The sequence below is a fragment of the Mytilus trossulus genome, chromosome 8, assembly GCF_036588685.1.
Source record: "Mytilus trossulus isolate FHL-02 chromosome 8, PNRI_Mtr1.1.1.hap1, whole genome shotgun sequence".
NCBI lineage: Eukaryota > Metazoa > Mollusca > Bivalvia > Mytilida > Mytilidae > Mytilus > Mytilus trossulus.
The window spans coordinates 4,211,714-4,283,802 of record NC_086380.1 but is presented as its reverse complement, the minus strand read 5'-3'; the positions used below and the strand labels follow the sequence as shown (position 1 = coordinate 4,283,802).

The 72,089-nt window shown below is 32.6% G+C and overlaps 1 protein-coding gene across 2 annotated transcripts; it reads right to left on the bottom strand.

The window, feature by feature from the left end:
• Window positions 1-15,561: 15,561 nt before the first annotated feature.
• Window positions 15,562-39,467, bottom strand: LOC134728149 (G-protein coupled receptor 161-like). 2 transcript variants are annotated; one of them, XM_063592618.1, is made up of 3 exons: window positions 39,269-39,467; window positions 30,133-30,209; window positions 15,562-20,168 (listed from the first exon to the last, which is right to left on the bottom strand). In XM_063592618.1, exon 3 carries the CDS (start codon window positions 19,830-19,832, stop codon window positions 18,543-18,545), a length of 1,290 nt encoding a protein of 429 aa, XP_063448688.1. In that variant the 5' UTR covers window positions 19,833-20,168; window positions 30,133-30,209; window positions 39,269-39,467; the 3' UTR covers window positions 15,562-18,542. The 2 variants fall into 2 exon arrangements, with proteins under 2 accessions (XP_063448688.1, XP_063448689.1); XM_063592619.1 differs by lacking the exon at window positions 30,133-30,209.
• Between the last annotated feature and the right edge of the window lie 32,622 nt (window positions 39,468-72,089).

The window sequence follows — 72,089 nt, the reverse complement described above, 5'->3', positions numbered from 1 at the left end:
TCAGTCTGCATAAAAACAATTGGCGTCTTTATTGTTTGTTGAGTCAATTCAGTCGTTAATGTTTTCTTAATATTGTATGATATAATACCATCATTAAAACTGAAGAACTCATCTGGGGAAAATTTGCATAATACTAAGACGCGGATTTTTCAAAGGGAAATTCAAAGGTCAAAAGTCGAATAGAAACTGACAAGGTATGGACAAGCAATGAAAGGTGATTAAGAGACCAACAATCACTTCGTAACCTTACAAACAATGACCGGTCGAAAACAAAACCCACTGAAACTGGGTTATCACAGGTCTTACGGAAGGGTTAGTAGATTATGCTACTCTATAGTGGCACCCGTCATTACGCTAAGTTCTGACAATTAAATTGAGAATGGAAATGGGAAACTTGTCAACGAAACATTGTAAATGCGTGTATTCTATATTTTTATTTCAGGATATCATCTTTGATACTTATCAGCGCATATCAACTTATTACATCCATACTTGCACAATCGACCCAAAATCATGTCCTATAATAAGAAAAACCTGTGATGTTCTGAAATATAAATTATTTATAATTGTTTCGTTGTATTTTCCAGAACAGATATTTATCATATCATGATAGATAATTACATTTTAGAAATTGAAACCGAACACAATAACAAACAATCAATCATATTATGATTGCTGTGATAAATATTTGCAAACAATAATTAAAATATTGTTAATATTAACTTCACTGCATCATCTAAAGGTCAATTTATCTTTTCAAAAAGGTGACGTTCTGACATACATGCACCTTACAAAAAACAGCTGTAAACAGGAAGGAACATTATTCTGTTCCTTAAGTTCTGTTAGTATATATTATCTATTTACATCAAATTTATCATTGTTTGTATGATTACATATTATCTTTTAAACTGGAGTGATTTTCTGGACAATTTATGTTAAGAAAACAAGATGCGAACATTTATACAAGGTTCCTCATTCAAAACTCCTAAATCGAAAAGAAACTGAAAACGCATGGTCAAAAATTGAAGAAAAACGACAAAAGACAACAACATCAACTCAACCAACACTGGTTCCAGATCTCGTGTGAAGGGTACATGATGTTTTTACTGTATACATTTGATTATATTGGTTATAGGGAAATATTACATGCCTCTAATAACATTAATAGTAATTAAACATCTGCATGATAAATCCGAGATGTTATCAAAAATAGGTACATGTAAAAGGTACCATCTCGACAGTCATGTTTAATCGTAGGTTGAAGAGAAACAAAAAACGCATGGTACAAAAGGAGAGCCGACAAAAGACAAACAAGTCCACAAAAATAACCCACCAAAACTGGGATCAATTTTATTTGATATGGCAGAGTAAAAAGTTGCTGATTCATTTCATTGCGTCAAATAACAAACAAGCCATAAAAATAAATTATTTGTTTAAAATTGACAGTTGTGTAAGATATGCCCTTTGAAGTACGTTCATCATCATTTAAATACTTATTTGGCATATGGTTTAACATTTATACAAATACACAAATTGCATGTACTGGTAAAACTTGTAAAAAATCATGATTGTTTTAATTCTTTTGAAATACTGAAACGTTTCATTTTTTTTTTATAGTAATCAGCGTATAACAACTTAATACATGCATACATGCACAATCGAACCAAAATCATATCCTGTAATAAGAAGTTTTAAACTTTTTCAATTTCTGAAATAAAAATTAAAGATAATTATTTAACTTTATTTTCAAGAATAGATATTAATCGTAGATCGATAGATTATCATATTTTAGATTTGATACCAAACACAATAACAAACTATCAATCATTTATGATTGCTGTGCTAGATATTTGCGAATAATGATTGAAATATTGTTAATATTTACCTCTCTGTATCATTTCAAGGTCAATATATCTTTTTACAGAAGAAAATTTCTGACATACAAGCAATGAACAGAAAACAGCTGTTAGCAGAGAAGAAAAATTATATTTTAGACCAAAGTCGGAATATGTTTTCCTTTACACCTGATAAGCATGTACAAATTGCTTTCTAATATTTAGGCTTTTCGAGTTTTCAAATTCCTTTCATTGTATTTTTATTGTATTGTAATTTTTTTAATGTTTTTTAAAATTGCCGATCGATTTGATTAATTGCAAATATATTCGACAAATATTATTTGAATATCATATAAGAAGATATTATTGAGTTGATAAACAATTGTGCACGAACAATTATTCTTGGAAATCATAATGTCAGTCTGCATAAAAACAATTGGCGTCTTTATTGTTTGTTGAGTCAATTCAGTCGTTAATGTTTTCTTAATATTGTATGATATAATACCATCATTAAAACTGAAGAACTCATCTGGGGAAAATTTGCATAATACTAAGACGCGGATTTTTCAAAGGGAAATTCAAAGGTCAAAAGTCGAATAGAAACTGACAAGGTATGGACAAGCAATGAAAGGTGATTAAGAGACCAACAATCACTTCGTAACCTTACAAACAATGACCGGTCGAAAACAAAACCCACTGAAACTGGGTTATCACAGGTCTTACGGAAGGGTTAGTAGATTATGCTACTCTATAGTGGCACCCGTCATTACGCTAAGTTCTGACAATTAAATTGAGAATGGAAATGGGAAACTTGTCAACGAAACATTGTAAATGCGTGTATTCTATATTTTTATTTCAGGATATCATCTTTGATACTTATCAGCGCATATCAACTTATTACATCCATACTTGCACAATCGACCCAAAATCATGTCCTATAATAAGAAAAACCTGTGATGTTCTGAAATATAAATTATTTATAATTGTTTCGTTGTATTTTCCAGAACAGATATTTATCATATCATGATAGATAATTACATTTTAGAAATTGAAACCGAACACAATAACAAACAATCAATCATATTATGATTGCTGTGATAAATATTTGCAAACAATAATTAAAATATTGTTAATATTAACTTCACTGCATCATCTAAAGGTCAATTTATCTTTTCAAAAAGGTGACGTTCTGACATACATGCACCTTACAAAAAACAGCTGTAAACAGGAAGGAACATTATTCTGTTCCTTAAGTTCTGTTAGTATATATTATCTATTTACATCAAATTTATCATTGTTTGTATGATTACATATTATCTTTTAAACTGGAGTGATTTTCTGGACAATTTATGTTAAGAAAACAAGATGCGAACATTTATACAAGGTTCCTCATTCAAAACTCCTAAATCGAAAAGAAACTGAAAACGCATGGTCAAAAATTGAAGAAAAACGACAAAAGACAACAACATCAACTCAACCAACACTGGTTCCAGATCTCGTGTGAAGGGTACATGATGTTTTTACTGTATACATTTGATTATATTGGTTATAGGGAAATATTACATGCCTCTAATAACATTAATAGTAATTAAACATCTGCATGATAAATCCGAGATGTTATCAAAAATAGGTACATGTAAAAGGTACCATCTCGACAGTCATGTTTAATCGTAGGTTGAAGAGAAACAAAAAACGCATGGTACAAAAGGAGAGCCGACAAAAGACAAACAAGTCCACAAAAATAACCCACCAAAACTGGGATCAATTTTATTTGATATGGCAGAGTAAAAAGTTGCTGATTCACCATAATGTCACCCGTCAAGTTCAGTACACATATAACTGACAATTAGTTTTATATGATTAAACATCTTCATATATTTTTGACATAGTTGGTAAATGGTCGAAAAAGACACATAGACAAAATTTACACAGAGATGAAAAGTTAATCTATTACTAAAATACTCCTATGAAACAGGTGAGCAAAAAAGGCAATATAAGCCCTCGATATGACAGTTTTAAACCATTGATAGGAAAGCTGCGTTTTGACTTTCATCTAATATACATGTATATAAAGGTTGCGAAAATCTGTAAAATAAAATTGAGAATTGAAATAGGGAATATGCCAAAGAGCCAACAAACGAACCAAATAGCAGAAATTAGACGAAGGCAACCGATGGGTCTCTAATACAGCGGGTAAATTCCGCATCCGGAGTCGGGCTAAAGCTGGTCCCTAAATATCACACTTAGTATAGAAACATGTTTATAAAATATCATATTCCACTACTTTTTCTATTTCACTATCATACTGTTTCACTACGAGAAAAAGCATGCAAATTGGTGTCAGCCTATTTGAAAAATATCATTTAATATTTATCTAATTTTATTGTTGAAGTCATTTCATCTTGTTCTAAATGATAAATTGTTCCACGTGCATTAAAATTGTATGTTATGATGTCTGCATGGATGTATTGAAAATTGTTACAAATTAGAAAATAAAAAAAATAAAAATTAATTTTCCTTAAAAAGTAAAATCCATTGTGTTGCAAAAGAGGGACGAAAGACACCAAAGGGACAGTCAAACTCGTAAGTCTAAAACAAACTGACAACGCCATGGCTAAAAATGAAAAAGACAAACAGAAAAACAATAGTACACATGACACAACATAGAAAACTAAAGAATAAACAACACGAACCCCACCAAAAACCAGGGGTGATCTCAGGTGCTCCGGAAGGGTAAGCAGATCCTGCTCCACATGCGGCACCCGTCGTGTTGCTTATGTGATTACAAATCCGGTAAATAGTCTAATTCGGTAGGTCAAATTCATGAAAGGGAAGGGGATTGTAGTTACGACGTAAGGAACATATCCGATATCATTTGTGAAACGGTTATTCCATAACGGTCAACCAACTCGTGATGGCGTCCGTAAAATTTACGAAGGGATGATTTCAACTTCACCATTTGGAACTCTTGGTTTAATAGCTTCCTTGTGAGCAGTAACCCTCTATCAAGAATATCATGATAGGAAATGCAAGCACGGGAATATCGTATCAATTGGGAGATATATACCCCGTATGCAGGTGCTGCTGGAATGTTGCTACTTAGAAATGGAAAGTTCACAATTGGAAAGCTGAAATCATCTCTTTTGTCGTAAAGTTTTGTCTTCAACCGACCCTCATTGTCAATTTCTAGATGTAAGTCAAGATATGAAGCCGACTTAACTGTATCTGTAGTATCCTTTATCTCCAATTCGATGGGATAGATGCGATCCACATAGTCACCAAATTTTGAATTGTTTAGTGAAAGAACGTCATCTATATAGCGGAAAGTAGAGTTAAAGGATATTGCTAACTTCTTATCTTTCTTCCTAAGAAGTTCCTGCATGAAGTCAGCCTCATAATAATAAAGAAACAAGTCAGCAAATAGAGGGGCACAGTTTGTTCCCATTGGGATGCCGACAGTCTGTTGAAAAACACGTCCTCCGAACGTACCAAATATGTTGTCAATCAAGAAATCAAGCATCTTGATAATATCGGTTTCAGAGAATTTTTTGTTTGAATCAGAATGGTTCTTTACAAAGTATGATTTATCCCTCCCTAAGACAAGATACTTGTATCTACGTTGGCCATTCTTTTTTATGAAGCAAAGTAATACCAACTCTTTTAATTTGTCTTTTAGTTTGGAATGTGGAATACTTGTGTAAAGAGTAGAAAAGTCAAATGTTTTAATACTGTTACAAGATGAAAGAGAGTTAGATTGTATGTACTCTAAAAGATCTTTGGAATTTTTAAGTATCCACATCTGATTCACGCCACCTCTAGAATAGGCAGTTTCACAATAACTTTGAAGCCCGTCTTTGATTGCTGATAAAATGGATGTTAATAATTTAGAAAGGGGTTTCGTGGAGCACTTGGAAGACCCAGCAATATACCGTTGTTTGTAAGGACACTTATGTAGTTTAGGTATCCAATACAGTGAAGGAAGATCCAGTTCTTCATCTTTGGTTGAAATACCAAAGGAACAAAGAACAGACCTATGATTATCCAGGATTTCCTCTTTGGTAAGTGTCGTGAGGGTATATGTTGGGTTTCCAAGTGAATTGTCTATACCTAATTCGTTTATCAAGCAATTAATGTAATGACTTTTACAGATAAAAACGATGTTATTTGGGGCTTTGTCTGCGGGGACAACAACATATTCATCATGGAGGTCAGATAGGTGTTTAGCAACATTTGGATCTTTGAAGATTGACGTAGCATGGGCATTGATGGACCCATTCAGTTTCTTAATTCTGATTTGTATTAACGACCTCACTGCCTTAATCCATTCGGATAGAGTGTCTACGTCTTCCTTCTCGCGCTTAGCCAATTGCCTGGCATAATCCTCGACTGAATCCATCAAAATTTTAAAGTTGTGTTTCCAATTGATGGATTTAGACTCACGATATTTCGGACCTTTCGATAACACGTTTCGTAGAGAAGTGTTATTAACAATGTTAAGGTCACCGGTAATAACGTGGCCAGCAGGATTATATGTGAATTGGGAACTAGCACAAGTGCAATCAGGAGGTTTAGACTTGAAGTCGTCAATATCGAGATCCTGCAAAACGCGTTTGTAATTGAAAATTTTAGTTGCAATAGGTTTGGTATAGGTATAAGAAATTATTGGTACAGACTGGTCTTTGAAATAAGGAGGTATTTTCGATTGAACTAATTTATGATGAAGGATATTGCCTAGGTTGACGCCATCGAGACCTTTGTTGGCAAAGGAAAGATTTAGAAAAGATCTTTTCTCTATTTCATCTTTTCCAATGCGAACTGGCTTGACAAGTCTGTGACTAGCAATATCCGAAATTATAGCTTGTAGTTTGTATTGGTTTGAATGAGGGTTTGTTACAGTGGATTCCAAACATAAATTGAACAGAGAATGAAGTTTTGAAAGGGGTAATGAATAAAGTTTCGTGCGAATGTGATGAATACCTAACGGTTTTTGTATGCATGGCAACAAGTCATTACTAGAGACATCATGCAGAGAGGGTGATGTATAATGACGATGGCCATGACTACGTCTACGTCGAGGAGTCGAGTTGAAAATATTCATCACATTCACCGAGTTACACGAAGGACTAGATAGAATACCTATACCATCAATTTTGTCATTGCAGCCATACGGTGTTGCAGTTCCCAATTGTCTAATCCAGTAGTCTTCTTTTTGTCTACGGAGAGTCGTTGAAAGATTAGGATTGTTCGAGCTATGGTATATTTTTTTCAATAATTCGAACTGTCATAGAAACGATGGAATGATCGGGCTGATTGAAATGCTGGTATAGAATGTCGTTAGCATTGAGGTTAATGTCTGATCTATGACCGCACATACGTATGTTTAGCCTTCCTTTCGTTTCACCGACGTATACCAAGCCGCAAAGGTTGCACTCTAATCCGTAGACGACATTTATCGATTTACAATTCAGATCATCGTAACTTCTGGTAAATCGAAAATATCCAAACCATTCAGCATTTCATATTCATAGTTTTAAAATATTAACATTGTTCATTAGTGCACCTGTTTATGTTCTTAGTTTTTTTTAAAATAAGCGCACACCACACGCAAGTCTTCATCACAGGAATTGTTTAGACCAAGTTTTAAAATCACAATATGTTAAACGTATGTGGGCATTGAAATCACAATTTCTAAAATCTCGATAAATGAAATAAAAGAACATTTAATGAAAACCAGCACAGGAAAAGCACAAAGCTCGACTATAACTTTATATATAATAAAACACAATAAACCAACAACAAATGCATATACAAGTTCAATGTCTGGTTAAAAGTTCAAACATTAAATAAATCCTTATCACTTTCATTGCGTAAAATTACAAACAAGTCATAAAAAATAAAATTATCTATTTAAAATTGACAGTTGTGTAAGACGTCGTTCGAAATACGTTCATCGTTGCTTTAATACTTATGTGGCATATGGTCTTACATCTATACAAAAATGAATACGCAAATTTACCATATTCTAAATTGACGTAGTGAAATAAAGTTTTGAACTTATGTTTTAATTCTCCTGAATTACTGAAATATTTTATTTTTATACGTAATAGCGTATAGCAATTTAGTATTCATTCAAACATGCACAATCGAAACTAAAATAATATCCTGTGATAACTCAATTCAAACTTTTGTCAGTTTATGAATTAAAAAATATTGATAATTATATAACTACATTTTTGTACATTTTCCGGAATAGATATTAACTATAGATTGATAGATTATTATATTTTAGAAATTTTAACCAAACACAACAGCAAACCATCAAACATATTTTGATTGCTGTGATAAATATTTGCGAATAATGATTGGCATATTGTTAATATGTGTACTTCTATGTATCAATTATAGGTCAATTCATCTTTTTACAGAGGTACCTTCTGACAAACGATCACCTAAGAAAACCAGCTGTAAACAGAGAAGAATGATTATAATGTGTTATCAAAATTATGGCAGTATATAAATTCAATAAACCAGATAGGCATGTACAATGGTCATCTTATATGTAAGTTTTTCAGGTTTTTCAAATTCCTTTCATTGTATGCAAGTTTTACCTACCGAATAAGACTATTTACCGGATTTTTTATCACATAAGCAACACGACATTAGCCACATGTTGTGCAGGATCTGCTTAACCCTTTCGGAGCACCTGCGATCACCCCTAGTTTTGGTAGGGTTTGTGTTGTTTATTCTTTAGTTTTCTATGTTGTGTCATGTGTACTATTGTTTGTCTGTTTGTCTTTTACATTTTTAGCCATTGTGTTGACAGTTTATGAGTATGACTGTCCCTCTAGTATCTTTCGTCCCTCTTTTAATTTTTTTTTTCAAATCGCTGACCGATGTGATTTATTGCAAGTATATTTAACAAATATTTTTTAAATATCATATCAGAAGATATTATTGAGTTGATAAAAAATTGTTCACGAATAATTATATTTGGAAATCATTATGTCATTCGGCATAAAAACAAATTGGCGTCTTTATTATATGTTGATCGAGTCAATTCATTTTGTACGAATCAGTAAGACTTCAGTCGTTACTGTTTTCTTGATCTTATATGATATAATACCATCTTTAAAACTGAAGAACTCATCTGGGAAAAATCGTCGTGATACTGTGGATTCATTTATTTTCGTGGGTACCAATTTTTGGGGTTTGAGAAAAATTTACATGTTCGTGAATATTTAATTTCGTGGTTTTGCCAAAATCTGCATACAAGCCTATATAAAATCCGGTGTTTGTTGAACATTGAATTTCGTGGTTCGCCTGTTGCCACGAAATCCACGAAAATTGGTATCAAAAATGAATTCATAGTACTTACACGCGGATTTTACAAAAGGAAATTAAAAATCGAAGAAAAACTGACAACGTATAGGCAAAACCTCAAATATGATTAAAAGACCACAATCACTTCGTAACCTTAGAAAATGACCTTACACGAACACCACCAAAACTGTGGATAATGTTAGGTACTACGGAAAGGTTGGTAGTTTCTACTACAGTATATTGCCCTGTCATAACGCAAAGTTGAGACAATGAAATTAAGAATGGAAATGGGGAATGTGTCAAAGAGACAACAGCCCGACCAAAAAGTAGAATACAGCCGAAATCAACAAACGGGTCATTAACATAGCGAGAAAATCAACTAGCCCTAAATAAATTGTGTACTTGTTGAGTGTTAAAAATTTCATTCTAAACTCCGAAATATATTGAACTAAAATTAAAAATCTCACAAGACTATAAGGCCAGAGGCTACTGACTTGGAATAGGCGCAAAACAAATGCTTAAAAGATCATGTAGACTAGGCGAGCAAAACATATAATTATTTCTTAATGGCAGTGTTAAATACTTGATAGGAAAGATGCGTTGTATCTTTCAACTAAGGCCACACCAATTTGATTCCTTGTTCGACGGACCCGCCTGCACCTATTTTTTTCAAAACAGATTTTTTTTATTTTTTTTTCATATTCCCGCTTCCCGCATCCGGATATGGAATCATGTTCATTTCCCACGCCGGTTTTTTTGTAAATATCATAAAAAGATATCAACATTTGTTTTTAAAAATCACATTCTACCTTGTATATAACGATTTTAAACATAAAAGCACCCCAACACACTGTAAATATCTGTGAGAAAATTTGTCTCAGCATGAAACTTATTTATCGAAAGTGGGACGGTACTCCTATATAAATTTTTAACAGCGAGATACCTGTAAAGAACAAAATAATGATTTCTTTCCCCCTTACTTATATTCCCTATAAAAAAATGTTCGTTGTTAGAATAAAGTACAAAGAACTTTTGAAGGATTTGCCTTCAACTGCAATTATATTGTATGCTGGCGAAACAAAATTATCCATAGCTGCTGCATGTTTATGCACCTGTCCTGATTGATTTAGGGGCCTGTCGTTCAGCAGTTATGATTATCGTTTGTTGATTGTGTTCATTGGTATTTTCCCGTTTGGATATATAAATTAGATCGTTGGTTTGCCTGTTCAAATTGTGTACGCTTATAATTTTGGGGTCCTTTATAGCTTGCTGTTCGGTCTGTATCAAAGCCCTGTGTAAAAGGCCGTACTTTGACCTGTGTTTTTTATTATCAGGTTGAGAACAACCCTCCCTCAGACAAGGGGTCATTTTACTGATGTACGAAAGAACATAGAAATACCAAGGATTTGAATAGTTCTTTTATACAAAACCTTTGACAACTTAGAATTTTGTACTAAAAAAGAGGAGAGTTACATCATAATTTAAACAACTTTTTCTAAAAGAGGGGTTCACATATTTTGAAGAATACTTTAAACTGTTAAAGTAAATTTGTTAATTGAACATGGTTAAAGTCCAAGAATATTACAAAATTCTTGGACACATTTTGACCGTTTAATACCAGATAGAGATATAGTTCTTTGAGAAAATATGAGCCTCTTTGTACAAACAAATAGGTTTTAACTTATATTGATCCCTCATAAAAACATGTAAAAGGGATATTTATAACATTAAGGGGTTGCCCCCAAACTTATTATGACTTGGTTGGAGAATTGTCTCATTGTCAGTCACACATGCATAGACCAGATTTAATTATTTCTTGGTGAGCAGGGAAAAAATACTTCAGAAATTGAAGAAATGTCAGAGTACAAGTGATAAATCAAGTTTTAATCAAGTCAAAACATACTATTTTATGTTTACAAAAAAAATTATAATCGCTCGCCTTTACTTTTCAAGCTTCGCCTCAAAAACTTCAAAGTTAAATATCTTTTTATTCAAATTTTCAAATCGCTCGCTCGCCCCAAATTTTGGAAATCCAAAAATCCGTAGAACAAGAAATTAAATTGGTGTGGCCTAATAAACATGTATGTTGGGAAAATCTGTAAAATGAAAATGAGAATGGATATTAGGAATTTGTCGAGGAGACAACAACCCCACCAAGTAGCAGAAAATAGCCGAAGGCAATCGATGGGGTCTCCATTATGCAGCGAGCAAAATCTGCAGCCGGAGTCGGACTGCAGCTGGCCCCTAAATTGTACACTATGTCTACTTAAAATGTTATTGGTGTCAGGATATATAGTTAACAATCATTTAATATTTATCCGATACGTTTTAGTGACTATTCAGTTTTTCCTAAAATTAAAAACATTACAATCGACAAGCTAAAATACAAAAACCTGCACTGAGACCAAACTGTTAAAAAAAATTATCAGTTCATGTCTGACAATTTGTACTGAGTGTTCGAATTCTAGTATTGACGTCATTCCGCTTTGTTCACAATGATAGGTTGTACATCGTGCATTAAAATTTTATGTTATGATGTCTGGATATATTGAAAATTGTTACAATAGGAAAATCAAAAAAACAAAAATCCTTTTTTTTAAGTCCATTGTATTGCAAATTTATCGAAGCAATTCAACATGTCATAATCATATTTGAAAACATTAACACTGTTAATGAGTACAGTTTTGTTCATGATTTATGAAATATTTAAGCGTATGATAAAATTAAGAATAGAAACAGAGACAACAACCGGACCAAAGAGCAAAAACCAGCTGACTATTACCAATGATTCTTCAAAACAGCGAGAAAAAAATCGGAAACCGGAGGCGTGTTTCAGCTGATCTCAAAAATGTGTAATAGTTCAGTCATAATAAAATCAACGGTACCAATTTTGTTGCACCAGATGCGCATTACGGCAAAACATGTCTCTTCAGTGATGCTCGTGGCCAAAATATTTGAAATCCAAAGCTTATATATATAAAGGATGAAGAGCTATAATCCAAAAGGTCCAAAAAGTATAGTCAAATTCTAGAAAGGAATCAGAGCTTTGTATGAGGGAGATACATTCCTTAATTTATAATAATTTCTAATATTTTGTAACAGCCAATTTAATAACACAAAAAATCCGTATTTTCCATGTCAGTACCGAAGTACTGGCTACTGGGCTGGTGATACCCTTGGGACTAATAGTCCACCAGCAGAGGCATCGACCCAGTGGTAGTAATAAAATCAACGGTACCAATTTTGTTGCACCAGATGCGCATTTCGACAAAACATGTCTCTTCAGTGATGCTCGTGGCCAAAATATTTGAAGTCCAAAGCTTATATAAAGGATGAAGAGCTATAATCCAAAAGGTCCAAAAAGCAATCTAATTGAAATGTTGATCTCTGATTACGTTATACTGCATGCAGTATAACGTAATCAGAGATCAACATTTCAATTAGATTGGTCCAAAAAGTATAGTCAAATTCTAGAAAGGAATAATAGTCGTCATTCTGAACTCCGAAATATATAAATTAAAAGTCTTTCAACTTGAAGGCTTACAATTGCCAGAATCTCCTGACTGCCAAAAAAATTTGCGGGGTAAAAAAAATGTTGTAAGACCTCAACCATCCCCCTTTACCTCTATCAAATGTAGAAAAAAACAAACATACAACAATACGCACAGTAAAACTCAGTTTAAGAGAAGTCCGAGTCCGATGTCAGAATAGGTAACAAAAAACTAAATAAAATGACAATGATACATAAATAAATTACGAATTACTAGCAGTTACTGACTTGCCAGCTCCATGTCTCAATTAAACAGATAAGCAGAGAGTTGATGAGCCAATGCTATTCAACGACTTGTTCTTTTGATAACTATAACTATTTTGATCTGAGCGTCACTGATGAGTCTAATATAGACGATACGCGCGTCTGGCGTAGTAAATTAAAGGCCTGGTAAATATCCCTTTGTTAGCTGTTAACATCACTGGGTCGATGCCACTGCTGGTGGAAGTTTCGTACCCATAAATATCAATTATATGGTCATTTTTATAAATTTCCTGTTGACAAAAGAATTCTTTTTTGAAAATACTAAGGATTTTCGTATTCCAGGTAAAGATAACCATAGCCGTATTTGACACAACTTGTTGGGCTCCTCACTTTGATCTTTGATAACTGGTTATATATGTAGAATTGTGTTACTGTGCTACCATGGTCAATTTTATACTTTTGTCTTTCATTTTTGCTCATGTACTTTGTCTTTATACATAGTGTATAATTGGCTTTAAGCCTTATGCTGGGTTTTTTGTTGGACTAATTATGTTTTAAATAGTGGTTAAGATTACATTACAATGTTGATTGCTGTACCCCAAGTTTTTATCCTATTACCTATGATATAGGTATATGAAGATGTGGTATAATGTCTATTTGTTTTGTTAACTGATTGTCGTCAGTATAATGACATTATGTGTGACTGTCATACATGTCCATGTAAGAGGTTTAGATAGCTTGAAACCCAGGTGTAATCCATCATTTTCTACATAAAGTTATGCTTACATTTGTATACCAAGCTTGGAATGCGACATTGTTTTCCATTCGTTCGATGTGTTTGAGATTTTGTATTTGCCTTTTTGTATAGGACTTTAAATATCCCTTACAGTTCGGTATTTTAGTTATTTTACATTTATATATATATGTGCGCCTTAAATCACTATCTTTCAGATTAAAAGCGTTTAACAAGTTCTAATAATTACCTTTTAGAGCTTATCGATATTCAAGAGTTCTATAGATTAATTTTGCCGTTCGGTTTCTGTTACATTAAAACAGATCATGTAGTGCCTTATCTCCATACTCACGCTTCACAAGGGGGACGAAAGATACCAAAGAGACAGTCAAACTCATAAATCTAAAACAAACTGACAACGCCATGGCTAAATGGTTGTTACTTTATTTGAGGTTCTTATCTTTACCAAGCAAAAGAGTTCATCTAAGATTTTGGTAAGTTGAGTGTTTTTCTATCGTTTGTACTGCGCAGTTCAAGTCAACATGTGTCTGTTTATTTTTCTTTTTTTCTTCCTTTTGTCCTTGTGTTACATGTATGATAGTTGTCTGCAATTTTTCTATTAATGTTTGAATTGTTAGCATATTATTTCTATTTTTTTATGACATTCATCGACAACCTAGATATACTGTTCCTAGCTCATAAGTCGGATTAATATTTTTTGAGTGAGCAAGTAACTGCTAACTCAATATGTGAACACCGCTCAAAAGTGCTTTACCTTGTTGCACAGTAAAGAACAAAGAAACAGTAAACAATCATAAGTCGAAAAGAAAACCAAAAAATAACTCGGCAAACAACTGTTTTTTACACAACAGAATCAAACTAAGGACTTATCAAAACTAATCCGATCAAAAACTGAGAGTGATCTCAGTTGCTCTAGAAAAGTTCGAATATCTAGCTTGAACTATATGGCGCCGTTGTAATGCTGATGGTAAATATTAACTTGAAGGTTTAATACGGTGACGTCACAACCGAGGATTGGGTTGTGGCTATACAGAACAATAATATAATAATAACTTTGATATAAAATCAGAAGTATAATTGCTTGCTTCGTATAAGGACAGATGGCAGCGAGGTTGGAGTTGGGTTTTTTTTGGTGTGTCTTTTTTTTTTTTTTTTTGCTTTTGCAGTTAAGTCGATATTTTATGTAAATATATCAATAGAAAAGTCAAGGTAAACATATAAATAATTTATTATTTGATAAAAAAGAAAAAACAATCATCAATTTCACCCGTTTTACAGTAATCACAAGCAACATAAATCAACGTATATAATATCATAAGCTAACAAATATCTTAATATAGTGTATCTGTTAAATGGAATACAACAACATATTATTTCTTCAGTAATTTTGATATATATCAGGTACAGTGAAACCTGACTTAACCGAATCCTGCAGAAACCGAAAACCTGTATAAACCGAACAATTTATTAATAAAGCACCGTAATATCAAATTGTATGCGTTGTGAACCTGATAAAACCGAATATCGGCCAAAACCGAACAAAACCTCAAGTCCCTTAATGGTTCGGTTTAAACAGGTTTCACTGTACATCCAGATGAGTATTACTGTCAGATAAATATGATAATGATCAATACTGTATATATTGTAAGAAACATGCTACCAGCTTTCTGGAACACATATGCAATAATGAACACTGGATTTTTAAAAAAATGCCCATTCATGCATACAAAAAAGCCTAATCAGTGGTTTCATACATGTACATGTACGCTCTTAATTCGATTCTTGTAAAATCATCAGTGTTCACTTTCACATATATGTTCTCGAAATCATGTTTTGGTTTTGAAATATTGTAGTACTATGTATTAAAAATGTATGTCTAGACATCATATAGTACTATCGACTTATTAAAATAGAAATGTGAAATTAACATCAAAATTCATTTAAATTGTGATCAATTCAGATTAAATCACATAAAAAAATGTTAAAGCTTTATCTCCGAAAAAATATTTCGGTGCGTATCCTGAATAACTAACAGCACTCTTTAAACATTTACCTTCTCCAGTTTCTATCAATCTCAATTAGCACATAAACGTAAGGTTACTTCATTTTTCTTTCAGACATGCCGTGTGTGTACAATATGGAAATGTCCGATGTGATCTGATAAAATTATTAATTGCGTGTAATTATTCTTATATCATCGTAACCTAATTAATACATATCAAATTATGATTACTGTCTTCCAAGAATACCGGAAACAGTCGTATATCAAGACTGTTTATTTAGCCTCTAACTGCGTATCAAGTGATAATATCAATACCACAGAGTCTGGTAGCAAAATAAATCCCGTTTGATAATTATAGTCTAGGAGTTTTAAATGTATATTTAACTAGGCTAAAGCCACACTCATAATATGTTTCATTCTAAAAGTACATTTTAAAAAATGCTGATAATGCTTTAAATCAGCCACTAAAAAAAATCAATTATTCTCAAATTCAAAGTTTTGAAGTCTTCGAACAGTTGTAAAAGCAAAAAAACGTATTGCGTTTCCAAATCGTTTACACTAAACGGATTCAATTTTACAAAATTCAATACAAATTACATTTACGATCAACCATTATATTTGATTATAAAACACTCTGAGATCCAACATGAGAATGAGTCAATGAATTCTTTCTTTTCAAAATACAGTAAAATTACTCTTTCTGTAATAATACCCTCTAAAACAATAATGAGTGATTCTATGATAATGAACAAACAAATCTTAAAAATGGCTTCTATTTACACTGAAAACTTGTTTATTAATTAATTTCTTATTGAACAGCAAGTGTCTATATCGTCCAGCTCCTTGAAATTGCCTGTTAAGAATGTGATGCATTCTGGGAAATATTTTTAAAAAGCATTACCAAACCGTTGTGATTGGTTAAAAACACCCGAAAGCAAAAGAAAAGTAATTCTTCCAATGGAAGAAACTCCTTTACATCTAAGGGTACTACAAAGTAATGAAATTATACCCATGAAAGGGTTTACTTTCTGAAACGGCGAATTATTTATAAAACAAGCTGATTTGAATTTTAAACAGATCGTTATAAAAATATTAAAGGATGACATTTAAATGATGAGCTTAATACAGTCTTTCCGAATTTAATGAATTATACTAAACTGTTAAATATTGTGGGTTGTTTGGTGTTGTTTTTTGGTGTTTTGTTTTACTTTAAAGCCATTTTTAAGACCTGCACGTTAAACTTTCTATAGCAATATTTTTTGTCGTTTCGTTCAATATTTCACAAAAAAAATCCTTTGGTATGATTAACAAACAGCATAACAAATAGTGTATGTCAAACGGTTTTTCAATATCTTAATGTGTTAAAAATAAAATAATTTCCAACTAATTAAGGGACAGTCAGTGATTGTCTTTGAAAATCTACAAATATATCTTAAACTAGTGCATGTTCTCACATTTTCTGTCTGCTTATCCTATAATTCAGTAACAATTTGTCGAGGATCGTGCTGTATCATGTGCAAAGTTAACTTTTTAGTCGTTCATCTTTTTGTGTCTAATTTTAAAACAGAATGTTGATGGACTGCTGTCTCTATAAAATGTTCAATGTCAAAATAAGATATTGGGCGTCACAGAGTTAAATTATTACAGTACCGTTTGAATAAATCGTGTTTACAAATTTATATGCTATAGAAAGTTAACAAAAATCAATGATTCAATGATGGACGAACAATCGCTTGTAAAATAGATGATGTAAAAAAGTATAAAAATAATAATTGAATATCAAATTAGATCATGTTAGATATGTAGATAATACATTGGTCAACAATTTGATTGTTTTACATAATTGATATTAAACAAATACACAAAAAACACCTTTGATATTAAAAATGGAATAATGTTGGCTTTTCTTCCTGGAATTACATCTTTGTACATGTTATATCAAAATTACTGTGAATCTTTTACTTGACAATTTTCGCATGAGCGGGCGTGGGTTTCGTATTTACGTATAAACTAGGTGATATAGTATTTTAGTTTTTTTAACGGATAAGCCAAACACTAATAAAAATTGCTCAGCATTCAATTTGTTTTTTTTATCAATACCGCAATATTTATAAGACGTCTTAAAAGATATCAATAAACATGATTTAAGAAATCGTCGAAGCCACACTTAAAAAATCATAAAAGCCATGCTTAAATGTGTAAATGCGTTGAAGCCACATAATCATTAAAAACAAACAGTGACAAATACTGGTTTAATACATTATCATGTGATTTTTTCAATGTGGCTTTGCAGATTCAAAGCGTTATTACGCTTATCAAATTATACAGCCCTAGACTGAAAATGTCCTTTCATTTTGCATTAGGATAATTTGTAATATTGTATTTCTACAACCATTAACTTTATAATAATTCAAACAACTGTGCCATTTCAAAATATGAAAAGTATGTTAACATGTACAACGTTGCTAAACAAATCCCTCGTAAAAGGAAACAAAATTATGTGGGCACATTTCTTCCTGTTCGAGAGGACTTTGTGACAAAAACAATATGCATTCGTGATGAAAATGATGAACAATCACAACACTGGGAAAGGCACACATAGGTTTGCATCAGGATTACTTATTTTGATTTATAATTGCGTTCTTAATACAGAATTTTCATTACAGTCTAGAGTATATACGGCAGAGAATTTGACTGTGAAACGGACTTTGACAAAATAATGCTAGTGGCCATTGAAATAATTAATAATAAAGGTTGATAAATTGATTTGCATGTGCTTGTTTAACGTCAAATGAAAAATAAAGTAAGGACAAGGGACTATTAGTAAAATAAATGCGATTGACTAGAATTTCATAAATAAATTAGTATCTTATACAATTACATGCGATTTTGCGTTTGCTCCTTCTCGCTTATAAGAGAAGTCAGAGTTGTGTTTGTAGCAGACAAATGTAATGGTTTCTCAAGAATTATATCCGATTCCGTACTGCCTTGTCTGATGATACCATCTCTTAACATGGTACACGTGCTCCCTCGCCTAGACTCGTTAAATTCTTGTCGGCGTTGTAGTTTTAAAGCAAACTTGAGTTCTTGTCTTGCTGATTTGTTCCTGAACACATACACAAGTGGATTTATTGCACAACTAGACATGGCTAGTAAAATAGACACAGTTTCGATTTCCGCTGGAATGTTTTTTGGATTATTTAGCACTGATTCAAGTATGATAATGATAAAATATGGCAACCAACATATAACAAAAGTAAAAACAACAAGAAAACTGGTCAATGCAGTTTTCCATTCGTCACGTTTCCATAACAACGGAAGTGTTCTGGAACTAGAACTACGACGTCGAAGCAAAATAGGCATATTACATGACCTTGACATGCCACAATAACGTCTGCGGTCGTCTTTCAAGGGCACCTGCGACAAATCTTCAATCAGATTGGATGGTATAACACTGTTGCGTCTTGTTCTTTCGCTATTGTTTCTTGCAGCTCTAAATATTATAATATAACCCCATAAGATAACTATTAATGGTAATGCAAACGACACAGAAACAAGAAACAAAGTGTAAAATTTGTCCCATTTCGAAGGCGTTGCCCATAGCACAGTGCACGATGCTTTGTCTGATTGAAAAACATATTCGTTCCATCCGAACAGTGGTGGAGATGACAAAACGACAGCAACTATCCAAACAGAAATCGTCATTAGCAAAGCTCGTTTTCTAGTTATTTTCATAGTATAATGTAAAGGCGTTGCTACAGCGCAATACCGATCGATTGAAATTGCCACTAATGTTAAAGTACTTGCTGCAAATATAGTGTTCATAATAAATCCTGTAGCTTTGCACCAAATATATCCAAACATCCAAACTTCTGCAATCATAGTCACAAACATGAAAGGCATGATTACAATGGTATTTAGTGAATTACAGATTGTTAAATTCAAAATAAATCGGTTTGAAATTGTCAACAATGCGGGTTTCTTACAAAACACCAAAAATACTAAAATGTTCCCGATAACACTTGCCAGGAATATGAAAATAAGAAATAATGCAACGATTGCTGTTTTTACCATGTTCAAAGTTTCAGTCTCACTCTCATAACAAATCGTTTCTCCATGTTCATTTATCGTTGTCAAAGTACAATTACTTATATTTTCCATCTTCATTTTATTTAATTCCACAATCTATTCCTTCTTGATACATACAATTTATATAATCAGCGTGTAAACTTCTCATGATCAGCATCAACTATGATTAAGCGCATGTATTTCTCCTCCACTGCGAAGCTTCTTAATAAATATTTCCTAATGATTTCCTGCAGTCTAGTTCAGACACTGATGAACAATGCAGCATAATTCAACTAATTTAATTCAATAATATATTATGCGTCCCATACAGAGTAATGTCCCCTACCGAGTATAAGTAATTATTAATACCCCGTCAGCTGGTTCCAGGAAGTAACGTTAGCCAATATTGACAATAATCCAAACATCTATGTCAACCTACAACAAATAAAGAATAATTAGTAAATTCATGCTAATAATTACTAATTAGGAGATGAAGTTACATAAAAGTGGACTCATAATTAATTTAGTTACGCATTGTGGGTTAAAAGGAAATTACTTGTAACTACTGAAGCTTCAATGCAATTTTGTAATATAATTATATCTACTAAGCATCTTTAATTAATGAAGCCCTAGATATAAAAACTGCGATGTCACACAGTACTGCTGAAACATATGTACTAAGTTGACCGTAACCTTATATCATCACATCAAGTTCTTGTATCAATTTTAGAATTGAATTTTTTTCTCTATCATTTAAGCGATATGCAAACAAGGACTATGACATTTATTTTAAATTTCAATTTACAATTTTAGGAAAAGTTTTGTCTGTATATGTAGTAAAATTTTACTTGCAGTTTCAAAATGTGAAATATAATAATCATATTCAAAATATTGCAATTAAAAGCTGCGTTTTTATGGATATTTTCACCCCAAGTCTCCTTTTTCAGAAGCATATTAACTCATTTTCACGTACAATGCATTGAATTGCGCTCGTGCATACAAAGTCCTCGTTATAAATATAATAATGTTTCGCGCAGGTATTTTTCATAAATCACATATATCTACAGGTTAAAATTTCTTTCTACCAGACGTATAGTCTTAGTTGAAGTTTAGAGTTTTGTTGCTGTTCATTCGAAACACAAATACGTTACGAACCTCATAAATTTCACCTTGCCGCTCCTTTATTTTCTAAGAGACATATGCCCACGTTAAAACAAATTATAGAAGTTTCTTTAGAATAAATCAATTATAAGTAATTATCACGATGATTGTCTTAAGTGAGATATACGTTCTGTACTGTAACCATTATTGGAAAAACTTATGATCTAGGACAAGTTGACATAATTTGATAAAACTAGAACGAATCTTTTAAGACTCTGGTTTTTTTTTTTACAAAACTACCTTCAGAACTAAAGCCACCAAAAATTATTTTATTCGGAGGGACAATGAGAAATAGCTTTCACAAATTTCGTCATCGTCGGCATCTTCAACATACGATTAAGCCTGTTAATTAGACATCTATATATTTGTCAAATGAACAATTGACAAAGATATAATTTATAAATTTATAAATATCTAAACAACTTTAATTATGTCTCAAATTCTCTTACAAAAAAAATCAAAAGAACCTATTCTTAAGGTGGTACCTAACACTACAGGGAAATAACTCTGTAAATTCAGTTAAACGTTTTAATTACGTTGTGTTGTATAAGAAATATTAAGCTTCTCAATGATCAAAACTGATGGTCGTCAAAGTGCTATATTACCAGTGAATTTTTTCTGACAAAACGGTTGGTTCAAAATTTTTGAAACTTTTAAATTTTTGTAAAAGGGTCAAAGTAAGTACTTTGGCAAAATTTTATAAAAATTAAACGAGCCAAATTATTTTAGTGAAAGTGTTGGGTACCACCTTAAGGGCTTTCACTTAATTATTTTGTTCATAACTAGGTACATGTTAACCAGACTACACACACGAAGAAAATTGCTTACATTTTTTGGTGAAGTTTCATCCTTAAAGTTTGTACATTATATGCTCATGCAGACAAATAGTGTATCCTTGTCTATGTAATACTTGTATATGTAATAAAGTCATTCGTTTTTGTAAGATACTATATATATGTATGCATCACCTTGTATTTCTCATATTGGCCAATATACTAACGAGATGATCCATGTATTTGCTGAACAATTATATTCTTTTATTACCAGTTAATCACATCCTATAAACCAATTAGCTTGATGAAGGTTAACAATAGAAACACTCATTGCTTTGATTCCGATGCCAAATATTTCTATTCGTCTACCTAGCAGCATGCTTTTGTCAGTACTTTATATTTGTCAGTACTTTATTTTTGTATATATGGATCATCTTTTCGTCTACCTAGCAGCATGCTTTTGTCAGTACTTTATATTTGTCAGTACTTTATTTTTGTATATATGGATCATCTTTTCGTCTACCTAGCAGCATGCTTTTGTCAGTACTTTATATTTGTCAGTACTTTATTTTTGTATATATGGATCATCTTTTCGTCTACCTAGCAGCATGCTTTTGTCAGTACTTTATATTTGTCAGTACTTTATTTTTGTATATAGAGATCATCTATTCGTCTACCTAGCAGCATGCTTTTGTCAGTACTTTATATTTGTCAGTACTTTATTTTTGTATATATGGATCATCTTTTCGTCTACCTAGCAGCATGCTTTTATTTCTTTGACGATTTGGCTGTACTTTATTTTTGTATATAGAGATCATCTTTTCGTCTACCTAGCAGCATGCTTTTATTTCTTTGACGATTTGGCTGTACTTTATTTTTGTATATAGAGATCATCTATTCGTCTACCTAGCAGCATGCTTTTATTTCCTTGACGATTTGGCTGTACTTTATTTTTGTATATAGAGATCATCTTTTCGTCTACCTAGCAGCATGCTTTTATTTCTTTGACGATTTGGCTGTACTTTATTTTTGTATATAGAGATCATCTATTCGTCTACCTAGCAGCATGCTTTTATTTCCTTGACGATTTGGCTGTACTTTATTTTTGTATATAGAGATCATCTTTTCGTCTACCTAGCAGCATGCTTTTATTTCTTTGACGATTTGGCTGTACTTTATTTTTGTATATAGAGATCATCTTTTCGTCTACCTAGCAGCATGCTTTTATTTCCTTGACGATTTGGCTGTACTTTATTTTTGTATATATGGATCATCTTTTCGTCTACCTAGCAGCATGCTTTTATTTCCTTGACGATTTGGCTGTACTTTATTTTTGTATATAGAGATCATCTATTCGTCTACCTAGCGGGATGTATATCTTTGTTTGACGATTTGTCAGTACTTTATTTTTGTATATAGAGATCATCTTTTCGTCTACCTAGCGGGATGTATATCTTTCTTTGACGATTTGGCTGTACTTTATTTTTGTATATATGGATCATCTTTTCGTCTACCTAGCGGGATGTATATCTTTGTTTGACGATTTGGCTGTACTTTATTTTGTATATATGGATCATCTTTTCGTCTACCTAGCGGGATGTATATCTTTGTTTGACGATTTGGCTGTACTTTATTTTGTATATATGGATCATGTTTTCGTCTACCTAGCGGGATGTATATCTTTACTTGACATTTAATTTAAGTTATTTGTATTGCTTTCTACCTATGTGCTAGACGAACTTTACATCTTAAAATACAAGTACATTTTCTAAACGTCAGATGATACCAATAGCGCTGGCGCAATCAAGCATCATAAGTCCACAGATATCAAGCTACGATATAAGAAATAGTTCCACCAACTGGTTTAGTGAAAAAATGCCAAATGTCATGATTATTCAGGACGAGACCAAGTTAAAGAAGAAATCATAAATCGTAGAAGTAGGTTCTTAAAACAGCATCGACCGTTTTTTCCAAGCCAAATGTCAACTGGTTTATTGTTCAATTTCCGGCTTATGATGATGTAAACATGCTATATCAATTATTTCTTTATCTTTCCTCTCTTACTTAATACAGTTGCTGCTAAACTATGGTCATCAGGGTTTATTATGTAATTCATCAATTTACATTGAATATTACTTGTATTTGAATAGTTATTTGAATAAGAGAATCATTGTTGACTTTGGACTAGACGTGCAAAACAATTTCATTTAACAGTTATAAATGTTAAAGGTTTGGCGCCAAAACAACTGGTTCAGCCCACCATTTTCTCGTCATAGGAGTCTCGACCAAGTCACGTTGCTGTCACTGACATTTATTTCATAAAATCGTGTTTAAGTAAAACACGAATTCGAAACCACTTCTTTAATATTTATTAGTCGATACATTTCAATGGACTTGAGTCGATTTTTTTCATCCATTTTTATATTATACCATAACCTTTTTTACAGCCTGAATTTTCCAGAATAACATGTTTATTGCTTTCGGAAAGATATATCGTGGGTAGATGCTTTTAAGTAAGGAAAACATTAAACATTAACGAAGTAAAGTCTGATGATATAGCACATTTCCAGAAATATTTCCAGACTGATTAATCTGAAGAATTTGGTGTCATTCATCTATTTACTTGAAAGAACAGAATATATATATAGCTAATATTCTTTTTTAAATAAATAATTCATCGAACGATTAAAAATAACATTTGTTTCATTTCTTCATACACTGGAACATTATTATATGACAATCTCAAACAGAATACAGAAGGGCTCTACAGATAAAGTAGTACGCATGGATGGGGTGTAGTCGTCACTGAAAACTGTTGAAACAAAACAATGCATGAAAATGTATATAAGGAATACAAGCAAGATTAGGAACGTAATCGATATCTAGCCTAAAAATTGGATAAACCACGTGCTAGGGGAAATTTTAGACTAATTCATCTACATTGAGGAGGAAGCTCTTCCCCTTTGTTGAAGTGTTGACTTTGAGACATGAATCAGCATTGCAGGCTTTTATAGCTGACTATGCGGTATGGACTTTTCTCATTGTTGAAGGCCGTACGGAGACCTATAGTTGTTTTAAATGTCTGTGTCATTTTGGTCTTTTGTGGATAGTTGTCTCATTGGCAATCATACCAAATCTTCTTTTTTATATTTGTTATATTGCTTATGATTTTACTGGGTTGCGAAATTTATACCCCATGTCCCTCCTTTTACAGAACAATCTGTCAATTCAATTTAACAATTATCAACATGCTAAAATTACCAGGTATCAGGTATCAGAATTAAACATTTCAATCTGAACTTTAGTGAACCTTATTTTAAGGCATAAGCAAATCGGATTTCAATATATAGTTTTTTGGACAGCTACATATTCCGAGTGATCTGACTGCACTTAGGCAGCAACCATTTGATTTTCGGGGGGGGGGGGGGGGGGGGAGTTTGTTTCCAGTTTGTGAAGGAAAAAAATGTTTTTGATCCTGAGAAAAAAAAATTGCTTGTTTCACCCTCAGCTGCCACTATACGTGATGCTAAACTGATTGAAAGAAAAAAATCCATAGCCCTCCCCCCCCCCCCCTCCCCCCGAAAATCAAATGGTTGCTGCCATAGTTGCAAGACAACTGGTTTACACAGTCGGTTTTTGAATAATATAACTTTACTCTAACCTAGTTTCACCAATCAATAGTGATCCCCGCATTCTAACACAATTAGTTTTTAATCCATTTGGCTTAGTCAAAATGGAAATGCCTTGAAGGAAAATATTATCGACCCAAACCGGTTAATGTACGTTGCTTGGTTTGGATTTGATTTTTTTTTGTATTTTTTTTTTTTTTTTTTAGTTGTTGGGGAAGAGATATTGTTTTGTTTTTCGTTTGAATAAAGAAAAATGGGCCTACCATGATTGTCCTTTAACATCCCTTTTTATGTTAATTGAAACATTTATTTCAAGTCTTTACAAAGGAACAGGGAGGCATACTTATCTTTTTTTTAGCAAACAACTTCACCGAACTCACTTTTTTTTTTAATTTAAAAGAGAACATTACATCTTCTAATTAGAACAGTATGATATTACTCCTATATTAATAATTCAATAAACAGCTGCTACACGATAAAGCGCTGTTTTATTCTTCTTTTTTTTTTAAAGTTAATTCGTCCGTTCATTTGACACAATTTAAGCAACATCAGCAAAATGCAAATAGTCACTATAATCAAGGGTGGGAGATTGAGGAATAAGATAGTATGTTATGTAGTAAAATACTAAATACCAGCAGTTTTATTGGCCTGATCATATGCATACATGTATAGAACAATCAATACTAATTCATGTTTTAAAGTTGTTAGGGAAATACATGGAAACTATAGCTAGCTTTAATCAATGATAACGTCGACTTAATGTAAACTATCAATATTTAATGAGATCGAATAAAATAGATATCAGACATAGGTTCCCATGACCGAGCCATTCATGTCAGGACGGAGTCACCTAAATGATGGCTTGATAATATCCTATTCATTGATAGATTGTCGGATAAACGTTCTGTGTCAACTATAACATTGCTTAACTGTACAAAGATCTTAAGTGTTTTCATTCAAATGGTGCATCAGTGCCTCGGTGCATTTTATTTTCTCTATGAATAAAATACCACGTGGAACTAAGAGTCAATGATACCAAATCCAACGCAAAACAAACAAGAGATCTCATCAGATTCAAAGAAATTAATACAATATATCAAGACATAAAGCGACTCTATTCTAAATAGGTTGTAAATAAATTATACAAAACTATTTCAGAGTTCTACCTTCAACACAAAAATCAAATCAACTGACAAAAGACAATCACCTACAAAAAAGAACTGTTCTCTTCATATAATAACTCTATTATAAACAGCATAACAGTAATACAACATAACGTTTCAAACGAATGCTCATACATACATGTACGGGAAGCAAACTCAATGTTATCTATACTAAAGCATGTCTTAATACACTCTGATATCGGTGGAGGCATTTCAGAATAAGTACATTAGTTTAATTTATAGCATGTATTTCATGATGAAATATTGGACCCTTTGCAATATTACTTAGCGTAAAAAAAACTTTTGACCTGTTTAGAACTTTTGTGATATATTGGCCAAGAAAATTTACATGTAACAACAGTGTGTTAGAATAGTTTATTCCAATTAACCAGGAGCTTGAAATTCATTGCTATTTGCTAATAGCCTATCTTTCACATTTTCAGTCCGTTTAAACAGGCCTTATATATCGAGAGATGATACCTTTATAAAGATATTAAACCAGAACAACTTATATTTTATATATATGAATCATGCAAAACTATATAAAGGTATAAAATCATGACAATTTATTAGTATAAATCATGCAAAAGTATTTAAATACTAATTTTAACGGCAGAAATACTGTGAAGTAACCACATGAAAGTTAATGGCTGTATCTCCTATTATATAACTTACATTATGCATTAACGGCGCTTATATACAGCTATAATGCTCGATCAATAGCGTTTTCTATTCAGAAATTCAGAGATATAAAAAAAATACACGGTTATTTTTCTGCGACCTATGAATAATTTAGTGCTATGTTGATATCGCTGTTACAGACAGCATACAAGCTCTAATAATAGTGACAATGATATATTATGTGTCAATTATATATATATAAAGCAGATATTACATTTCTGGGTGACTAAAGGATGATATATTATGCTGCTTTCGATAGCAAATTAAAAAAAAATGTATTACAAGATAAAATATAAATGAGATCATTACAGCAAGGGGAAACTTTCAAAACAGATTCCAAATTAAAAAAAAAACAACGAAAAGGAATTAGCAGTAAAATTGTTTATCTCATTGAACCAAAAAAATTGTTTATACCTTTGAATTTTTTTTATAACATTATATATAAAGTACTACATTGTATCATACTTTGAGTCTTAGTAGCTCGGATGAATAGCAACATTTATTTCAGTGCGTTCCGTTCTTTATACAATAATTGCATCATATTGGAGATTTCAGTCTGGTTGTTCTCAAATTAAATTACAGAGGTCAATATGTTCTGGAACCATAGAAGTTACTGAAAATCTAATAACAAATATCTCCTGGGGGGCACCTGTCATTTCTGGAACTCTTATGAATGTCAATAACCTCAAAAGACCTTAATCAAATTAGACGTTCGATTGACCTGCATCCGTTAACGATCTTAATTCTATTGTTCTACCTATAGGTTTGTGATGATGAAAGCATTTAAATGAAAAAGTTTAAATTCAATTCAATTTCGAGTTGAGTTCGTTCTTTAAAAAGTAAAACTGTGTTAAAACTCCATTTGTTTTGTAATTGCTTCCATGATTCCATGCAATAAAACATTTATTTTTAATTTGATTGGGGAAAAAAAATCTTCAATATTGGAAAACGTATTAAATAGGCCAAGCAATAAGTTGAAGAAGTGTGTTTCGTCTCGTTGATTTGTAAACATAAAATAGGTTTTTAATATTGTTGGATTAACGCGGAATACCATCAATCTTAAAATCATCTAGGAACTATTATGTATTGATTTTGTCACCTTCCTTTTACTTTATGAGAAAAAAAAGTCCATGTTAACATTGCATTATGTACGTGAGAGTGATTGTTTCTAAGCTAAATAAATGTTTTTCATATATATGAACTACAAATGACCCCAATTCGTCATGAGTTTTCAAACTATTGACGTCAGATTATTGTTCTCTTTTAATCTCGGAATGTGTTTTTTTATTATTTAGTAGATCTTAGTACTGTTTTGACAGATGACGAATACAAATTTATGCATCAAAGGAGTATGATGAAAGTAATGCATCATCTTTCTATATTCACACATAACTTTTACTTGTTACTCGTTTCAATGGCGTACCTCAAATCATTTGATTTTTTTGTAATCTTGTAGGAAGCTAGAGAATTCACATTCGGTTGCTTCGTGTTTACCTTGACTAATTGTTTATGTTTGATAACTGCCAAGTGACAAATACTTCATGCATATTAAGGGCAATAAAAGAGAGGAACGATACCAATCGGATATTTATGTCGAATACAACTGACAATTCAATGGTAAAATAAAACAAAAACCACCAAATAAAAGATGTACAGCTGAACATAAAACACAACATCGAAAATTAAAGTCTGAGCAGGAAAAAAACACTGCAAAAACAGTCAGGATTACTCTCATGGGCTCCGGAGGGGTGTACATATCCTGCACTACATGTGATGATATACACATGCTGTAATTCGATATGTCTTTATATTGGTTTGAATGTATCATGAATGTTTAACAAAATACAAATTCCAATCTTCAATCTGTTTTCTTATACACTCCAGCATATTCTAATCGAAATGACAATGTCAAAATCAAAACAAGATTGTGTTTACAGGTAAAATTGTTCTTAATCCCCACCTGCAGCTTTTCCTTTGTGGCAAACGAAGGAAGACTGTATGGTTTCAGGTATTTTTCGGAATATTATTTTTTTCAAATACCTTCTTTATCAATCGTTCTGAATATGCATGAAATATTCACCACTTGAGGTTAAGCAAAAACAATCAATACATGTCTTAATGCAATCATAAACAATGACCCATAATTCGATTTCAAATTTTAAATATTCCACCTTATTGCAATTCATAGTCCTATATATCTAAATTGTATTCTATCAAAGTTTTGTTCTACAAATGTTCGTCGAATAATGTGTCCTTTTTACAACTTCATCGCATATTATGGTCCCCCTTTGCCTTTATCATCCTCTGCAATATTTCACTCGATCGCTCACTCGTCTAAAAAGGTTAATTTTGCCCTTTGCGATATCAATGTGCAGCACACTCGATGATATATCAAATCAGCAGTAGTATTTCCGTAATGAAATATAAATGGATAGTCATAACTGGTCAAAAGTCTACACCGCCACTAAGAGTCAGATTTTAAATGATCATATAATCCAGGAGAAGCAAATGGAAATAATCAGACAGCACCATAATAAAAACTTCTATTTCTTGTGAGATTGTAAGGATTATGACAGTCTCGATCCGAAACGTTTCATTACATTACAAGCACGTTTATATGAATGTAATCATTTTTGGTTTGAAACAATTCATGAAAGCCAAGGCTCCGTGTTGAAGGCCGTACATTGACCTATAAAGGTTTTCTTTTTTTTAAATTGTTTTTTGGATGGAGAGTTGTCTCCATGGCACGCACCCCGCATCTTCCTATATCTACATGTATGAGAGTTTTAAATTAAATGCTACCTGCGTTGTATAATTGTAAATTGAATATAGTTCATTTGCATTTGGTACATAACAAATTTACAGTTAATTCATTTGCATAAATGTTATCATTTATAAAAATTAGGCTTATATTGTGCAATGGTTTAAATTGGTAAATATTACCACTTATAACAAAAATAATTCTATTGAAAACCCTAATTTAAATTCTTACCTTCCAATTCAATGAACTAGCATATCCCTGATATGTATAATTCTAAAATCCTTTCTCTAGTGAATCCAACATCTCCACTACAAATGAATTATAGTAAAACTGATTACAACTTTCAGTTATATTGACAAGGTCTAGATTATGCGGCAGTAGTTATAGATTTTCTTTACTTCATCAGCTGATAGGCTGTGATTCGACATTAACGAACGCATCAGTCGATTAGAAAACAACAAGGGTGCGTAGTAATTTCTTCTAAGAAAGTCAGTATCTTTAAGATGGTATTTATCACTATGCTGATGACAGTTATTATGTTTTTAACATTAATTCCAGTTACATGCTCTCATATTAATATCATATTATTAAAACAGCTTATACAATTCATGGAATTTTTTAAACATATTGAAATCAACATTTTGTTTTAAATAATTGTATACAAAATCTCGTTGGATGTTGTTAGCAAATAATAAGCTTTATATCAGTATCATTATTATAAAAGTCATACCCTCTTAAACAATTGATTGGACTTTGAAAGACGTTTTTCAGATCCATACTTTTATTTAGAAATACACACCAATACCCGGTTGGACGTTGACGGCAATACACATCTATGTATTCACATTTTTTTTATCTATACACTAAACGGTCCTCGAGCTTGATGTTTTTTAAGGACACTTGCTCATGTGGAAGAGAGCTCGAGGGTATTGACTTCTTTGTGTATTGTGAATACAAGAAATAGAGAACACAACAAACTAACGTGCATTTTATTCATATAGATTATGTGCTCGCAGCTGAAAAACAAGTGTTTAAATGGAATTCGGACAGAAGTATAGATCTGAAGAGATTGGCAGATGCGGATTTAGGTGGGAAAGAGGTGGGTAAGGGTAATAGTTGGATGCTTATATAGGGAATCACTAAAGCTTGACCGGAGCGGGACCCCTCTTCAACAGTCAGTAGGCCCCACTTATGAAAATGTCTGGATCCGCCACTGGTTGGTTTATTGATAACGACAAAAGAGAATGACACGATCCCCCTTCAACGTAAAAAAAGCCCGGGAAACAATTGAAATGTAGGTTACCCGGATGTTCAAAAGCGAGGAAGTCAGTCATACGGGTGAATTCAAGAAAATTAAAATACAAGTCATACTTACAAGTTTTCTATCCATGTATGCAAGTGTTAGCATGGTTAGACAAACCTCATATATGTTTATTGTAAAAGCATTGCAAAAACGAGTACTTTTATGAATACATCATATTAACTGCACGCGATTCCCCATTTAAAATTTAATTTTGCTCCATAAGAATTTTACTTAAAAAATAAATGTAACTATAAAGCTATATTTGAATCATTTAACGATAAAAGTCAAATAAGTTGTTTTGTCTTAAAATGACAATATTTTAAAATCCATATGCTATTTCATGTTGCGTAATCTGTTAATGGGATTAAATTAGATGACTCAGGTGATTTTAGTTTTAATTTGTCATATATACAGTACATATAGGCCTAGTTATAATTAGCAATTACGTCATCATAAGATATCACGAAAAAGCTCTCCATTTTCTTTTGTTGTTGTCAGGTGCAAGTTTTAGACAAATGTAATAGAACTATTACTACATTATGATATCCTAGAAAGAAACTAGCATTATTGTTTTAATGTCATTTGTCTAATATATACTGGTCTGTGTCTGAAACAATATGATGAACAAAAAATGAACACGTTCTCCAACAAAAGCTGGGGTGGTGTTCTCGAAGCTATCTTAGGATTAGGACGTGTCCTAAGTCTATCTAATGACAAGTCTTTGTCCTAAGTCGTGTTCTCGAAGCTCTCTTAACTTCTGATATATCTCATTTTTCGTCCTAACTTTAGGACACCCAACAAGGTGTCTTAAGAGCATCCTATCTTCATCCTAGTGTAATATAGTTTGGATTTCGCTTTTTGCTCATTATTTCACGTGAAAATGAACATGAAATGAAACGCACCATCGGTTATTAACTCGTATATAAAGAAAAGGTGCATGATTTTAAACTTTGAACTTCGTGTTTCACGATACGATTATACTAAAAATTTAATTCTCTTTTCAAAACAAATTGTTTTCCAGTTTAAATAACAATCTATTTTTTTATATAATTACATTGGTAATTATGCAATTTATTCTGTACATGTTATTATAAAATTCGTTAACGATTTTATTAAATATTTTCGTCATTAATTACATATTTTATCAACAAATATCTTTAACGATTTAGAATTTCGACTTAGGATATGTTTAGGACGTCCTAACATAAGATTCGTCTGAGATAGCTTCGAGACACAACTTAAGAGTGTCCTAAGTTGATCTTAAGTCCGTCCTAAAATTGGTCTTATCTATGACTTAGGACGAATCTTAGGATACTTTCGAGAACACCACCCCAGGTGTTTACACTAAACTTATATACCTTTGACATGTAGTCTTGATATACTTTTAATAAAGAGGCGAAAGATACCCGATATACATACATGACATTTAAATCAATAAACTCGACGATAAACTGACAAATCCAGGGCTAAACAAGAAAAAAAAACGTTTTATAAATAAAACACACTACAGAAAACCGAGGATTAAGCAACACTAACCGCACCAAACACTGGGGTTGATCTCAGGTTCTCTGGGTGGGTATGTAGATCCTGCTCTACATGTTGTACCTGACGTGTTGCTTATATGTTAGTACATGCTTTCAAGCTAGTTGCCTACTATATGTACACATTTATTTGATATGTTACTTGTTATTTAATCGAAGTTATCATTTTTTAATTGACAGTTTTCAATTTTAGATTTGATCAAAATTAATATGAATGTCCAAGGATGTTTTGTTTTACGAAACTTCATATCAAAAGTGGCAGGCGTAAAGGGAATATCTACGGAGAACTGCTATGTCTTTATCTATAGACATGCAATTTAGAAGCCCCCCGGAAAACAAAATTTGACACAGTTCATAACTGCAAATCTCCCTATTTGTTTTAACAAATAACAATAACATAAATATGATAAAGGTATAAAAAAAAATGTGGCAGATATGCACATGTAAAATTTTTTTGTTTATGAAGTTATACTTATGATATAAAATTGGTGGCTCGCTCACAGTGGGCTAACGGTATGTTAAAATAGTGCTAACAATCTCATGTTATAGCGTTAGCAAGACGTTAGATTATATATTAAAAAAAAATTATACCGGTTGCAAACATGCAATATTTTCTCCAGTTAATCTTGTATGCATGTTGTAAGTTGTGAGATTGAAAGAAAACATAGTACAACAATAGTTATATATATAGTATAGGGGGAGGGTTGAGATCTCACAAACATGTTTAACCCCGCCGCATTTTTGCGCCTGTCCCAAGTCAGGAGCCTCTGGCCTTTGTTAGTCTTGTATTATTTTTATATTAGTTTCTTGTGTACAATTTGGAAATTAGTATGGCGTTCATTATCACTGAACTAGTATATATTTGTTTAGGGGCCAGCTGAAGGACGCCTACGGGTGTGGGAATTTCTCGCTACATTGAAGACCTGTTGGTGACCTTCTGCTGTTGTTTTTTATTTGGTCGGGTTGTTGTCTCTTTGACCCATTCCCCATTTCCATTCTCAATAGTATTCTAAATTTAGATAGATTTCCAAATGCAAATACACTCACAATTCCGGAATGATAGAATACATGTAGTCTGGAGAGGATAGAATACATGTAGTCTGGAGAGGATAGAATACATGTAGTCTGGAGAGGATAGAATACATGTAGTCTGGAGAGGATAGAATACATGAAGTCTGGAGATGATAGAATACCTGTAGTCTGGAGAGGATAGAATACCTGTAGTCTGGAGAGGATAGAAGACATGTAGTCTGGAGATGATAGAATACCTGTAGTCTGGAGATGATAGAATACATGTAGTCTGGAGATGATAGAATACATGTAGTCTGGAGATGATAGAATACATGAAGTCTGGAGATGATAGAATACCTGTAGTCTGGAGAGGATAGAATACCTGTAGTCTGGAGAGGATAGAATACCTGTAGTCTGGAGAGGATAGAATACATGTAGTCTGGAGAGGATAGAATACATGTAGTCTGGAGATGTTAATCATAAATCAATGAGGCTATATCTTATTCTAAAACAAAAGAAAATTATACATAGTTGGAAATCTATTTTTACAGGCTACGCAGGAACATTTCAAGGGGTAAACCAAAAGATTTTTAAAAAATTTACATGAAAAATTTATAAAAACATGAATATCATGCATACAACAATTGAAGAACCAAGAATAGTATTGAGAATAGACATTGGGTATGTGTCAAAGAGACAACAACCCGACCATAGAACAGTCAACAGCAGATGGTCACCAATAGGTCTTCAATGCAACGAGAAACTCCCGCACCCGGAATAATATGTTTTTAAAATTAATGTATATCATAGGTATATAGATTGTACAAATCAACTGCCATACAGAGAACTACTATTTTCTAAAACTTCTTTCCGATGGATTATCGTTTAAAAGACTAAATTAATTCCAGATATCAAATATCAAAACAGAAAAAGAGTAAAAATATTACATTTTCCATGTTTTCAAACTATCTTTTACATACTGAGCATGGTTCTGTAGCTTACCCCATACATACATGTATATAGGTCATTTTATATATACTAAGTCCTCTAATACAATGAAAATATATAAATATGACCACGAGGTTTTGTTACCTGAATTGATTTAAGCAGATTACTTGAGCTCTTAAATATTTTTACCAAAAACGTGTTATAAGTATACATTTATAAAAGTTTTAACACCGCAATCATAGAAACAAATATGTATTTGAGTATTACATGTATGTTAAAAGGATATTATGGCTACACAGGTTCGAAGTAAGACACGTGTGAAATTGACGGAGAGCAATGAGAAATCCCTTTTCCCCATGATAATGGCCCTAAGGAAACTTTTAAATAACCCCTTATTCATGTTTTTAATCCATGCATTGAAGGTCTGTCTACGAAATGACTTCCGCAGAAAAAGAATAAAAGAAACTTCATAATTTTTGCAATATGTTTCTACATGTATTAATCATAACCAGCCCTTTGAGAAAATGCACGAATAGTATGTGTGCTCAATGTTCGAGTAGAGACAAATTTCATAAAGATAGCTTACTGTCTTGAAAATGACAAAAAAGTTAAACACTATTGTGACAGAGACTCAAAAATGTTGATGACAAACATGTGTATGTTCCGGACCATATGAGTATTTGGACCATACGCGTATGGTCATGACCATATGGGTATAAACTCATATGGTCCGACCATACGCGTATGGTCCGACCGTAGGCGTATGGTCGGAGTAATTAACAGGTTTACTTCTAGTTGTCGCGTCATTAAAAAGACACTACCAAAGGTAATTTTATTATAGATCTATAAAAAAATATATAACAAGATTAACAAAATAAAATAAGCAGTTTCACACAGTAAATTTCATCACTAGTCAAAACTACAGTAAAAACATTTTTTTTTTCATTTTTCGATATGTTATTACGAGTGAATGGCAAAACGTCAACCTGGTAAGATGACTTCCCAAAATATCTTAATGAACTCTGATACACAAGAAATCAATTGTTTTACTATAAACTGACAAAAAAGTCGACAGGATGAAGAGTCTAATAATTTGCTTAATTTTGAAACTTTATATAATTAGCATGTATTTAGCAGTGCAATATTCCGAATTTTTATACTAATACGTGTTTGGTTGTTAAAAATTAATGATGCAACCGGCAAGGACCCGAGTTTAATTTTCTAAGTTGTCTGGTGATATGATGCACTTCAGCCTTATTACGATATTGGAGATCTAGAGCTTTTTAAAAAACATCGTAGACAAATTGGAATGACCAAGGACCCAAGAAAAGCTATGGTACCGTATGGAAGTAAATGTCACCCTACGCATACAAGCAAGAATACCATTAGCGATGAAAAGTAGCTTTGGCATAACTATTTAATGCTATTTGAATTGTAAATAATACAATTGCATGTAGAAATCATTGTTTTATATAAAGTTTTCTAATGCATATTATTGAAAAACAAATACCTATATGGTCCAAAAACTCATATGGTCCGGCCCGTTAATAACCAAACGAGTATCATACTCATATGGTCCGACCATACGCGCACGGTCGGACCATACGCGTATGGTCAAACCATATGAGTATACGCATATGGTCATGACCATACGCGTATGGTCCAAATACTCATATGGTCCGGAACATGTACATGTTACCTTTCTTGTTATTAGGTTCCTATGTGGCATTTGATGCCCATCATAATAAGAATTGGTCGACATTTTCATATTTAGTACCACACATACCATACGCGTACATCTTCGTAACACAAACACATGTTTGCAAAACGTATCTACAATAGATGTTTGCATTTAGTCTGAGATAGCTCTTATGTATGACGGCCTTTTGTCATACTGGCTATACCCACAACCCAAGCCAGTCCTCATAGCAATACTGGTTAGCTCATGTTATACATGCATTCTTTTGTTTGTCTTCTTTTTTTCTCTCTTCTATACAGTATGTAAAAAGACAACTTATTTTAGAGGACAGAAAAGGTGGTTTAAAGTTGTGTTGTTGTTTTAACACAAAATGGAAAAGATTCTAAAGGTCAATGGCTTGATTCGTCCAAAAATAAAACTTATATGATTACCTCACTTGTATTCTTATATATATGAAGATAGATACAAAACAAATATAAACGATTTCCATCTATGTCCGTCTTCTAAAAATTAAAATTAAATGATAATAAATCGCCATTTCTGGGGTGTAAACTGTATATAAATCGTAGTTGGGTTACACCATAGTTATAATTCATTAAACAAACATGTAGATCTTTAAATCCTGTAACTTTTTAATCTTAAAATAGAATGAAGTTGTGAAGTTAAACTACTTATGCCGCATAAACTACTTTAAAATAATCAGTTCCGTATGTGCGAAAAATTAATGGATTACACTTTTGTATATATATCTTTATTCTGACAAACCTTCGTCAATACAATGGTATACAGAAATTGTCCTAAATTTCCAAAATCGATTGAATTAAACCATGTTATTTTTAAATATCAGCATTTAGAAAGTTCATACCTCTCACTTGAATGACAATCTCATAACATTCCATTATATTACAACTTGTACGAAAGACTGTACAATTCATAATTTGTACAAAATTTAACTTTTTGTTTTTGTAATTTTTTCATTAATAATATTCAGTAACAAATAAAGACTAACTTTTCACAGCTTAAAAATTCTAAATCTCCTTGATGGTCAATACTTGTGCTTTACATATAGAAGATTATTAACACATTGTGTTCTAAACCTAACACTTACAAAAATGTAGGTCTTATACAACTTTTAAGATTTCATTAAACGGTCGTTTACATTCTTAGTCTACTTCACAAACAATCTCTCGGTGTCCTAATTTAAATTTTAGACCGGTCAGTGTTGACCTCAAATGTGTGTCAATTTAAAAAAAAATCAAATTCAAGTTCGCTCATTTTCAAATCATTACAATTTTGTCAAGATAATTACATTACCTTTTTAATTGACAATTATATTTCCTTTTTTTTTTTATTATTTCGAGTGATCGGTGTAATCTTAAATAAATTAAATTCAATTCAATTCTTTATTTACACTCAGACACAAACTATGTGTTACATGAGGACAAATTACAAATCAAATACAACAAATGACAGAATTAAACATAACATAATATTAAAATTCTTTTAACTCATTGTTATTAAAAAGTATTCATTGCTCAATTGTAATTTCCTCTCACTTGCAAATTCTCTCTGCTCTCTGCTCTATGTTTTATGTATGAAGAATCTTTTAACCACTTTTTTTTAAATTATTTTTCACTACAGATAAATTTCTTTGGAAACTGTCATTGTTTTAAAATTATAACAAAGTAATATATCAGATGGCATAAACATGATAAAAGACGAATATTGATTTTTAGGACACAAGCATGTACAGTATAAGTGATATGATAGAATATTCATTGAAATACTATTTTATTAGAACCTAAATATATATGTTTACGAAAGAAAAGAAAAAAGAAAGAGAAAATTGAAAAATATATCCTTTTCAAAATAATTTATTCCTTATTGATAAGTGCAGAGCTTGTATCATAGATGTAATATATACCCATTTATGCTGGTTTACATGATGTCACTTTTTGTGTAACTTCTTTAAGTCTCAATTATCTTCGTATGAAACATATTATAACGTCAAGTTCGCTGACCGAGACCGCGTGCCCATACTGGACTGAGGGTCAATATGGGGAGCATTCTTTTCTGTATTTTATATTTTCTCATGCCAATTTTCTCTCTTCTTTTTTTAGTTTTGCTAATTTTTCTCTGCTTTTTATTTGTTTATCTAAATTGTTTCTATTCTTGTCTTTTTTTCTCCTATATTCGTTTTTTTTTGACAATTTTTCAATATTTCGTCAACCCATCAAGGCCCCGCTGATTTGATATATATAGCTATAGCTATAAGATCAAATATTTAAATTACCACATGGTAAAATATGAATTATTTAATGCCCAAAAAGGCGCAAGCCAGGGCCGACCGTGCAAGGGCTGTATAGCCAGTCAAGGTCGTTAAAAACTTCCATTTGTTGTCAAATTTTAGGACATTTGACATGTTTTCCTTTAAATTAATGCCTTCAAGGTCTGAAGAAAACACGTTACAAAAATACAAAATTCTAACAGTGTAGCATACACTAAGTCGTTGAACACTTCTTAAATATTTCGCCTTTAAGAAAGAATAAAAAAAATATTCATCATAAACTTTTCAATTATTTTTCTTATTAACATTTCTTTAAGTATTGATGGCATTTTGATACACAGATTTATTTCTGATGTACACTCAATTACATTCACTTTTCAAGAGGTCAGCTGGTGACTCATAATAAAATATAATGTTAATATGATGCACGGCTTTTACATTGTATTTGCAATATATCATCGGGATAGTGTTGTCTAATCATATGAATATAATACAATAAAAATTCCTTAACCACAAAATTCCAATGCAGCTGAATCAATAGTACAAAAAAAAAACAAGAATATAAAACAATGACTTACCGATCAGGGACAATGATGAGAAGGAAAATACACACTATCTTAATCACTGGTTCTGGAAATGTGCAATCGATCGGTTATTTTAGACCGCCTGTTGCTATTTTTAGCAAATCGCTACACATAAATACATCACGGTAGACGATGTAACACCAGATTTAGCTTAGCTGTTACTATTTTTAGCGCATTTTCTTGGCCTTTGTTAACCCGCTATTGTTACTTTAATGATTTTGCACTGATTTTAACCGGATGAATTTTAAAGTGAATCGGTGCCCCCTACAGGCAATGACAGAAGTCTGCATTGTTGTAAATAATTATGTGAATAAAATGAGATTTTAAAAGGTGATAGTAGAATTTTAAATGTTAAAGACGTTAAACTGTGTTTAATGAATACATATCAAGCCATTTTGTTAGCTATTATATTTTTATATGTTAAATGTCAAAAATATCATGTTTGATAGCATTTTTTTTTAATAATGACTAATAACAGAAGTCTATTACTAAACTAGACAGTATAAGACATATAATGAAATAGATTAAATAAATAATTGCAATTAATAAATTTCTGGTTGGCAAAGGTTACATTTTGTCCCAGCAAAATCTTTTTAACTTCATGAATCCGGAATCATTTAACCTCTTGGTGGAATGTCTGGCTGGGGATCCTTCATTTACTTCATTTATATTCAAATTTATATCTGACATTTTTCTATGTTCCCTATCCTCTTATTTAAAAAAGACTGAGTAATTGCAATTAATCGATTTCTGATCGCAATTAATCGCTTTCTGATTGGCCAAATTGAAATGTTGTCGTCAGGGAATGTTTTAACGACATGCAATCGGAATTAACTAACTTTTCATAGGAGGTTCTTGGAGGAGATCATTTATTATCTTATTATATAATAAGTTTATTTTTCTTCGTTTCCCTATTCTATAATTGAAATAGACTATAGGTAATCACATTTGATCGATTTCTGATTTGCAAAAGTTGAATTTTGTCGTCAGGAAATCTTTTGACTTTATCCAACGGAATTATTTAATTAAATTTTGGCCGGTGGGTCAAAGGGGACGACCTGAATGAAGGTGCTTCGTTTCTATATGATGTACTTCTATTAGGAATAATCTGTGTTTTCTGATCCCAAGAAGATTTGCATTATAACGTATACGTTTGCACACATTATAGTTTTAAGGAAACTAAGACAGAGACAGAGGCGGATTTAGAGTGTTTTTCAAGCCCCCACCTCTTTCTGAGAAAAACTAGGTAGATCATATACGTCCATTATCAGTGTACTAGTATATGTATATTTTAAGGGGCCAACTGAAGGACGCCTACGGGTGAGAGAGTTTCTCGCTACATTGAAAATCCATTGGTGGCCCTCGCCTGTTGTCTGCTCATTGGTCGGGTTGTTGTCACTTTGACAGATTTACCATTTCCTTTCTCAATTGTATTAGTAGGGAATCACTGAAGCATGACTGAAGCCGGCCTTTTCTTGGGCAGTCAGTGGGCCCCCCTTGTGAACATTTCTTGAGCTGTAAGGTACCAACTTCCTCTGCCAAAGATAACATTATAATTCGTTGGTTTTTTTTTTTTAATTTATTTGAGAATGGAAACGGGGAATGTGTCAAAGAGACAACAACCAATATAGTCTTTGTCGTAGTCTCCTGGCGTAGCTACACGTGCGTGGCTTTCAAAATTCAGGGATACACAAGTGTTAATTAATAACACGATTAAGCGTTGATGTAACTCAAGGTATTATGTACATGTGCATATAATCAAGTATACATGGGGCCAAAACACATAAAATGCATTTTGTAAAATTTTCCCACATTACCGCATTTTTTATATAACAATATTATATGTCCAATCAAAAAAGAAATGTATATATATATATATATATTGTCTTTATTATTCATACGATTGGGATAAAATATGATCTACCTATGTAACGTGATTAGCTGCTACATTGTAAAATATTTATGTTTTTCATATTATATCTATGTTCTTTGTGTAATCATACTTTTTTTGATTGAGTTAAGTCTGCTAATTGATATTTTATCGTATGTTTTTATATGTTGTGATGTTATGCTATTGTTTCAGAAAAAGGGAGAAGGTTTGGGCCCATTAAAACGTTTAATCCCGCTGCAAATGTTTGCACCTGTCCTAAGTCAGGAATCTGATGTACAGTAGTTGTCGTTTGTTTATGTAATATATACGTGTTTCTCGTTTCTCGTTTTGTTTATATAGATTAGACCGTTGGTTTTCCCGTTTGAATGGTTTTACACTAGTAATTTTGGGGCCCTTTATAGCTTGTTGTTCGGTGTGAGCCAAGGCTCCGTGTTGAAGGCCGTACTTTAACCTGTAATGGTTTAATTTTTAAATTGTTATTTGGATGGAGAGTTGTCTCATTGGCACTCACACCACATCTTCCTATATCTATGTTAAAAATCTAACTACCAGCATGTACATGTACATATTTTAGAAAAAATATATTAGTTTAGAAACAGAATATAACATTATATCATTAATAGAATAAGAAAATAGAAAAAATATAAGAAAAAAACTTACAAAACAGATATAAAAAACATCAATTATCTTACCTTCCTTATTACACTGTTTTTAAAATATAAGTTCTTGTGTACCTAAGAATATTAAGTCTTCAAAAACACCTTAAAACGATAATTGGCTTAACACCCGCTTTTCAATGGACATTAATCTATTTTTGTAATGAATTTGCTTTATTGAAAGAAATCACTTGACGCAACATGTATAAACAAAGGTTTAAAAGAATGATTTTAAACAAGCCAATTTAAAATCAAAACAATAATATAATATAACATTACACAAAACATAATATTATGGTTACCTAACAACAAAAGACGGAATTTTTATTCTTTTCTTATATTTGTGGTAAAAAATTCAAACGTTCTAACAAAAGAAAGAAGAACAAAATACAACTTTATCATTTAGTCTATAATTGACAACCATGGGCTCCAGTCGTTGTATAATCATTTTCAGAGAGTTAATTTTTAATAAAATTGTTTTCGAAGTTCAAGTTTTCCTTTAATTATACTTTTAATGCATTTAAATTTGCAAAACATGAGGTAAAACATATATTTTTGTTTTCGTTCATCAGTAAGACTAAAACAGCTAAAATACGGTAATTATTGAACCGGAAGCTATACTCTTTGTCCTCGGTCCGTTCGTTGTCTAGTTCACGCGGTTCATCCTTGTATAATACTTTCGTCGCATTTTCACCGGATTTTCACACCATCGTTTCCTGAACTTTGTACCAAAGTTATAATTGTTATCTGTACCTTATGTTTTTTTTTCTCACACCTGTTGATCGTCAACTTCTTGTTAACCGAATACTAAAATATTCTTTTACATATAGTACGGTCACCATCTTTCAACACAAAATCATTCAGTACAGATATACCGATCATGACATCATCACCTAAACCAGCCAAAACGAAACCAACCCCTAAGAAACAACTAAGACTACTGAACATCAACTTCCAGAGTCTAAGAAAAAAGGGTAAACTTCTGGAGGCAATTATAGAGTCAACTGACCCGGACATAATTATAGGCACAGAAACATGGCTAGATCCAAACATTAAATCAAGTGATTTTTTTCCTGATTACCTTAAATATTATATCGAACGGAGGGATCGTCCCAAAGACCCACATGGGGGAGTGTTGATAGCAGCCAAACAAACATTACAACTAGGGAACATAACAAAAAGCGGTGAAATAGAACTATTAACTGGTACAATCGCCTTAGAAGGAAAAAAGAAAATGCTTATTGGTGCATTTTATCGCCCTCCAGATAAAACAGATGACACCTACATTAATACAGTCAAAGAGGAAATAAGTACCATCAAATCAAAACATCAAAAAAACATCTTCTTGATTGGAGGTGACTTCAACCTACCAGATATAAATTTGCAAGAACAGACCATCACACACAGACAGTACCCCACAAGAACCAGTCAAGCTTTTTTAGACACAGTAGCTGATAATGGTTTAGAACAAATCGTAGATTTCCCAACACGCAAAGAAAACACCTTGGATCTAATACTTACCTCTCATCCATCATTCAAACTAAGATGTAAACCATTACCATCAATAGGAAACAACGACCATGACATCGTCTTGCTTGATATAGCATGTAAACCTTTAAAACCCAAACCAGTTAAAAGAAAGATATACCTGTGGAAAAAAGCAGATATATATAAGATAAAGGAAGACCTCGAAACATTCAAGACATCTTTTAAAAACACCTGCAACAGAACTGTAGAATCCATGTGGCAAAGCTTCAAATCAGAAATTCAAAAAACCATTGAGAAGCGAGTACCAACAAAAATGACTCAAGGTAGATACACACACCTATGGATGAACACAGCAATAAGACGCAAGATCAACCAAAAGCAAAAAGCGCACAAGAAAGCTAGGAAAACCAAACAGAAAAGAGACCAAGACAGATACAAGAGACTACGACAAGAAGTACAATGGGAAATACGACAAGCCAATAAGAAATACATGGAAGAAGTCAGCTCCAACTACAAGGACAACTCCAAGAAATTCTGGTCCTATATTAAAAGCAAAGGTCAGGAATGGACAGGAGTAGCACCATTGAAGAAGAAAATAGGATTCCCCCAAAGTGACAACAAAAGCAAAGCTAATATCCTAAACGACCAATTTCAGTCTGTATTTACAAAAGAGAACCTGAACAACTTCCCAAATAAAGGGAAAAGTCCAAATACCACCATGGCTGACATACAAATCAATGTAAAAGGAGTTCATAAATTATTGAAAAACCTGAAACCACATAAGGCTACTGGACCAGATGCTATTCCATCCTGTATACTAAAGACAGCAGCAGACCAACTTGCTCCAATTCTTACAGAACTGTACAAAGCATCCCTAAACACCGGAAAAGTCCCACAAGATTGGAAAGATGCAAATGTAGTCCCACTCTTCAAAAAGGATGAAAGACACTTGGCATCAAATTACAGGCCTGTATCACTTACCTCCATTATATGCAAAGTCCTAGAACACATTGTACACAGCAGCGTAATGGACCATTTCGACAAATACAAAATTCTCACAAATGCACAGCATGGATTCCGAAAACGACGATCTTCCGTTGAAGCTAGTAAATACCTGGGAGTTACTATCAGCAATAATCTAACCTAGAACAGACACATCGACAACATAGTGGGAAAAGGAAACAAAACACTAGGCTTCATACGACGTAACCTAAAAGATTGCACTAAACCGGTCAAAGCAGCAGCATATTCAACAATAGTAAGACCTTCAGTTGAGTATGCTTGCACAGTATGGGACCCTACGAAACAGGCAAAAATAAAAGCAATCGAACAGGTACAGAAAAGAGCAGCTAGATTTGTTAACAACTACTACACAGACCGCACACCTGGCTGTGTAACAAAAATGGTAACATCTTTAAAATGGAAAAGCCTTGAAGACCACAGGAAACAAAATAGGCTATGCATGCTGTTCAAAATCCAACATGATCTGATAGACATAGAAAGGCACCAATATCTAACACCAAACGATAGCCGGACCAGAGGTAAAAACCGCTTCTTCCAAGAAAGGGCCACAACAGACGCCTTCGGACAATCATTTTTTCCAAGGACCATTAGAGACTGGAACCAACTAATATTTTTTTAGATTTAATCGTTAAGCATACTATATGGCTATATTATATATCATTGGAATCGGAAAAATGAGTACTATTGAAATATCGATGTCGTCAAAAAGAAATGTTGTAACAGTTTTGCATAAAATGAGGTCAAAGATCAAATTCTGTTTTTATTTTTTTCTACCATACTTTAAAAATTTGAAAAAATATAAAACAATTTAGGTTAAATTCTAGATACAGACATTTTCTTATATCAATTATCAATGAATTAACTCGAAAATGTTAAAAAAAAAATGAATAAGAAATCGATTTTTTCTGGTAATTGGCGTTTTTCAAATACTTGTTCTATTACACAAGATCAACACATATTCTGTTAAAATTACAATAGTTACCTTGCCGGCTGACATTAAAACTCATCAATAAATGATCAATATTATTTTTACCTGCATCCTACTGTCATAAAGTATATTTTGCATATTTTTCATAAGATCTTTCATGAAATTCATAAAAATAAAAAGCACTCAATACTTCGAAAATAGTTACAATTCAACATTCCAATAAAGAGATTCACACAACAGAGTTATAGCTTCTGGTTAATTGTCAAGGAACATGACTTGAAATTTTCTACATTAACAGGATCAAAGCCCCGGACATGTAAGGTTTAGTAGTGAACAATCACATGATTCTTTCACATGCAGATTTTCCTTTCAATGAAGACACAAGATCCTTCAAAAACTCTGCTGAAATATGCCCTTTAAAATACACGGGGTATAATGCATAATTTTACTATCGCCAACCGTATTCTAAAGGTGACCGGATAGGGGTTTAGCAATGTGTTATGCGGTCTAACATTTTAGTTTGAAACGAAGTACGTAAAACATACTGTTTCAGTGCCGTCTCGCAGGAAGGTAACCTGACTAAAGTTACATCTTTACTAATGGCAAACTTGAATAATTATTATGATGTAGTGGTTTTAAAGATTTAGTTCTGATTATAAACCTTTGAAATTATCTTTCATGCCAAAGCAAGGGCTTCATCACTGTCAATATTACCGAAACTCTAAAAACAACTGAAATAGTCGTGCGTGTCCTTCGAAGTCTTGTAGACAGTTTGTTTACCTGCTCCAAACAGAGACGAAGTTGCGTTGCATCCGGTAAGTACATGTGCAGCAGGCAATAGTTTACAAATTGTTCGGGAAAGACAAACATATAATTATTCAATGGGTGAAAATCGCCGCCCATCACTTACACTGCTAATGTTCCACATCTGAAACCACAACTCGCTTGTATGTGACCTATTTTTCATAGTAGCGAACACACAGAACAATTACAATTGTATAAGAGGTCCGTGGCGTGTGAGTGTTCTAATTTTAATGTGCGTATTGTTATGCGTTTATTTTTCTACATTGGTTAGAGGTATAGGGGGAGGGTTGAGATCTCACAACAATGTTTAACCCCGCCGCATTTTTGCGCCTGTCCCTAGTCAGGAGCCTCTGACCTTTGTTAGTCTTGTATTATTTTAATTTTAGTTTCTTGTGTACAATTTGGAAATTAGTATGTCGTTCATTATCACTGAACTAGTATATGTTTGTTTAGGGGCCAGCTGAAGGACGCCTCCGGGTGCGGGAATTTCTCGTTACATTGAAGACCTGTTGGTGACCTTCTTCTGTTTTTTTTATTTGGTCGGGTTTTTGTCTCTTTGACACATTCCCCATTTCCATTCTCAATTTTATTCCACTCTTCCACATTTCCTTAAACTCCGTGTCAAGTTTAAAACATTGGGTAAAAACCTTCTCTTGAGTGCTGAACAAGCTACGACAGCCAGGAACAGTGTTGGTTTAAATAACTTTGACAATTTCGGAATTAACAAACGTTCTGACTATGTAAAGCTCACATCAGGTGGAATCTTATGGGATTTGTAACAGTTTTCCAGTCAGTAATACTTCTCTATAATCTGATACACTTTGATGGAGGATGCATGTAGTCTCTGTGCGGCGTTCCCTTTCGGCATACTTTATAGAGTTGTTCGTGTCGTAGCGGTCAAAAACATGTGCTACTATTTTGGTCCTATTATATTTCTACCATCTATATATTCCAAATAATACATGCTTTTTATGTATTCATTTCACTTTAAAAAATCCCACAGAGTCCCTACTATGTGCGCCATAGAAATTCATTGGAACATATTTTTTTAATAGTAAGCTGCAAGGTTGCCGTATGTTTTACCTTTTTTAGAATTAATAAATTGAACCAATGCCAACCCTCTCTTATGTAAGTTGTGAGTGATGGTATAAAGGAAGGTAGGGAAAGTGCACAAGAGACTCAAGATTCGAATTGCTTCACAAAATCCGACTTGCATGATTTTCTCATGGTGCCGTCATTTTGAAAAGGGGATAGTGGAATAGGTACGACAACACATGATCTATGATAATATCATCTCTACATTTTGCCGAAATCGGTGCACGTCTAATAACAAATTATGGATTTATGCGACCTGAAAGTATTTCCCCCGATTTATATTTAAGGTTTGTGTTTTACTTTGATATTGGACTATAAAAACTCATTGTGATATTAAGAAAGAGCACTAGTGGTAAAATGTTTAGACATGTTCAAGCCTTCCTCGATAACTGTGAGCAAAGAACCTCGAATATATCTTGAAACATGCATTTAAGAAGAGATATTGAAAAAAAACCATTGCGGGTGGGATTCCACACCAAAGGGATCAGTCATGAATCATTTAGATGGTTCACATGCAATGGCAATAACATGTTCTTCATCTCTTTTCATTGCTATTGGCTTTGTTTCTTCTTGTGAATTTTTATAATTTGCAGCGATTCCACCCCTTTTCAGTATAACACGACTAGTGGATTCTATGAAATGTCTAGTAAGGGTCCATCTAACGAGCGCAGACTTTTGATTTGTTATGCCTACAGTTCCACTTAATCCCCTTGAGGCTTTTATAACGGTCTTTTCTGTTGCCATGTTATAATACAGTAACTGTTAAAATGTCCAGGAATCTGTATAAAAAGCAAAGTAGCCATCTATAAAAGGTGATCGAATGTTCTCAGAAAATTAAAGCATATCGATTATCCACCTTCGTGCGGTACGGTTGGTTACAAAAATATAATGGTACATTTGAGATCATGATGCCAAGGAAGAGACCAATTTCCCTCTCGTTCTGCTCTACCATTTGACAGCTAAATGTCTACTGCTTCAAGGAACGTATCCCAGTATGTAAATGTAAGTAATACATCACATCCAAATTGTGAATATGTATCTATAAGAGGCTGTATATGAGCTTCGAATAGCTTCGTCATATGAGCGTTATGAATTTTGTCTGGCTTGAATTGCTGAAATAGTGCTTCTAAGACAAATGAATTTGATATTATTGATTAATAAAGGTACAAATGTATGAAATATCATAAAAATATTTATTATTTTACATTTTGCGTTAAAAAAATTATGAAATTAAATTGGAACTAACTCTATCAAATGCAAAGTATTCGTAGTGTTAAACTTTTACAAAAACTCTTTAATAAGGAATTAATTTTGCTAAACTTTATTTGAAATAACATGAATAAGGTGTAACAACAATGTCTATAATGTCAGAAATAATATCACGGATGTGGTTTTACAATGTTAACCTCAAAACTTTTCCTAGTCGATCTTTCGTTAAAGTAAACTAACGTACTTCAAAGCCCATTTTACAAAAATTGCACCGTACGATTTTTTTTACGACAAGTAAAAATGTTAAGTTTAACCTTTGAACTACCAATACTGTGATTTATAGCCGTATAGTCGGAATGACAATTAAACTCATAACATAAGCGACTATTCCTTACTCGGTCACCGTACTAATAAGGCAATGTATTAATATTTACTGCAAACTTTTGCAGAAACTACCAATCGCATCAATATGGATTCAAGCTTCATGTGGGCCTGCCATTAGTTACGTGAGGCGTTTACACATATATCTGATCGCCTTTTTAACTTCCCGTAAACCAAATACTCATAGCATGGGAAATCATGTGTGAGAAACAGCTAATAATCCGTCTTGTTTACTTTATTTCCTTTTTTTTTTTTGGTGCAAATTTTTGTTTCTCAGAAATTTTACCATGATAGGTTATAGATATTTCAAATCTTTTGGACAGTTTTGTGGTGTTTCGTTAATTATACCATAGCTTTTGTTGAAATCCCCGGCATTAACCTCACGAGACGAAGTCGAGTGAGGTTGCCGAGGGGTTTCAACAAAAGCTATGGTATAATAAAAAAAGGAAATTAAGTAAACAAGACGGATTATTAGCTGTTTCTCACACATGATTTCCCATGATATGAGTATTTGGTTTACGGGAAGTTAAAAAGGCGATCAGATATATGTGTAAACGCCTCAATTGTTTTAACCTATTGTATCGCTGTTAAAAATTGTATATTTCATATATTTTTGTTTGTTTACATCGAAGAATCTGTAAAATAACCCTTTTCGGACCTTACACTTAAGGTTCCGCCTACTTTTTAAAACTAGCACGGGCTTCAGAAACAGAGGGTTTTCAGTTTGAAAAGATTTTGCAACACCGATGGATGCATCTTTGCAGTGATGACGAAAAATTGTTAAAGATGTTCAGGATAAGGAAACAAGAACTTTCTAGTACAGATTCCTGATATTTTTGAAGATTGCTGCAACCCCAAACTTACGTACAATTGAACTGCATAAGGTAGATTTTTTTAATTTTATTATTTGTTTTCAAAATGTTCGAAATGTTTTAAGTTTTTTATGTTAATGATTTTGAGGAAATTAATTTCACAAGAATCTGTCTGAAAGTTTGTATGAATAAGCCCACTGTAGTGTCGATGGTACATATAATTGTAGTGTCGATGGTTCATGTTTAATATGTATCTGGCCGATTTAACGAAATACATTTGAGAAGAAACTTTGATTCAGCATTGTTTACAATCATAATATCTGGCATTGTCCAACATCTGGATGCAACAATGTTCTAGAACTATGTCTGATCTGGCCGGGATACAACATTATTGAACAATATAAATCATTCAAGTACTTCACAAGTAATATAAGAAAAAACTAAACGGATTTAAAATAATTCCTATTTTACAGTGATTTTACAATATGAACCAATCAGCAGAAGTAGACAACGTGATTGTGGAAGTATCATCGTCAAGTTCAGATGCACCGGCGTAAATGAACCAATTAAATGTGGGTAAATGTTAACCCTACCTAAAGAAATCGTACTACACAAACTTGACGTTAATAGGCCAGTTAGGGACCTACATGTAGTTTGGTTATGTTGTCAAGAGTTTAGTTCTAGGTAACGGTGATTTATCGTACAATAACAATCGGGATCACAGTTGACATCAAACGTCTCATACGAAAAAAAGACACATGGTTCAAAAGCTAAAAAGAAAAAATCTGCAAATCGAGATTAACGAGACAAATTTAAAGAACTTGAGCGTCACACATAGAGAGAAATCAGGAAAGCATACTGGAATTAAATCGACAGCATAGTTTCACCACCAGACCTAAATAAACCTCAAGAAATACCACACTGTATTAAAAGATTCTATACCATTATAAAACACAAAAGGTCAGATGGGAGTAAAATACCATCTCTAAAATCAAATGGAACTTTACATTCAGAGCCAATAGATAAAGCAGACATACTCAATGGTCTATTGCAGAAAGCCTTTTCAGACAAAACCACCACAACAGAAAAAAAATTTCAAGATCAATGTAACATGTCCGGTAACTTTGTTCAATCTTGAACATCAATATAACAGAAAACTGTGTACATAAACTACTAAAAACCTTAATCCAAATAAGGCAGCTAGACCAGACAATATAACACCACGAGTCTTGAAGAAACTTGCATTACATACAGCACCAATTATGACAACAATATTCCAATGCTCATATCAGACAAGCGAAGCACCTAGTTTTTCGGAAATAAGCAAACGTCTGTCCAGTGTACAATGAATACGATACGGTATATTATAAGCCAATCTCTCTCACTGGCATTTCATGTAAACTGATTGGCTGATTGGTGAAATAATTGTGGGTTTGATGATAAAAGCATCAAATTTGGTATGGTAGTAGTGATGGGTATTCTTAACAATATTAGCTATGGACCCACCTTGAAATTTCAAAATGGCATTTTTTTTCAAGATGGCTGCCATCGAATATCAAAATGAACACATTTGACTAATCATATGTTACTATATGTTTCCTTTGGGTGTCAAATAGTTTAAAAGTAGGAAACATAATTGTAAATATGAACAAATAAGATGTATTTTGTAATTTGAGGTATTTGTAGTCTTGTAGCTGTATATTTTGAGATATAAACTTATATCGCTATTTTATTAAATTTTCCGTTGATCTTGCTGACTAGAAACTAAGGACGAATATGCCTGTTGTCATGAAATTAACACGTCAAAGGTCAGATAGAGATAAACAGATTATCATTGGTCATCTCAACTCGATAACTTTTCTCACTTTCGCCGTACCGGCTCAAGCGAGAAAATCATGCTCGTTGTGATTATCAAAGATAATCTTTAAGTAGTGTAAGCAATGTCAAAACAGTGTAAAATTGTAAACTCTGATTTATAATAAACATCTTCTATATCTGCTGACTTTGATTGTAAATAATGTATTTTTTGCTACAAACAGACTAAATTTTTTTACAGCGTACTGCTAATAGCAAACAATCTGACCTCAAAGAAGGAACAGGATACAAAACACTTGAAACAATTTTAGAGCGACGTCAGCTAATTGAATGGTTCCTGATTTTAATTAGATAAGAACATTTAACTGACGAAATTAAAATTGTTTGGCTTTAAACTTGCAGCTGCACAATGCAAAGTGGCACACCATATGTAGAAATAAATTTTCAAAACAGAATTAAGGATTGAAAGGCATCAAAAACAGAAGAGAAAAGGAGAGAGTGGTGACCTGGTTGAGTATATAAGTAAAATAACACGACAACACGGCAACAATGACAATGACTGAATATTGTTTTTTTTCTGTGATGATTCATCATGAGATCTACACAAAACATCTACGTTTGAAATAGGCAACATGAACGAAAATGTGCACTCGACTTGCAAGATACAGTACTTTTGGAAAAACTAAGCACAAGAGACAGGATTTCCCCAAGAAGCAATTTATAATGTCAAGATCCTGACCAATTTATATCATAGAGCTAGACCACTAAAGGTAATTAGTGATGCAAGTTCAGACAATCGTATCCACCGTAATGTACTTGCGGGGCTGCTTGTGAACATAGAAGAATCATGCATATACTCTGATGTCATTCCTATTTTCAAATAAGCAGACTTAACGAGGAAGTATACCTATCTAGAAGAGTGCATTTGACAGATTTAAAAAAAGAACGAGTTCTTGCAGCTATCCCAGACTTGCAGGCCCTAAACAAGGAAGAGACGTGCTTCCCATATTCTGCGAAGATGTTTGTGCTGCAATCAAACAGGCATCTAAAACAAACTACGATGATGAGGCAATAATATTCTATTAATACTAGTAGTCTAAAGCTGCACAGATAGTGTGAAGCACAGACAACCTGACTATGTCACAGCTACTCCAGTTTGCTTCCTCTATTCGCAGACGGAAAGATTCATCCAAAGTATTCCATAAAACCGAACGAGAACCACCTATATCAATATATTTAAGCCTCCTGCTGCATGCTGAAACGCGGAAACATGGTTTTATTGATAAAATGTACTGTTTAAGTTTATCGTTATACTATGACAGAATTAGGCTTTATCTACAGCACTTGGCAAACTCCACCTGTGAGGCATTCGATAATGAAAATGTGGTGCTTACCCAACACTTCGGAGTGGCGTATTTACAACTGCAGCCATGGATAATATTGACAATAACCCGAGATCGACAACTGCTGATAAATCGTTGCATGACACTGCCATTTCACTTTTTCAGCAACCCCGTAGAAGTAATACATTTGAAGACTATTTCAACGACATTTTAATGCCTTACATACATAATCAGTTACGTTTTGTAAGTCAACTTGAGGTAGTTAGGGATGAATACTTCTCGTATTGTTTTGTCTTCTGTACTTTTATTTGTCTGTTTGTTTCTTCATTTTTAGCCATGGCATTGTCAGTTTATTTTCAATCTACAAGCTTGACTGTCCCTCTGGTAGTTTTCGTCCCTCTTTTGAAAGCCTCTACAAGATATAAAAGAGCCTGAGGCGAAGGTGTGTCCTTCAAGATGCAAGTGTACCAGGAAACTGGGAGGCAGTTCTAAGGGTCAATGTCAATAAAACGGAGCTGGTCACATACTTAGCTGAACAATTGGTTGCTTCAGCAAGAGGGTATACGTATGATGAACAGAATCAGATGATAACTACGAAAGGAACTGATGATATATGCAGACTATACCAAATGATATAAGTGAATTATCACCGTGCGCACACGAAGGAGTTGATACACAGATGATTTTGCATGTGTAAGATGCTGTAGAAGAAGCATTACAACGAATCATATTGCGGACTGTTGATATAGCTGTCCTTGTTGTTGCAATTTCTACTGTCCATGAAATTGAGGTGAATCAGTTTTTGATTGCTTTTGAAGTTTCAGATATTTAGCTGTTTATGACATCACCAAAAGTCTTCCACCGTTAAGGTCACGGGACTTTTAGTCTGTCACTCTTTTACAGGTTGTCATCAAGTATACGTATCGTCATTTACCTCCAAGGGAAAGAAAATTGCATGGGATACATGGACTTCTTTTGGGGAGATTACACCTGTGTTTGCAACATTATGTAGAACAGCCTCACCTAATGTTGTTTCAAATTTCATGCTACAGATGGAGCAATATGTTATACTGATGTATGATAAGACAAGTGCATTAGGTACGAAGGTCAAAGATGCACGGAATGATCTATTCACTAGGAAAGAAAAGGCAATAGATAACATTCCTTCATCACTATCCGCTTAACTAGAACACACCAAACGAGCTGTTTAGATGTCAAACCTTTGTTTTGGGAAATGTATATAACCAAGCAGGTTCACCGAGTGAATGGGGATGACAGTAGACAAAATGCAGATGTGGGTACCCTATTGGACATACTTGCAACAAGCTTCAGTATGTTGTAACTAGCTGATAGAGTGTGGCTGTAAAATTGATTATGGATGTCGTGGATGTTGTAAATGTGTGAAGGCCACACTGCTCTGTACAGCACTTTGTAAATGTGGTGGGGAATGTGACAGAGACAAGATGACCAATCAATAAGTGATTTGATTTGACAACTGAAGAAGAGTAAACACTTTTGAGTAGAAATGTGTTTGGAGTTAAATTTGATAGAAAACAAAAGTTGAAGTTTTAAGCAAAGTTTTCGTTTTTTCCATTTCACATGTGTTGGCGGCCATTTTTAAAATGTCCACCATTTTGAAAATTATTGAATAGTTCGAAATAGTGATAAAACTTATCAGAAATGATTCCTTATGTTGTATTCACATTAAAAAGATTAAGTTTCAAATTCTTTTTGCTGTTTTTTTTTTAAATTAGTGAAATTTATAGCAATTGTCCGCCATCTTGAAAAATTCCGCCATTTTGAATTTTTCAAAGTGGGTCCATAGCCTTAATTGACCACAATATACATGTTTACCCTTGTGCAAAGTTTCATGCTTTTATCATCAAACCCACAATTCTTAAGAAAATATGCACGAATCAGCTGTACTAATCATAAATAGCCATAACACGTCTCATGCAGATATCCACAACATCATGTTTCCACTCCAACATGGGTTTCAAAGGAAATTATCATGTGAATCTCGACTGATTGATTTATAGATGAAGTAACTTAAAAACCCGGGGAAACATACATATTGTCACATAGTTGACGTCTCCAAGGCATTTGATAAGGTTATTCATAGCCTTCTCAGCCACAAACTGATTCATAATGGGATAACCGGTAAAACAAATGGTTGGATAAACACCTCCCCAGTGACTGACCACTGACTCACAATTTGCAAGACGAATAGCAGTTAGGAATTAAAATGTATGCATCTTTATTCTCATAAAGCCAATGCATTACATCAGTACAGAGATAACAAATGCATCAATGACTATTAAAAAATATGCCAAAAACAAGCGAGAGGAGTGAAATTAGTTACAAATCAGGAGTACAAACACAAGTTTGTATATTCTTTATAAAAGAACAAAGCTTCCTTAGAACAGGTTTTCTTGTTTTGGACATAAGTTCATACTATTTAACTGTATTTTGACGTTTTGTAAAATATGCAGTCAAATACTCTTTCCTTTTTTTATGGGGAACATTGCATTATAATATATATAATGATATTAATCACCAATCTGTCGGTTATAACATAGACTACAAAAGCAGTATTTTTGTTATAACCTTTTCCCATCTTCCTTTTTCAATTGTCAATTTAGTATTAGTGGTTCGAAATCGACATAGGGCAATAGCGTACCTGTTTTGGCTGATCTGGTGAATTTTCCTAAACTTAACTTGCATGGATTAGTTTTACTTGTTTCCTACGTGTTGTTCTTATTTCAAGTAACAAGGACCTAATCTTAAATATTAAGAAATCAGAGCACTAGTTTCCGACATAATAATATTTTTGGTCCCTCGCATACATGTTTTAAAATAGTTCTGCATTGCTCCAATAATGCAAAATACATCTTATCGCTATTTAGTCCATTCCGGGAAAAACAGTCATTTATACAACTTCCTGTTTAGGTCAGCGGCCGAAAAATGGAGGTCATCAGTAGTGAGCTGAGGGAGAAAAAACTTGAGGAAGTGATCATCAAGAAGCGGTGATATAGTATGATCCACTTTTTTCGAAATTGAAATTGAAGTAAAAAAATATTTTGTTTAAAGTATTTACGGTAGTTTAAACAGGTCTCATTAAAAAGTATCATGCATGGTGAATTGTTTAAACAGGGTCCTAGATAGCTTCAACTGGATGAAAAAGTTGTGACATTTTAGAACTTATCCGGAAAGGAATAAATAGCGATTAGGTGTATTAGTGCGATGTGTCTTATCAAATATTCGTTGATCTACAATTTTTAATGCGTAAATAAACAGGTCATTCAGACAGTGTCTAGAATCCAGCTGTAACTTTCCTTTTGATACAGGAAATACGTCTGAGATGTCCAATATACAGAATTGTTAAATAATATAAAACATTCAAAGACTTAGTGCTTAAGAAGTGATAACTAAATGGAATTCAAATAATGCTGATTTAACATTATATTATCCATCTTTAGAAGTAGACAAATCGAAACGTATACGGTATTATATATTTGATATGTTTTGATTGTAATTGCTTTATCCAACTGTCAATACAATCAAATCAGCCTTTCAGGATTGAAACAGTTTGAAACCGGAACTTCATACTAGTCCTTGCACTTATTATTTTTTAGGTTGTAAATCTTAAACAAGTTTTAATGTATGCTCGCCAAGAAAGTACCGATAGTAATTTCGTATAGTTGCTATTGCCAAAAATCGAATCTCTATAGGACGGGGTTGTAATAGATCCTTCTACATTTTAATCATGACCAGTTTAGACATTTACCATACAAACAGAAAATTAGCAAATGTAATAAGCATAAAGCGAATGTTTAATTTGTATACAAATCGTTATGCTTTAGATAAGTTTGAATAACGATGTTATTCTTTATATATAAGAAGATGGTGTATGAACTCTTCATCCAAGTCACAATTTATAAAAGTAAACCATTATCGGATAAGATATGGTCTTCAACACGGAGCCGTTTACAGTGTAACCTGCCTAAATCGACACCTGAGTATAGCAATATCCTGCTTTAATCGACACATTATACTGGTACCAAAGCATGCCTATTCTTGCAGGAAAAACCTGCTTAATCCGACATTTTTTTCTGGTTCCCCTGTGTGTCGGATTAGGCAAGTTACTGTATATACATGTACCATGCATTTGACCGTTACATTAGAGTGATAATTTAAACTGTCAATGTAGCATCTTATATTGAGGACAAATTGGTTGACCTTCTAATATTATACAACATGATCAGCGGGCTTAATTAAATGTGACATTAAACAGCTGCTCCGGATATCCGAGTCTTTGTCGGAAACTGTGTTCCTCAGAGATTAAGAGACAAACAACATAACTTCGAAGGACTACCTCTCAGAAAAATAATTAGAAGAACTATTAGCAGATAACAGATAAATCGTCATCGTCTCTTCCATCGCCTACTGAAACGGAATTAATGTGTCAAATAGATTATTTATTTGACGTTAAAGTATAATTCACTCTTACAGTAAATAAGATTTGTCCATTATACAACGGAAGATGTACTTGTTTTTTTATCATGCTGTATTGTATTAATAGATTTATGTATTATAACACGTAAAATGTATATCAGGTTTAATTGTCTAACAGGGAGATTTGTACATGATAGTGGGATGTGTTAAAAAATTGTTTACTCGGATAATGTAATATGAAAATAAGGGGATGTTGTTTATTTGCCAATGAGACAACTTTTCTCTAGAGACCGAGGAATAAGGATGTTAACCTTTATTAGTCACCGTATGACTTCAACTAGGGACAAGACCCATACTGTAAAGGAAGCAACATATTCGAAACCTCATGCATATCAATTTGAAAAACAATAAAAAAAAAAAGAAAAAAAGATCGGACTGATTTATGCTGGGGAAAAAAAACACGAAATCCAATAGAAAATTTAGCAAGTAGCGACATAATTACATTACAGGTTCCTTATCATTACTTTGGCATGTAACGAAAAAGGTAATTTTAAATAAGTTTGTGATAAATATAATAAGGTAATAAAAAATAAATTAAATAAATAAATAATTTCAAATAGTAATATAACGATATATACATGTAAAAAAACAAGTCTTAATTGAAATGAACGTTCAAACCTATGATTGTGTTGGATAAAAAACGCAATTGTTATACATGTACATGTAAAACATATTTCGTTGTACAGCACAAACAATATTTCAAAAAGACCAAAAATGTGAAAAGTATATTTGAACAAAACACATTCGACTAACATCTGATGTTCTTAAACCCTACTGAATGCCATTGACGATTGCCAAATAAATTGATCACAATATGTAACAAAGGGGATCTTTATATTAGTTTAACACCAAAAAGAAAACAATAAATATGCGGGTTGTTCGACTTATTAGTCAGTTACATAGTACTGTAACACATATGCCTTATATTGTACTGAAACATTATAAATGTTAATTTTTTGGCGAGCAGTCAATTATACCTTAAGGTTTATTCGCTACTCAGTTTTAAAATGACAAGGATTTCAAATTACTGTTATATTTAGGTAGAACCTAAATAGAGAGAGGAACTACAACATCTAAAAAAAATGGGTTAGTGTGCTTTTTTTTAAGATAAAGGCCATTGAGAAACTGGCGGGAAACAACTTTCTCTAGACTTTTCATTCATTTATCATTTACCCCGATCTCATTAAAAAGACAATGAAAAAGGGTTTTATAAGATTTTCAAAACTGGCTTATTAAAATATATGGAATTAAAATACGAAGAGAAAAGTAGGTTAATGGGCAGAATGTTTAGAGGCATTTAGATTGATTTAACCAGAGGATTTCGAAAATTTGCCAAAAGGTCGAAAAACTGCGTAGCAAACCTCTTTAAAATAGGATTGATTGATTGATTATTGGTGATTTTTTTACGTCTCATCATCCTAAAAAGGCAATATCTCTTAACCTTTGACAATGATATGCTTACTTGCTTAATTCTCTTCGTGCGTATTTGCACATGAGGCCACTCATGAGGACAATGATATGACACCCACCTTAATACGTAATGCGTATGGTTTTGGTTTTGGGTTTGTTCTATGTGCTAAAATATATCTCATTGTCATACTTTATACACTTTTGACCTTTTTAGGGTGTTGATGGGGAGAAAGGAAGTACGTTTTATCTATAAATATAAACGTGGGGGTTAATGTTTATAATGCATCTTTGAAAGTCCTTATATAATTGGAACGATGAAGAATTTGATTTTAAGAGCGAAGCCGGTATTTTCTTTAATATTGATAGGCGTTTTATTTTATCTTGTGTTTAGCATTTTTTTCGTTTATTTTTTTTGTTTTGCCATAGTCGTTGTGCTGTTGCAACAAATGATTTTTTATTGCCATAGTACCATATATTCACCTCTAAACTTGGAATATGAAGTCTATTTATTTTGCTCTTTTATATGAAAAATACAACATTTTGGACTTTACGAGTGGTTGATACAATTATGTACGCTCGGGCCGCATTTCTTTCTAAAAATAATTTTGTAAACGTTGTGTGGCGTTTGTTGTTGTTTTCTAAACGCTACAAAAGAAGAAACAAATAAATCGTGTAAAACGTTTTTACTGACACTGTTTGAACTTCCAATAATGCATGCACACCTTGTTGGTAAACAGACGTTTTACAAACGTAGAAACCAATACTTCGGTTAATCAAGTTGAAGTAAGAAACAAATGTAACGTTTGTACTAACAAACGACAAACTGCAGACACATTTTTAGCGTGTGCACAGTTTGTCAAAGTTTGTGTAAACTTGCAAACGTATGTCTGAAAGAAATGATCAAAACATTTGCGCGGTTAGCCGTTTGCATCGTTTGTGGTAGAAAGAGAGCACTCTCGGTTTGCTATTCATTTCATACTTATAACAAATCAAACATAGCTTAAGCCTCTATTTTAAAAATGTGTTACAATACCATTGACCTTAGACAAACAAATTATCTGTCTTCCTTTGACAAAATTGGAAGTGGCGTCAGCTATAAGTGAAAGTATCTGATAATAGTGCAAGAATTATATGACCAATGCATAGAACAGAATGCTTTTGATCGTAAAACGCGAAGTACGATGTCCTATTGAGTGAAATAAGCTTGATAGAATTATAACCAGGAAGTTTTTAAGAGTCAGTCAGACAGAGAGAAACTTTTGATTAGATAAATCTTACATAATACAATACATTTGTCCTTCAACGTATTTGTACAACATTCGTAAAACATTATTGAGTATTTAAACCAATTTACTAAGAAAGACCTAAATGTTTATGAGTAGTATAGCTTAGGGCAAATTTGGCTATGATTAAACAACAACTGAGTTTTATATTCGTAATATATTCGTTTTGATATTCAAATGTAATATGAGCTTGTTTTATGTCGATGTAATTGAAATTCTCTTGCAATCATGTTTCGGTTTTCAAAGGTCGGTTCATACGTGTATTGACAGAATAGGAATGCATCAACATTAGAACAACATCTATTACAGTCCCCGAAGGTATCACCAGCCTAGTAGTCAACATTTTTGTGTTGACATGAATATCAATCATGAAGTCATTTTTATAAATTGCCTGTTTACAAAACTTTGATTTTTTCGAAAATTTAAGGATTTTCTTATTTCAGGCAGTTTTACACAGGTAATTTTGGGGCCCTTTATAGCTTGTTGTTCGGTGTGAGCCAAGGCTCCGTGTTGAAGGCCGTACATTGACCTATAATGGTTTCCTTATTTTTAAATTGTTATTTGGATGGAGAGTTGTCTCATTGGCACTCACACCACATCTTTCTATATCTATAGATAACCTTGGCCGTATTTGGCACTCCTTTTTGGAATTTTGGATCCTAAATGCTCTTCAATTTTGCACTTGTTTGGCTTTATAAATGTTTCTATTTGAGCGTTACTGATGAGTCTTATGAAAACAAAACGTGCGTCCGGCGTACTAAATTATAATCCTGGTACTTTTGCTAACTATTCATAGAGTGCGGTTTATAAAGCAATGCGTGAGGGAAATATTGTATGTTAAACAAGAAGGATATCATGTGATATTGGAGGCTTTCATACCGTTCAGGTATTTTATGTTTCTTAAAGCATCCAATAATATGACGTTTTTGATTAAAATGAATGAGTTTGAGCAATAAAAACAACTTTATATTCAAAAAGATTATTTTAAACATTTAAATTCAACATTCTTAACTTCGTTAAAAGTCCACAATCAAAGGTCATAATCAAATACTTCGGACTCTATGTGGTTGGGAATGAGTAGCATAATTCCTGGATACATTCAGAAATAAAAGTATTGGTGCGTGTATACTTAAAGACGTTAACCCTAACGATCGCAGTGGAGCCAACGATTAGTCTATTAAACTAGACATATCAGCTAAAAATTACAATGAGAACAGTCACTTGTAAGTCATCTCTGTCTGGAACAAAATACTGCAGTAATAATGTACATGTTAACTGTATAATAATTACCTGCTATATTTAGAGCAACTAAATTGGTGAAACATCTTAATATCATTGTCCCTGATAAAAGATATACCTTCCCAATGAATGGCTTACTTTTGTGTCATTTGGGCTCTGGTGGACAATTATATCTCACTGTCAATCATACCATATCTTCTTGTTTAAATATTAGCATGTTAGATCAGCAATTTACTGTGGTTAACTATTTGAGAGTGTAATGTATTAGAAAATTATTCTACAATTCTATATATTATATCAGTATTAGTATATTTCCTGGACACATTACTTTATCGTCGGTTTTTTTTTGTAGGATATAATCTTCTGAATCTTGATTGACAATTAATTCACATTCTAATGCAACAACGTTTGTAACGTTCATTTTGATTGGATAACGTCACTTTCGTACATGGCATCAATTGACACATTACTTTATCGTCGGGTTTTTTTTTGTAGGATATAATCTTCTGAATCTTGACTGACAATTAATTCACATTGAAATTGTTTTGAATCCGTTTATTATTCAGAATATGAATATTTTCAGCTCAATGATAGGAGTGGATAAGCGATTTAATTTCAATATTGAGTTTATAGATAATTAATCCTGTTACAACATATGTCTATACAGCATTGTAAAAGAGAATATATTTACACAATTATGCTTAAAGGTAAAACAAACGACGGAATCCAGATGATGATACAGATGTCACACAATCAATCCAAAATTCCAGTATCTTTAACCAAGTTGTTTTTAATTACATGAGTTGTATATTTTTGTTACTATTACATTTAAGGTAGCACAATACCACAATTCCAATCACTAACCTTTGAAATGCTGTTACTTTCTTATGAATGCATAGAAAATGATAAAAAGGTGTATAAAGATAGATAAAAGATTAATCTTTTAAATGAACGCAATGTTTTAAATATGCAATCGTTATGTAATCAATTATTATGACATTAGTGGCAACATATGGATAAGTTCACTTGAATGAATTTAGCTCTTTCATCTCTTTTACTGTACAGAAAATTTTAGCGAAATCTTAAATAACACATCATGGGCTTCAAAAGAGTGTCATAGATTGTCTCTATGGTATTCCATTCTCTCATAAATCTCTAATTAATGTAAACATCCTAACAACATAAAATAATATATTGTTTGATTAGATATAAAATTAGTTCTATACACTTGTATTTGAAATCGGAGACGCCTTTTTGTAGATAATGACCATAGGAACAATATATAATAAAATCAACCCTGTAGGGTACATATGCAGAAGCTAATTTCATTTGAAAGTGGAAATTTGGTGAAAAATATTTTAGACACAGTAAACAATATAATTGGTTACACAATTGTTGCATAATACTATTAATACTATTACAGCATTTTAAAACTTGGGAGTTGGAGTTATAAAATTTTTGTATTGTGCTACCTTAACTTCACGAAACCCTTTAGATTGAACTACATATGAATCACCTTTCTACATTCCAATCTTCAAACAATGTTTAACGTCTTGTAATCGCACGTGACGGCCTAGAAATCGCCTTCCATTAAAATTTAGACTTTTATTTTAGGAAAAAATTAAGTAGCAAATTTATTCAGCACATCTTCTATTATCATGTGATGCGAGTTTGTGCAGTAGTATATATTAGCTAAAACTAATCTGAATATAATTACCATTTTACACAAGTTCCATATTATTGTAAATGTATTTACATGTGTTTTTCATTTCTTTAACTCAATTATAATTAGTGATGGGAAACATACCAAAAAAAGAAAAAGAAACAACAACATATGGATGGGTGTGGCACAAAAGAATAGGTAACTTTCGGTAAATTGTACAATGAAAGGGAAGCATATTAGATAGAAAAGTTAGAACGTCCTTTGAATAAATTCAAAAGTACCTATCTTTAGCACAAGGATATAAACAATCTAAAAAGATTAAAGGAATGTGTGATAGAGAAATTTATGCACACAAATTTTGGAAGATTACCAGTACTTAATTTGTAAAACGTCACATGTTTATTTGACATAACACAAAAAGCCAAGACCTTACTTTGCATTCATTGCTCTCTTTATTCTCTGTATTCTTTGCATACATTGTTCTGTTTCTTTTACTGAATTGTTGTGCTGTTGTCAGAAAATAAGTACTTTTTATTGGGGTAAGTTTTTCAATCAATATATCGTAGTTCGAAAACTCTATGCTGCAAGATATATTCCTTTTTTTATTCATTTGTATAGTTGTTTTATATACTGTATCATTAAGTTTAAATTCCTTTTCGTCAGTATAGTCATATTCTGAAATGGTTTTTTTCTAAAACTATTGTGCAATACAAATTCATGGTAACTATGCAATTGTAAGTATAGTTCGTGTTCTGCATCAAGAGGGAATACACGTTTGAATTAAAAGAAATCAATCTGTTTTTTATAGGAGCTATTACCGCTATCAAATGTTTGAGGTTAAGAATAAGGATTACTGCTTGTATGTTTAAGATGCTTAAAATACAGCATTGATGTCGAATTTGTTTTACTGAAAAAAGATAAGAATATAAGACTTTGATAGGCAAATAGAAAATAATCAATTTTTAAGGTGTCCTCGCAAATCAATTTGAAAATGTGCCTTTAGCACTAAGCACAATGTTAAATGATACTTATATGTTACTAAACGAATTCTCTTGAGTAACGTGGAAAGGAAATTATATCGCTAACTGTTATATAGGTCTTATTTTTAATGTACAGACATTACAGATTATGTTCAAAACCGATTCAGGATAATGTATCACGCTTACAGTGATTATATGGAACCAAGTAAAGAAAGTAGGTGAAAGTGTTCAAGGATAAGTTAAATCGAGACAAGGAAAAGAAAACCTTGGAATCATTTTATTGTAAATGTTTTGTAAATTTTGTAACATCATTTGTTACGCCTTATCCATCTTCTTTACAGGTTTTGTTTTATCTAGACTTGTACTGACAATTGTCTTGTTATGAACACCGAGGGAGCCCTTCAAATATCTTTTCTGTTGTTTTGTTTTTCGTTTACGGATTTCTTACTGCTTAATCCTCTTCATGGATTCTTTATTTATTTTTTAAGTCATATATCAGTGTAAAATATAACAGGTATAACTTTTGATTTCTAGACCTACAAATAATATCTGATTTTTTTTAATTTTGATTGTAACAACTATCACTTAATAACTTATACTATTCTCCTTACTTTTTTAGAACTACCAGAAGTTAACTGTGTAGAGAGCAGATTGTTTCAATTTTTCTATGCACGGTTCATATGTGTTGTTGATTGTTGAAAATATGAACCTTAATGCACTTCTCGGCAAGAAAAATCGGACAATTGTCAAAGTAACCAAAAATAAGTGAGTTGGCAACTTCGCCAACAATATTAACTTTAAGTATTTAACATAATCTTAAGTCCACCTATAAACTATAAAGAAGAATAAGGTTTCCTCTGCTTATATACATTACTTTGGCATGCTTAAATTCTCATAAATATTTCCATAGCCAAAAAATGAAATCACATTTACTTAAGTCTAAATTGATGGTTGGGTTGTTGTATTTATAAGGTAATTATTAAATGCAAAAGTAACAGATTTCTGTTAATGGTCACCTTCGTATGTCCGTATCCACCCAGTAAGTCAGCATTCCCATCTTTTTGCATGAAATTCGACCCAAATCTATAACATTAGTTTTATATACTAGCATCGATGAAAATATCAAGAGTAAAATAATTTCCATATTTTCGCAATTTCTTAATATGTCCAATTTCCCCTTTTTAGCCGAATTATTTTTGATAAACTGAGAGAAACTAAAGTAACAGAAATTGAACAAGTGTGGCTATGCATTCATCCCTTACCATATAAATTTACACTTAGTCAAATTAAAATAATCAGTGAAATAATAGATCAGTCTATAGTAGCTATAAGACAGCGTAAAAATGTCGTTTATGAATTAAGAGACTAATGAACGGTATCAGTCCACAATTCGTTATGGTGATAATAAAACTCATGAATTGTCGATTTCTTTGATATATGCCCTAATGGTTTTTTTGAATAAATATAAAAGTGTGTTCATAGATTTAATTGTGTTTCGATAAAATAGAAATATACCCAATTGGTGTTTATGTGTCAATTGACTGAGAAACTTTAATGATGAATTCCTTGAACTATTTGATTTAACAGTTATGTCAGTCATTTTATCTTGCAATTCATGTTAACTTAAGAATTTATGAATTCCTATACATCTAAAATAACTGACCTAAAGTTGTCTTTTCGTGGTTTGTTTTTTGGAATTTCAGAAACATATCGACACCGTAAGTAGCATTGTTCACAAGAGCGATGTCAAAATTTTATATTTTAGTCTCGGACAACGTTTTGAAACATATTTTGATCTGTACAAATAGTTATCAAAAGCCTAAAATGTTGTACGCCATACGCGCTTTTTGTGTACATGATAATCACAAGTGGTGCTTAGATCAAAATATATAAGCGTACCTCATTTAAATCAAAGATAACAAAATACCATTATTTAGGACGCTTAATGCCGGGTCACGAGTAGCATTACTGGCTACATTCAGAAGTAAAACATAATTGGCGCGTATATACTTAAAGACATTTAATACTAACGATCGCAGTGGAGCCAACGATTATTCTATTGAACTAGCTATATATTTATATAGACATATCAGCTCGAAATTACAATAAAACAGTAACTTGTATGTCATCTCAGTCTGGGAAATAAACACTGCAGTTAAAGTGTACATGTTAACTGTATAAAAATAGAATATTATAATTAGAGTTACTAAATTGGTGAAACATCTTTATATCATTGTCCATGAAAGAAGACATATCCTACAGAATGGCTTACTTATGTGTCATTGCGTCTCTGGTGGACAATTATATCACTGGCAATCATACCATATCTCCTTATTTATATATTAGCATGTTGATTCAGCAATTTTCTGAGGCTTATTTATTTGTGAGTGTAATGTATTTAGAAAGAATTTTATAATACTATATTACACGGGTATACCAGTATTAATATCTTAACATCACTTCATCCTCGTTTTTTTTTTTGGTATGATTCACGATATTCAATCCAAATTTCCAAAAGGTTGTGCCAAATACGGCTTACAATTATATTTTATGATTCCTCCTTGGTTGCCTCTTCTGGTTTTTGTTTGAATTTTTCTGTCCTTCAAAAATAGACTGAAGTATGTTTTACAAGTGCAATTTGTCAACACTTTTACAACCTTATAAACTGCAAAAAGATAAATAATCATGGACCATAAATTCCATTAAAAACACCAAAATACCTAAACCAATGAACTACGAGTAAAATCTAGATATCTGTTTTTGTTTTGTTTTAAAACAATCAACATTTCAAACACGCTGTTGTAAAAGTAATACAGAAATGATGTTGTTTTTTTTTTGCATTGATGTTGCATTTTATTTGTTGAATGCAGAAAACATCATGCGACTGTCATACAAGTTAAATGTTTTGCTAGCTATGAAATCCACCATTTTCTACATACGAACATGTATGTATAAAGTCAGGAATATGACAGTTATCCATTCATTTTATCTTTCTAATTTACAATTAGCTTCGGGATTTTCTGATTTGAAATTTCCTCGGAGCTTAGTATTCTTCTGTTATTTTACTTTTTAAAACTTCAACAGTTGTCGTCTTTGAAATTAAATTATATAAATCCTTATAAAATATAAAATCAACGTTATGTTGTTGGTTTTATAAAACTTTTAACTAAACTTGATAGAATTTGGCTTTTTGAGTAGCAGTTAATCATGTGTAGTTTTTCTGATATTAGCTGAAATAAAACGATTTAAGTATATTTAAATGTCCGAAAAGGAAAAACAGGTGTCTTCAAACTATATTTTTTGGTTCTCAATGCTCTTCAACTTCGTACTTTATTTGTCCTTTTTAAATTTTTTGGATTCAAGCGTCACTGATAAGTCTTTTGTAGACGAAACGCGAGTCTAGCGTATATACTAAGTTTAGTCCTGGTAGCTATGATGAGTTTATTTGTACTGCTCTATATCACGATCATTTTGTTTACAACGCTAGCGTTACATATGTATGTGTAAACATGTGCATAAATAGTCTAGTCATAACCACCATGTATCAATAAAGCATGTGAGACAAAAATAATCTTTTTTATCATTCTCTTGATATGTAAAGTATATTTATTAAAACATTTTTAAACATGTTTAATTGCTATCGTCTTAACCTAAACTGACAATTAATTCAATTTGAAATTGCTTTGATTATGTTTAGTCTGTTTTGAGCAGTTATGCTTAATGGTAGGACTGGATAAGAGAGCTAATCTCAACATTATGATTAGAGATAACTGACAACAAATGGAAGTTTTTAACGAACTTGACTGGTTATACAGCCCTTGCACAGTCGGTTTAGATGATTGATCTTGTTCCTTTCTTCTACATATAGCATTTTAGTACAGAAAATATTAAAACAACTGTGCTTAAAGGTTTAGCAGACGACGGAATCCATTAGATAATACAAAAATCCTAGTATCTGCAATAAAAAAAAAATCAAATTATGACAGCTATATAATTTGAAAACCTTTAATTTTACTGCATGAAATTATTAATACCTGATTAGTTTGTTTAACCTTTCTACGTGCCAATTTTCAAATAATGTGTAAAGTTTTGTAGTGTTAAAACAAATGATGTCCTCAAAGTCGCCTTCCAGTAAAATTAAGACTCTGGTAATATGAAAAACTCATGATTGATTAACACATTTATAAGCACATCTTCTATCAACATGTGATGCGAGTTAGTGCATTATATATTAGTTAAAACTAATCTAAATATAATTCCCACTAAACCCAAGTTCCATTATTGTAAATGTATTAATTTTGCTGTTTTAAAAAGCAAAAAGTATCAAAAACATTGTTTTGTCAGAGTAAAACAACATTTGCATGCATTCTTAATGTCTTAAACTGACATATAATTAGTGAGGGGTAACACCAACATATGACAGGTGTGTAACAAAATATTAGGCACCTACCGTATAGGGGGTTATTTTCGCGGGGTGTAAATTTTCGCTTATTTTCGCGGATTGTACAAAATCGGCAAGATATATTCCACCAAAATTCGTTCATGCAAAGGTATTGATGAAAGTTTTTATTCCGCTAAAATATTAACCGTCAAAATATTTCTTATACCTTATTCAAGGTAAATCGCAAAATTTTACACCAGCGAAATAACCCGCTATACGCATGATACGGTACATTATGCAAAAAAGCTAGAACTTCCGTTGAACAAATGCAAAAGAACATACTTTTGGCGCAAGAATAGGAACAAGCTTTGAAACTGAAAGGAATGTATGATAGACAAACTTATATAAGCAAATTGTGGAAGGGTACTAGTACTTAATTTGAATACGTCACGTGTTTATGTGACATAAAGTAAATCCGAGAGCTTACTTTGAATGCATTGCTCTTTTTTCCACTGTATCCTTTGCTTACATTATTCTGTTTTGCTTTACTGTATTAAGGACTTTCCTCAGAATATCAGTACTGTGCATTGATTGTATGTCAATCAACATATCATAGTTCAAAAACTGTATGTGATATTATATTTTATACTAGGCAAAAAAAGAAACGTTACATGCTTATAATATCATTTATTTTTAGATAAAAAATATTTAATCGAATAGTTAGCTAACATAATTTTGAAGAGAACAATACAATAACAATTTTTTTATTGAAAAGAATATTGCACAGTTTCGGAAAATTTTAACAGGACGAGTACAGAATTCGGGTAAACATATCAATACCTTGTATGACCAACTCTTGCATTTAAGACCGCCTGACACATCTGTCGCATATATCATTAAGACGTCGAGTAAAATCTTGAGGGATGTTGTTCCTTTCCCTGAAAAGTACTTTTCGGAGCTGGGCTAGCGTTTCCGTTCGATCTTGGCTATTTCTGATACGTCGTCCAAGTTCGTTCCAAAGATGTTCAATTAGTTATAAACTGGAGATATTGCTGGCCAAGGCAACACACCACTATGGTTATTCTCCAAAAAGGTCATCGAAATATGTACCACGTGACAACGGGCGATGTCCTGCTGAAAAACGTGGCCAAAACGTTGTCTTCGTAGAAACGGGTGAACAACTGGAGCCAGAATTTCGTCCCTATACCTTGTTGCATTTAGGTTACCAACGATGAATCTGAGCTCTCGCGTTCCTGGTAGGTAATTCCGCTCCATACCATAATTCCCATCCAACCAAACCGATCTGTTTCCTGCACGCACGCATCAGAAAATCGTTCATTGCGTATCCGGTAGACCCTGGCTCTGCCGTTTAATTTCAAGTTGAATTTAGATTCATCGAGAACGTGTCACCATGTTTTCCCATTCCTTTGAATACGTACTCGTGTCCCTTGAGGTTGCACAATCCTGTGACGCTGCGTAAGGATAGGTCCCGTCAATGGACGACGAGCTCTTAGACCAACTTGACGCAATCGGTTACGTACTGTTTGAGCAGATATTCTGTTGTTATGTCTTCCGTGGGTTTGTATTGCAGTTTGTGACGCGTTTACAAATCGATTCCGGAGAGGAATGATGCGGATGTGTCTATCTTGACGTAACGTCGTTTCACGTGTTCTGCCACTAAGCGGGCGATCATTTGTTGTGTCTGTATCTCTAAGACGAGTTTTACGCCTTGCAATAGTCATTCTAGAGACACTTGCTTGCCAGCACCCCAATAGGTCGCTCTCTTTCATTTTGCGTAGACGGGGCATTGTTTTACATATAACTTGTCATTTTTTTAATGCGACCTTTTGTTATCAATCGTGTTAGACACAATAAATGACAAAAAAGGACAACTAGATTCCAAATCTATACAGGTAAATTTTTGAAAAAAATGTTATTTGTTCATGTTGATTGAAATCAAAAAATGACATCATGTCATTTTCGATATTTTTATGAATGAGTAAATTTGATAGATACAGCATTATTCAGGTTACTAGTTTTAATAATAAAAATATTTAAAATTAATATATGTGATATATTCAAACTAAAAACCAATGTAACGTTTCTTTTTTTTTTTGCCTAGTATATATTCAATTGAATTTTTAGTTGGAATACTGTATCATTAAATCTTGAATTCCGTTGCCTCAGTATATTCATTTTCTGATATGTTTATTTTTCATAAACTATTGTGCAATACAAACACATTTAAAGTGGCCATGAAATTGTAAGTATGGATCGTGTTATGCATAAAATAATAAAATAATAATAAAAAAGAAAACAATCCGTTCATTATAGTAGCCATTTCTGCTATCAAATGTTTGTAGTAAAGAATAAGGATTACTTCTTGCATGCCTAAGATTCTTAAAATTCAGAAAGGATGTAAAATTTGTTTTACTGTTAAATGCATTAGAATATAATACTTTGATAAGCAAAAAGAAAATAATCTATTTTTCAAGTGTCCTCGCAAATCAATTTGAAAATGTGCCTTTAGCACTCAGCACAATGTTAAATGATATTTATGAACTTACGTTATGAACAGAATTCTCTTGAGTAACGTTGAAAGAAAAGTATATCGCAAACTCATATATAGGTCTTATTTTTATTGTACAGACATTACATATTATGTTCAAAACCGATTCAGGATAATGTATCACGCGCTTACATTAATTATATGGAACCTAGTAAAGAAAGTAGGTGAAAGTGTTCAAGGATACGGTAAATGGAGACAAGAAAACTAAAACCTTTGAATCAATTTATTGCATCTTTTCTGTTACTTTTGTTACATCATCTGCAAGACCTTGTTCATTTTGTTTACAGTTTAATTCATATCTAGACACGTAAAGACAAATGTTAGCTGAGATTTCCCTTCACATATCTTTTTTGTTTAATTTTAGGATTTCTGACGACGCAATCATGATGGATTCTCCATGATTTTTATAAGTTCAGTGTAAAACACAGGTACAGGTATACCTTTTTTTAGATTATAAGAAATTACTATAATTTTTTTTCTGAAGAAATAACATTTAAAAAGTGGTGCACACTGAATGACGCGCGTAGCGTATTTCGAATAGACAGAAAAACATTACAGTCATTTCTTATAATCTAGTTCTAAACTCCATTTTGAACCGTAGAAAACCACGAAAAAACGTTGATGCCGTCACGATCACATGGCTAAATCATGTCTATGGGCTGATAACAAAATAACACCAGCCCATCAGAAGACGCCTTAGATCAACAATTAAATTATTTCTAGACAAACAAATAATATCTGAATTGTTTTAATCATGATTGTAACACCTACTCCTTAATAGCTCATAGGACTCTCCTTAATTTTTCAGAACTACCAGAAGTTAAATGTGTAGACAGCAGATAGTTTAACTTTTGCTAAGCATGGTTCGGATGTGTTGTTGATTGTTGAAAACATGAACCTTAATACACTTATCGGCGAGGAAAAGTCGGCAAATTGTCGAAGTAACCAAATAAGGTAGATTGGAAGTAATTTGTAAGCAACTTCGTCAACAATATCAATTGTAGGTATTTAACATAATCTTAAATCCACCCGTACATTATTAATAAGAATATTGTTTCATATGGTAAGATAAGTTTTGAACTGTAAAAACCAGGTTGCTGTTTTACCAGATATATTTTAAAACAAATATTTTGGCATCCCTGAGTTGTTATAAATAAATCGATAGACAAAAAATTAATTCACAATGTCTTTAGTACAAATTGATGGGTGGGTTGTTATATCTATAAAACAACAGTTGAATGCAAAAGTAACAGATTTTTGTTAATGGTCACATCTTTATCTACACACTAACACTAGCCTGCAATCCAATCCCTTTTATCGAAATTCGACT

Bases quoted from the DNA above. Each gene is read 5' to 3' on its own strand.
- LOC134728149 (XM_063592618.1), bottom strand. From the start codon at position 19,832: ATGAAGATGGAAAATATAAGTAATTGTACTTTGACAACGATAAATGAA.